The sequence below is a fragment of the Saccopteryx bilineata genome, chromosome 3 (assembly GCF_036850765.1).
Source record: "Saccopteryx bilineata isolate mSacBil1 chromosome 3, mSacBil1_pri_phased_curated, whole genome shotgun sequence".
NCBI classification, from domain to species: domain Eukaryota; kingdom Metazoa; phylum Chordata; class Mammalia; order Chiroptera; family Emballonuridae; genus Saccopteryx; species Saccopteryx bilineata.
The window spans coordinates 255723546-255790397 of record NC_089492.1 but is presented as its reverse complement, the minus strand read 5'-3'; the positions used below and the strand labels follow the sequence as shown (position 1 = coordinate 255790397).

General features: G+C 50.2%; 1 protein-coding gene and 1 pseudogene across 1 annotated transcript; both read left to right on the top strand.

The window, feature by feature from the left end:
* Window positions 1-7820: 7820 nt before the first annotated feature.
* LOC136330036 (vitamin D3 hydroxylase-associated protein-like) lies at window positions 7821-29145 on the top strand. Its single transcript, XM_066266554.1, has 15 exons — window positions 7821-8006; window positions 18125-18238; window positions 18503-18652; window positions 18977-19110; window positions 19947-20153; window positions 21618-21658; window positions 22099-22223; window positions 22883-23008; window positions 23744-23841; window positions 24140-24239; window positions 24696-24739; window positions 25491-25530; window positions 25931-26039; window positions 27591-27736; window positions 29017-29145. The coding sequence occupies exons 1-15, from the start codon at window positions 7821-7823 to the stop codon at window positions 29143-29145; spliced, it is 1749 nt and encodes a 582-aa protein (XP_066122651.1).
* Window positions 29146-30347: 1202 nt separating this feature from the next.
* Window positions 30348-33707, top strand: LOC136329080 (UPF0711 protein C18orf21 homolog; annotated as a pseudogene).
* Window positions 33708-66852: the final 33145 nt, after the last annotated feature.

Here is a 66852-nt window from a genome sequence, read left to right as displayed (position 1 = left end):
AAATAATTAAAAAAATAAAAATAAAATAAATATGCTATAAAAAAAAGTGTGTATCAGATTGAGTCACTTCTCTCCTTAAGACCCTCCAATGGTTTCCCATCCAGCAGGAATAAAATCTCGTGTCCTTGTGTCCTACAAAGCCTTGTGTGAAGTGGCCCTTGCGTATCTCTCCAGCTTCACCTTGGGTGTCTCTTCCTCTCTTTCGTTGTTCTCCAGCCACACAAGCAACTTTTGGTTCCTTGATCATCTCAAGTTGGTCCATGCATCACAGCCTTGGTGTTAGCTGTTCTTGTGCTCTGAATACTCGGCTCCAATGTTACTTGCTCTGATCACTCACTGATACTTTTACAGATTAAACAGCTTTCCTGATACTTTACTATATGTCACCCTTTGTACTTTATAGCACTATCACTATCTGGAATCATGATTTTTTTTTTTTGGTCTTGATTCAAACAAGATTCCTGAGAGCTGAGCTTTGTCTTGCTCATCACTATAATCTTGGCATGTGGAATGGTGCTTATAAGGTGCTCATTTTGTGAACATTAAGTGAGCATCTGCTAGGGAGAAGGCTCTGTAGTACTGGGTGCTGGGGCTGTAGTGATGAATGAGACAGACTAGGTTGTTGACCTTTTGGAACTTACATTCTAGAGGATATTTGCTGAATGACAGGAGGAAGGGAGATGACTGGTGTGTTAGTGAAGACTCCAACTAATGCATGGAGTGATGAGTTGACTCTTGATCAGGTAAAAGGGGGAAGGGTGTATTGAATGACATTTACCAAGTACTTTACTATGAATCATTTCCCTTCTGGGCACCATTTAATCTACCTATTAACTCAATTGTAGGCATCTTTGTTCCCATTTTAAAGAATTTATTTTTCAGAGAGAGAGAGAGAAGAAGGAAGGGGAAGAGATGAGAAACATCAACTCATAGTTGTGGCACTTTAGTTGTTCAGTGATTTCTTTCTCATATGTGCCTTGACTGGAGGCTCCAGCCGAGCCAGTGACCCCTTGCTCAAGCCAGTGACCTTGGGCTCAAACCAGCAGCCATGGGGTCATGACTATGATCCCATACTTAAGCTGGAAACTCTGTGCTCAAGCTGGTGAGCCAGTGCTCAAGGAGTTTTGAACCTGGGACCTCAGTGTCCCAGGTTGACACTCGATCCACTGTGCCACCACCTGGTCAGGTTGTTCCCATTTTATATTACAGGTGGCATACCTTGCCCAAGATCCCACAGTTAGAAGTGGGGGAATTAAGATTGAAAACTAGGTCAGTTTCTATCGGAGCCTATGCAGTGAGCTCTTCCTGGTGTCTCATGATGCTGAGGCACTGAGGAGTAAGAGCATAAGCCAGCCACTTCCTCTTTCCTGTCTGACCACCAAGACCCTCTCAGTCACATGGCTACTGCTGGTTTCTAGCCTCTTTCATGGGTCCACTGCTGGAACTTCTTACCTGGCCTCTCCTGTCTCCAGACTGGTTTTTAATTGTCTTTCTTATGGCGGTTGGGTGACCTTTCTAAAAAATTTTTATGCCTGACCTGTGGTGGTGCAGTGGATAAAGAGTCAACCTGGAATGTTGAGGTTGTGGGTTTGAAACCCCGGGATTGCCTGGTCAAGGCACATACGAGAAACAACTACTATTAGTTAATACTTCCCACTCCTACCCCACTTCTCTCTTTTTCTTTTCCCTCTCTCAAATCAATAAATTAAATCTTTTAAAAATGTAAAATTTTCTTTAATTTTTTTTTGAGCAAGCAAGTGCGAGAGGGGAAGGGAGAGAGATGAGAAGTATCAATTCATAGTCGTGTCACCTTAGTTCATTGATTACTTCTCATATGTGCCTTGACCTGGGAGGGCTCTAGCTGAGCCAGTGACCCCTTCCTCAAGCCAGCAACCTTGGGCTTCAAGCCGGTGACCTTTGGGCTCAAGTCAGCGACCATGGAATCATTTTGATAATCCCATGCTCAAGCTGGCTCAACCTAGCGACCTGGGGGTTTCGAACCTGGGACCTCAGTGTCCTAAGTTGAGCTCTATCCACTGTGCCACCACTGGTCAGGCTAAAAAAAATTATTATTACTTTAATGTTTATTGATTTTAGAGAGAGGGAGGGAGAGAGCAGGAGAGAGACAGGAACATCTGTTTCTATATGTGCCATGACCAGGGATCGAACTGGCAACCTCTGTGCTTTGGGACAATGCTCTAGCCAACAGAGGCAGGCTAAGTTAAAAAAAAAATCAGACATGATGCTCAGTTTATTTCTGTATCATGTATTCTCCAGTTCCGTTGCTTGATTCACAAGATAAATAAGTGGCCGTGGTAATAACTTTCTACTAGTTTATCTTGTTATCTCAGATTATTATTCAGTGCTCTGATTATTGCAATGTAAAACCCCCCCAAAACAAGAAACCCCCTCACAACAACCAACCTAAAACTTAGTGGCTAGAAAAAAAATCACAATTCTTTAAGTCTAGAATTCAGGCAGAAGTTAGGAGGTTGATTCTTCTGTTCAATGTGGCATTAACTGGATAGTTCTTCAGGGATATTTAGCTGACAGATGACCTAGCCTGAAGTGACCAAAATGACTTCACTTATATGTCTGATGCTTTTGTGGGCACAGCTTGTAGGTAGGCTCAGCTGGGTGCTTCCTCCTCTCCAAGCAAACTCAGGGCCTCTCCACGTGGTCACTGAAGCCAGATAGTCAAACTTTTTGCATGACAGCTCAGGGATCTAAGTGAGCATTCCAAGGGGCCTTTCCAGAAGCTGCAAACCTTGTGACCTAGCTTCAGAAGTTCATAACATCCTTTCCAACGTATCTTATTGACCCAACCAGACATCAAAGACTGCCCAGGTCCAAGGAGAGTGAGGAATGAACTCTACCTCTCAATGGGGAATAACATGTGCATGCAAATAGTTGAAGGAATTGACAGTGGCCCTCTTAGGACAAGCTGTCCTATTCAGGAATGGGTGACATTTGTAAATGTAAATCTGGTCACACCTAAGGCCTTTTGTATCACTTGTTCTCAGTCTAGACTCTTGGTGATGACCCACAAGCCCATCCATGACCTATGTGCTGCTGACCACTATGATCTCCTCCCTTTCCTGAGTGCCCACATCCTGGCCACGTGGCTGACAGGTGGTGCTTGAGACAATGCACACCTCCCACTTCTAAGCCCTTTGCTCACTGTGCTTGCTCTGCCTGGAACATTCTTCCTGTCTCTCTACCTCAAAATTTCCGACTTATCCAGGGCCAGGGTAGTTGTCCTTTTACAACTGCCAGGTGTGTTAAAAAAAAAGCTTAGTTGTGCTTAAAAGCAGGGACTGTATTCTAATAGTAGGATTCAACATCTCTTCGACTGTGGAGCTACTAATTCATTGTCTCATTGGAAAAATCAGATATCATTACTTCCACTTTATAGAGGGAAACTGAAGTTGAGAGAGGGTTGCCGATTTATCCAAGGTCGAAGGCTTGAGCAGAGGAGACTTGAACCCACATGCCTGATTCCAAACTTTCCTTGTTTGCACAATCATTCTAAGTATATGCAGTAAACACCCTCTGGGTGCCAGGTTCTCTGCCAGGTACACTAAAAACAGAAGCTGGTGACCGTGCACTAGAAACAGAAGCAACGTCTATGCACTGTGCTCCTCTGCTGGTGTCTGCCATGTCCCTGTCCACCCTCCCTTTCTCTCCCTGGGGTTGTGAAATGGCGTTCAAGACACAGCCAGGGGACCTACCATTGTCCCTGTTAGACACTATCTTTTAGGGTCATTGCAGGGCTCCAGCCTGCAATGAGAGCCTTTGGGATCCTGGCACGGTTGCCTATTCTTTCTTCTTTGCCTCCCAGCTTGTCCACCCAAAAGTCTGAGCACTGGGCCTCTCCAACTTCACCCAAGTCACCAATAAACATATAGATCAGACAGGGGCCAAGAAAAGAACCCTGGGTTGTGTTGCCCTAGATCACCCAGCAGGGCAGCCTGATCTGCTGTACCCTTAAGGGATCGCCACATATTTAAGTCCAGAGCCTCCCAACAAGCCTCAGTTGGGTCCAAGTTTCCCACACGTAGGTTGGGAATGGTTGACCCTGGGTGCCTTAGGCAGGTGTGGTGACTGGGTCAGAGCTGTGCAGGGTTTGCCCTTGCATGGCCAGCGCCACAGTGGCTGGTACTCAATGGGTACCCAGAAAAAGCTGTTGAATGGAGGAATGGGTGACTTGTTATTAGTAAAACCATTTTGGCTTCTTCCGATTACTTCCTTTTTTTGTCCCCAACAGGAAATTTTGCAGTCTGTCCCTGCCTCAGCTCTCTCTCTCTCTCTCTTTAAAGATTAAATTTATGATTTTACAGAGAGAGGAGAGAGAGGGACAGGGAATGAGGAGTATCAACTCATAGTTGCTTCACTTTAGTTGTTCATTGCTTGCTTGTTGTATGTGCCTTGACCGGGCAAGACCAGGGATTTGAATTGGTGACCTCAGTGTCCCCAGGTCAATACTCTATGCACTGTGCCACCACAAGGTCATGCATCGGCCCTTTTCTCTTCATATGTTTTATCTACTAACGTGATCTTGATTAGTGCCCATAAAGACAAGTAATTCCCAGTTTATATTCAACTTGTGGCTTTCTCCTGGTCTGTAAGTCCTTATCCAGCCCCCCGCCCCATCTTCCTAGCCCTTCCATCCTTCTAGCCCTCCAATAAACCTATTGAATTCCTCCCATAAGTGTGCTCAGGGTGAACAGTCAGAAACAGTCCCTGCCTGAACAGAGCTTTCATTCTTATAGGAAACAGACACCAAACGCATAATTATACAAAACATTTGTCAGAAGTGCAATAAAGCTGAAGGACTACTTTCTTTATGGAAGTTAACCAGGTTGGACCTGATTCAGCCTGGGATATCAGGGAACGCTTCTGAAAGAAATGACTTTAAAGCCAAGAGCCGCATTGTCACAGAAGCCAAGGAATTAATGTATTTCAAGAAGGGTGGAGGTGAAACTCCAAATGCTGCTCAAAGGAGATCCTTGGGGTAATTTCGGCAGAAAGCAGACTGGATTGAGTGGCAGAAGAAGTGAAAGGCAAGGTAGTAAAGGCAGCAAGTGTAGATAACTTGAGAAACTGGGCTGGGAGGCGGAGGAAAGATGTAAGGATAGTAGCTATGAAAGATGTAGATCTGAGAGAATTGTATGTATGTATGTATGTATGTATGTATGTATGTATGTATGTATTTATTTTAGCAAGAGAGAGAGAGAGAGAGAGAGAGAGAGAGAGAGAGAGAAGGGAGACAGATGAGAAGCATCAACTCGTCGCATCACTTTAGTTATGATTCCTTCTCATATGTGCCTTGACCAGGGGACTCCAGCTGAGCCAGTGAACAAGGGGGCTCAGTTGGGTCCTCCCAGGTTTCCCACACAGAGATTGGAAGTGGTGACCCTGGGTGCCTTAGGTAGGTGTGGTGTCAGGGTCAGAACTGTGTGAGGTTTGCCCCAAGTCAGCGACCTTGGGCTCAAGCCAACAACCATGAGGTCATGTCTATGATCTCATGCTCAAGCCGGTGACCTTGGAGTTTTGAATCTGGGTCCTCAGAGTGCCAGGTTGATGCGCTGTCCATTTTGCCACTACTGGTCAGGCAAGAATTTTTAAACAAATTTTATTTAGAAAATTAAATTTAACAGGGTGACATTGATTGGGGGAGACTTAAGCATGATAGATGCTGCTAGGAAGGACCCAGCAGAGATACATAGAGATGAAGGTGGGAATGGAGGGCTCGACCTGTGTGTCACTCCTCCAGTTAAGGTGTATCACTCTCCCAAAGAAATATGACTGAGGCGCTGGCTCAGTTGGTTGGAACATTGTCCCGATACAACAAGGTTGTGGGTTTGATCCCTGGTCAGAGCGCAGACAAGAATCAACAAATGAATGCATAAATAAGTAAAATAACAAATTAATGTTTTGTTCTCTCTCTCTAAAAAAATCAATCAATAAAAAATTAATTTGAAAAAATAAAATATTATTGAGCACCTGCCACGTGCCAGGCATTTAGAGGCTGACAAGGCCCTTGGTTTTGGGGAACTTATTTTCTAAGGAGGGAGGCAAGAAATAAGTAAACAGGTCCTGGCTGATTTGCTCAGTGGATAGAGCATCGACCAGGCATATGGACATCCCAGGTTTGATCCCAGGTTTGATTCCAGGTCAGTGCACACAGGAAAAGCAACCATCTGTTTCTCTTCCCCTCCCACTCCCCTTTCTATCTCTTCTCCTCTCGCAGCCAGTGTCTTGGTTGGTTCAAGCGTCGACCCTGGGTGCTGAGGATAGTTTGGTTGATTTGAGCATTAGCCTCAGACAGAGGTTGCTGGGTAGATCCTGGTGGGGGAGCGTGCAGGAGTCTGTCTCACTATCTCCCCACCTCTCACTTAAAAAAAAAAAGAAGAAAGAAAAGTAAACAAGGTGATTTCAGCTTCTAGTGTGATGATGATCTAAAATAGGGTGATATGGTAATGAATGGATGCAATTCAAGAAAGGTGGTGTAACAGGGCCAGGGTGCTGTGCGAGTTACACAAGTGCCGAGTGCCCAGGGGAGCAGAGTCACCGGGAGTGCCGGGCCTCCGCGAAGGAAGCTGGGTGTGGAGAGAGAAAAGTCAGAAAGAAGGAAGGACATGAAACCTGTGTCTACAGGAGGGCTAGTTCCAGAGGCCCCTTGGAGGTGACAAAGTCAGAGTGCAGGAGGGTGGATAATCTTGGGGTTACCCTTTAGGTCATGATCGACAGGCCAACTGCTATCTCCACATCTGGCCCGGGTGACCCTCAGGTGCCCAGACTCAACATTACCAACCACAAACCCATCAGCATCCTACCAAACCTGCCGCTTCTCACTTCTCAGTCTTGAGGGTGGAGTTATCATCCCCCCCAGTCCCAATGACAGGCATTCTCCATTGTGACAGCTTGTTCCTCTCTTCCCCACTGAGACAGTGGGCTGCGCTGAAACATCCAAAAAGAATGGAGGGTCCACACACCAAGGCCCTCCTGCCCTGTGATTCACAGTTTCCTCACCTTTCCTTCCCTTCCTCCAAGAAGTTACGCTCGCCTCCTCACATCTTCCAACCAAGACCCCTCTCCACTGCCCTCCCTGCCTACAGGGAGCTCCTGGTGCAAGGAGAAAATGAATGAGTGTGGAAGAGAGAACCAACAGAGTGGGAAGCTGGAATCCCAGGATCCGAAGTCTGGTCTTGCTTTGGGAGTCGGGAATGATGGCTCACCGAGGATGACAGGGGCAGGGGCGAGAGCTATGCAGACTTCGCTTCCCTGTATCACCTCCTCTCGGGTGCATGCCTTCTGAGCCTGCCTGCTCCTCCAGGTTTCCTTCCTTTCTTCTCTGCCTGGGCCCCACATGCCCCTCAGGGTGAGCTGCTAATTCTGGGCACACATGATTCTTCAGTCCCCCTGGCCTGTGAGCTGTATTAAGGGGGTTGGCAATTATCCTGAAGCCTCAGGGGACAATCCTACCAGGAACTGGTGGTGATCAAACTAAGGTGCTGGGGTCTGATGAGTGGGATAGGGGGTGAGGATAAGAAGGAGGTGTGATCAGACTCTGGTCACCTGCTCACCTGCAGGCTTGTCTCTGCCAAAGCCTCTTGCACTGAATGGCCTGAGGGACAAGGGTCTTTCTGTCCATGTGGGGGTAAGAAGCAGCTGGAAGACATTGCATTTTTGGCACACCCAGGGCCTGGCTCCTTTCCCTTGGGGCCCCAGTTGTGGGAGGGTGCTGCTGATAAATAAGTAGGAAGTGGTCATGAGGAAGCAGTCGATACCTCCACACAGGCCCCATGATGCCTAGGATGGCTGTGCTGTTGTACCCCCTGGTAGGACTACTCCTGCTGATCTTGCTGGGCGCTGCCCTGCTGGTGGCCACCTGGGTTTTCTGGCAGCCGGCTCTAGCATGGCACAAGATCCCCAGAGCACAGAAGCGTAGGGAGGAGGCGCTGCAGCAGATGGCAGCCCTGGCACAGCGTCTCCGGCAGCAGGTAAGTGGACATCAATCCCTGAAGCTCCCCACCTCAGTCCCAACAGGTGGGTCCTACCTCAGGACATACTCCCCGTCGCCTCATCCCCTTCAGAAGACAGGGAGCCTGGGGACAGCCCCCCAACCCAACTCTCCCCATGCCAGGTCTTTGTGTCACTGTCAGTTCCTCTCTATTTAAGTACCTTGAGCCACTTTAGGTCGGGGTCAGTGTGTTTCCTCTGTTCTCCCAGGGCCTGTCTGGCACACGGCTCAATAACACGGTGGTATTCACTTGGGCTATTTGTTGAAATAAAATAAACTGATGGGGGAGTTAGAGGCAGGATCCCAGGCTTCTTTCAGCCCCTGACCACTCCTGTGTCCCACTGACACAGGAACCCTGGTCTACACATTCTCCTTCCCCTCCCCCACCCCACTATGTTCTGCAAATGCTTGCTGAGTGCCTGACAGGTGCAAAGCATGGAAGGTTACTGGAGATGGGGTCTTCCCAGGAAGCTATGTGACTTAAAAGAGGGCTTTAACAGCCTGGATGGGGATGTTTCAAGGCATTGAGACACCATTGTGATTGGGCTGGAATTTGCAGGTGCAGTGACTGAGCCATGAGCGTGTTAGCAAAGCCAGCTTAGAGTGGCAGAGAAGGGTGGGAAGGGGGGACATGGAGACAACCTCACACTGTGCCCTGGGTTTGCTGTAAGGCCTGGAGGATGCGACAGCCCCCTTCTGGGCCTTGGGCTCCCTGACTGCTCGAGGAAGGGTGAGCGCATAGTATCTTAAGGTCCCCAACTTTGGTTGATGGTGGTGGTCTCCCTCTGGGAGCCCTGGGAATGGGGGTTGGGGATAATGCCTGAGGTGCTGTCCCTGTGATCTGGAGTTCCTGAGTGTCCTCCACTGTCCCCTAGACAGTGATTGATGGCCCCAATGGGCAGCTTCTCTGCCCGAGCTGCTGCAGTTCCCGAGAATGTGTATTAATATTAATTGGGGCTAATTAGTTGGATAAATCAATCTGCCCCCAGAGAGCAGCTGCCCCTCCTTGGTTGATGGGGAGGAAGTCTGGGCTAATGGGGTTGCCGTGGCGAATCAGCATGATGGAGAGGATTCCTGTGTGCGTGTGGTAGCCCCATCTGTGTGCGGTGGTGGGTTTAGGTTCCTTTACTACCAACACCAGGGCCTGCCTGTGTGTGCCTCCTGCTGGTGTGTTATTGTGTGCTGGTTGGTTATGTGTCAGGCTGTGTGCTCCTTGTGTTTGGTTCCGTGCCTGTGGTATGTGTGCCTGGCTGGATGTGTATGGGTCAGGTTACTGGTTGGAGTAACATGATATGTTTGGGTTTGAATGTTTGGTTGAACATGTATGTGTGTGATCATGTGTCTGATGTGCAAAGATATCTGGTTCTGTATGCGTCTGGGCACCTGGATAGTATATGTGCGGCCATCTGGAATATGTAGCTATTGGGGTTTTATGTATCTGGTTGGCTGGAGGAGTGGAAAGGTTTTGTGGTGAGGTCACCCATAGCGTCTCCAGCCTCCCCTCTTTGCTTTCAGTACCAATTTTCTCCCCAACAAAGTTTTATAGGCCTGTCCTAAGTATCTTCCCAGTCGGGTCAGTCCTCTGCCAGATATGCCTTCAAGGCCTCAGGTCTTCAGCTTTATGTCCCAGGGAGGTGTGAAGCTGAGACATAGGTCAAACCCTTGTAGGGTTCAAACGAATCTAACTCAGTTCAGTTTAACAAAATTTCACAAGAGGGCTCCTGTGGGTCTTGCCTTCTGCTGAACCTTGGGGACAGATTCACTGTAAAGATAAATCTGACATCTGACTCAGACTTGCCTTTTTTTTTTTTTCATTTTTCTGAAGCTGGAAACAGGGAGAGACAGTCAGACAGACTCCCGCATGCGCCCGACCGGGATCCACCTGGCACGCGCACCAGGGGGCGACGCTCTGCCCACCAGGGGGCGATGCTCTGCCCATCCTGGGCGTCACCATGTTGCGACCAGAGCCACTCTAGCGCCTGAGGCAGAGGCCACAGAGCCATCCCCAGTGCCCGGGCCATCCTTGCTCCAATGGAGCCTCAGCTGCGGGAGGGGAAGAGAGAGACAGAGAGGAAGGAGAGGGGGAGGGGTGGAGAAGCAGACGGGTGCCCCTCCTGTGTGCCCTGGCTGGGAATTGAACCCGGGACTCCCGCACGCCAGGCCGACGCTCTACCACTGAGCCAACCGGCCAGGGCCTGACTCAGACTTGTCTTAAAGATGTTCTCACTCTGGGTGTGGAAACAGAGCTGTGCTAACTACGATGGGAGGCAGCTCAGCTGAATGTGGGCAAAGGCCAGATGCCCATGGAGCTGTGGGGCTTGGTGGGAGACATGATTTGCTCTTTCTGGAACAGGTCATGTGAGGGAGACTTCAAAGAGCTGAGCCTTGCAAGATGTATAGAAGTTTTCTAAAAGGAGGAAAGAACAGGATAGGTAATACCAGATAGAGAAAAGCCTGAGATAAGGCAGAGTTTCCAGAGAACACATAGAAAAGATCTGTAGGGTCCACTGGGGTAAACAGACACGCTGTGCATGGCTGCAGGCTGCTTGTCAGGAGGTGATGACCACCACCTCAGGGGGAAAGGGGCTGCCCGGAAGGTTGAGATTTTTTTCTTTTTTACCATATTAACCATATTTAACCACCACTTTGGAAATATTAATAAGTCAATATACAAAAAAACTTTAAAATATATTTTTGTTTTATTTTCAAACCATCATGGAAGGCAGCACCAGGTGAGTGTGGAGAAAGCCAGATGTCCACGGGGCTATGGGACTCGGCAGGAAGAGGTGATTTGTTCTAAACTAAACTATGTATTAAAACAGCTTAAAAGTGATGTAAATTGAGTTTCAATTCCTTCAGATGATTATAACAATTTCCAAAGAGTTTGTTGATTTGTTTTGTAGAAACTTGTGAGGATATTTGGATGTGGCTATTATCTTTTAAAGATGTCCTTCTCTTTCAAAGCTCTCCCAGTAAACTGAGGCATTAGGTGACTTACAATCTCATTAAGCAGAGACTCTCAACACCAATGATCCCCTTCCTTGGTCTGAGTCCTTGCTCAGCTTCTGGTGACCCACTGGCAATTACGCTCACAATTCGCTAGCTCTTCTAATGCCCTCTGAGATTTTGCATAGTTAAGCATCCCTATTGACAGTGGGCTCATAAACATTGTTATGAGTGTCATAATAAATTATTGTGATCCTAATCTTACAGGCCTCGGTGAGAAGTCGTGTAACACGGTAGTTAAGAGTGATGAGCTGCCTGTTTCTTGATCCTGACTCTGACACTTACAAGGGTGGGCAAAAGGAGGTTTATAGATGAGGGCATGTGAAACGCGGTTTATTCTGTATAATTATTTAGTAATTATTGTATTATTTTCCATACAAACAACTGAAAACCTACTTTTGTATACCCTTGTATATTTTAAATAATTTCTCTGTGCTGTAGCTTCCTCATCGTTACAGTGGGAGGATGATTATAATTATAGTACTCAAGTTAATAAATGTTTACAGTGGAGCCTGGCTACATATGCACTATCTATGTAATAGTTCTCACTTTTGTAATAAAACTAATGTCCTTGCTGAGTGGACATTTAGTGAGGTTTAATAAAGTTGATCTGTCAAATAGAAGCAACACTCATCAAGTTCGGTGAACAGGTGAGGCTTGTCCTCCCCCCCTCCCTCCCGTGTCACTTTGTGCTCACTGAGGGGGCAGAGGAGCCGTCCCAGCCCTCATGGGCATCCTGTGACCTGTGACCACCTCTCCCCAGCTCCCTGGAAAGCTGCCATTTTCACAAGAGGCTATGCAAGGACACCTTCAGGGGAGCTCTAGCCTCAGGGGTTGGGATGGACACTGGGTACTTGCCCACAGGGTTGCCACCAAGGGTGTCATCCCTCCAAATAGATATGTAGGAATTGGACTCACGTGCAGTGTTGGTGGTGAGCGTATGGACTGGCATTAAGTGCTGGGGTCGTCCCTGGTGAGGCCTGTTGAGGATTCTCAGAGCTGGGGAGCAGGGTAAGGGGTGACCACAGGCTGGCCTCCACAGTCCCTGAAGGAATCAGAGACTGTGCCTGCAGGGTACCCATGGGCTGAGCACTAACTCTTTACTGCTGAACTGAGAGGAGTTCCAGGGGAAGGGCTGGAGCAGCTGATGTGGTGGTATGCTCAGGACAGTGACTTTTTGCTAAGTGACTCAGAAGAATTTAAATATTTTAGCCACAGTACAGATGTTGAGATGCATTCTAACTGAATGCCTGTCCTGTCCATGTCTGGGCCCTCCTGAAAGTCCTTGTAGCACACAGGCTGGGGAGTTCTATTTTTTTTAAATAATTTTTTATTTTTCATTTAAAGTTGACATATAATATGCAGCACTTAAGTTGTTTATTGATTGCTTCTCATATGTGCCTTGACCAGGGGGCTCCAACTGAGCCAAGGACCCCTTGCTTAAGCTAGTGACCTTGGGATCATGTTGATGATCCCATGCTAAGCCAGCGAATCTGTGCTCAAGCTAGTGCTCCTGTGCTCAAGCCTGTGACCTTGGAGTTTTCAAACCTGGGACCTCAGTGTCCCAGGTCGATGCTCTATCCACTGTGCCACCACTGATCAGGTCAGCTGACAGTTTTATGGGAGCTCCCTGGTAGGTAACTAACCGCTTTTCCCTTGCTGCTTTTAAGGTCTTCTTTTTGTCTTTAACCTTTGGCATTTTAATTACAGTGGTCCCTCATCTATCATGGGGGTTATTTTCCCCGTGATAGGTGAAAATTCGTGAAGTAGCGACCTTACATTTATTTTATTATTTATGTATATTTTAAGGCTTTATAAACTCTCCCCACACTCTTATAAACCTTTTCAACATTTTAGGCTAGAAAATGCTTATTTTACCACAAAAATAATTAAAATAATAAATACATAAAAATACCTATATACCACAAAATCCGCGATATAGCAAAAAATCCGTGATACAAAATTAAATATATATAGAATTTAAAAATCTGCGATACAGCCTGATCAGGCGGTGGCGCAGTGGATAGAGTGTTGGACTGGGATGCCGAGGACCCAGGTTGGAGACCTTGAAGTTGCCAGCTTGAACGCAGGCTCATCTGGTTTGAGCAAAAGCTCACCAGCTTGGGCCCAAGGTCTCTGGCTCAAGTAAGGGGTTACTCGGTCTGCTGAAGGCCCACGGTCAAGGCACATATGAGAAAGCAATCAATGAACACCTAAGGTGTTGCAGTACGCAACAAAAAACTAATGATTGATGCTTCTCATCTCTCTCTGTTCCTGTCTGTCTGTCCCTGTCTATCCCTCTCTGACTTTCTCTCTGTCTCTGAAAAAAAAAAAAAAAAAAGCCACGATACAGTAAGACTGTGAAAAGTGAACCACGATATGGCAAGGGACAACTATATAATGTGTCTTGGTGTAGGCCTCTTTGGGTTCATCTTGTTTGGGACTCTCTGTGCTTCCTGGACTTCTTAAAAAATGTTTTCTGTATTTTTCTGAAGTGAGAAGCAGGTAGGCAGAGACAGATTCCTGTATGTGCCTGACCGGGATCTACCAGGCATGCCCACCAGGGGGCAATGCTCTGCCCATCTGGGGCATTGCTCCGCTGCAACCAGAGCCATTCTAGCGCCTGAGGCAGAGGCCACAGAGCCATCCTCAGCGCCCGAGCCAACTTTGCTCCAATGGAGCCTTGGCTGTGGGAGGGGAAGAGAGAGACAGAGAGGAAGGAGAGGGGGAGGGGTGGAGAAGCAGATGGGCACTTCTCCTGTGTGCCCTGGCTGGGAATCAAACCTGGGACTTCCACACACTATGCTGATGCTCTATACTTCCTAGACTTTATGTCTATTTCTTTCATCAGGTTAGGGAGGTTTTCCATCATTTTTTCAAATAAGTTTTCCATTCCTTGCTCTTTCTCTTTTCCTTCCAGCACTGTGTTGAGGTGAATGTTGGTATGCTTGAAGTTGTCCCAGAGACTTTTTAAACTATCCTCATTTTTTACTTAAAAATTACCACTAAACTACAGAACAATCATCTTTCAGAACTGCCTAGAATCTGGCTGAGTCTTACAACTAGGGAATTAAAGAAGCCACATCAAAACTGGTATGAGGGGCAGAAACTTGTAATAGGCTTCTCCCACACCCAAGTGTGGCAGATAAAAATTGGGAGGGATATCTCTGCTGCAGAAGTCTCCCCTGAAGAGCAAGGAGTCCCAGCCCCACACCAGGCCCTCCAGCCCAGGGCCACCTGACATGAGCAACAAAGCAATCTGCAAATGACTGTCAGTGGTGCTGGGCTTGAAGGTGTCCAGGCAAGGCGAAGCTGCAAACCAAGGCCGTCTGCTGCTAGTGCTGGGCCTGGGGTTACTTAGCAAGAGGTACGGGGCATACTGAGGCCAGATGCTGCTTGTTTGAAAGATTTTAGGAAAATCTGATGCATGAGCCAAGACAAACCATTCATACAGAAAAACCACTGGAAACAGCTTGGGTGGGGCTGTAAGTTGGGTGGGGCGGGGCCTCAGGAAATCACCAGGGTGGCGCAAACAGTATGAGCCAGGTTGAGGGAGTTTCAGATAAGACACTTGTCTGCCAGTGGTGGGGAGGGGGATGCTCATCAAAGGAAAATGGCCTCTGCCAGCACTTCTGTCTGGAAGAAAGCTGCCTTTCCCAACTCTCATCTTGACGCCTGATAATTCTGTTCCTCCCCATAAATCTCTGGTGCTTTTCAAGCTGCTGCCTCAGTGCTTGAGCTCAGGACTGAATCCGAGTAAATCCATGGGTGAGCCCTTTAAAAGGAACTGCCTGGGACTCCAGGAACCCTCTGTCTTACTCAGCCATAATCCTCATTGATTTTTACAGCCAGAAGTTATAGGGATTTCTCTTCTGAAAAAGAAGAGCACAGGGGCTGCCTGGCCTTGGACTACACCTTCCAGGAGCGCCCAGAGCCAGCGCACCAAGTGGACAGCTTCAGATCATGTTGAAGTACCACCACCCAATCATCTCCACAAGCAACACACAAGGTGAACTCAGTGGGTAACAGAGCCTTGATGAAATAAGTCCTGCTCTGGGCTGTGGGCCTTTGCACAGCTGATTCTCCACGGTGGTCTGAAGTCGGTAGTTGGTGGTCACAGCCAGTTCTTGCAGCTGATCGGCCTGCTGGTAAATCCCTCTCATTGACATACCAACAGCAATCAAGGCTCAACTACAAGGGGAGGGTGTACACAGCCCACACATGGGGTGCACCTTGAGTGTCCAGCTTGAGTGATTGGGAAAGGGTGCCACTGGACCCTACAGGACACCTACTATATTAGACCACTCTACCAAGCCGGGGAGACATAGCAAGCAGCTCTACCTAATGCATAGAAACAAACGCAGGGAGGCTGCAAAAATGAGAAGACAAGGAAACATGCCCCCTGTTGGGAAGATAGAATATATTATGCTCACTTTGTTAAAGATGGTGCTGCCTACATGGAAGCTCATCGCCCAGGTAATATAATGTGTGTTGGGGCCAGGCTGTGGGCAGGCAGGATCCTTGTAGCCTGGGGCTTGGTTTTAGGACTAAGCCTTTCCCACCCTTTTTGATGTGGGGTGGTGCAATCCCATCATGCCCCAGATAAGTGACTTTGTATTAGAGACTTCCCTATTTTGTATATTGGATTAAAGGTTTTGATTTCTACACTATAAAATGCGGGCAGAACGGGAGCTTGCTCTCTTAATTCCTGAGATTAATATTAGAGGAGAAAGCAGAGGAGAGCAGAGAAAGGCCACGTGGAGGAGGCCAGGAGAAGCAGCCAAGTTGGCGGAGTGTTGAGTGAGAAGCCAGTTTGCACAGAGTTTGTGCAGGGAGAAGGAAGGAGATGGGGAACAGAGGTGAATAAGTCTGGTGAGCTAGAAACCTTTGATTCTAGGAAACTTGGATAAGTCAGTAGCTTTGTGAGCACTGAATGAGTGGTTTTTGGAGCCCAATGTGTGTTTTTACTTGCCCATTGGGTGCAAGCTAGGATTAAAGATGATGGCCCACCAGTTTTTGGCTCCATTGTTTCTTTACCGACTGTCCGAATCCAATGCGAACCTGCATGTGAATGGCCACGATGGTGGCTCCTGGCTTTACGCCCCTGTAGAGCCAGAAGCCGTAGCCAGGGCCACTATCACAGCAGCCGTCCGGCCCATGCAGGTTCGCATTGGATTCGGACAGTCGGTAAAGAAACCATGGAGCCAAAAACTGGTGGGCCATAGCCTTTAATCCTACCTTGCACCCGGCGGGCAAGTAAAAATACACACTGGGCTCCAAAACCCAGTCACATTCAGTGCTCACAAAGCCACTGACTTATCCGAGTTTCCTAGAATCAAAGGTTTCTAGCTCATCAGACTTATTCTCCTCAGTTCCCCATCTCCTTCCTTATCCCAAATACAAACTCGACACAAACTGGCATCTCACTCAGCACTCCACCATCTTGGCTGCTTCTCCTGGCCTCCTCCACGTGGCCTTTCTCTGCTCTCCTCTGCTCTCTCTTCTAATACTAGTCTCAGGAACCAAGCGCCGAGTCCCGTTCTGCCTCCCTTTTATAGTGTAGAAATCCAAACCCTTAATCCAATATACATAATATGGAAGTCTCTAATACAAAGTCACTTCTCTGAGGCATGATAGGATTGTACCACCTCACACCAAAAAGGGTGGGACAGGCTTAATCCCAAAACCAAGCCTCAGGCTACAACAATTCTCAACACACATTAATATCACCTGGGCAATGGCCTCACGTGGGCAGCGCCTATTTTTAACAAAGTGAGCATAATACATTTTATCTGCCCAACAGCCCCCAAATGAAAGAACAGAATAAAGCTCCAGAAAAACAACTAAAAAAAATGGAAACAAGAAATCTACCAGCAAGTGAACTTGACTCAAAGAACCACCGAGCTAAAGCCAGCCCAAGAAATCTACTAGATGAAGAGTTCAAAACACCAGTTATAGAATCTTAATGACCCTAGTGAGAACCTCAAGGTCAGAAAAAAGGATCGGTCAGAAATGAAGGATACACTAACTGAAATGAAGAATAATTTTTAAGGAATCAACACAGTAGAGTAAATGAAGCCGAGAATCAAATCAGTAATATGGAATATAAGGAAGCAAAAAAACACCCAATCAGAACAGCAAAGAGAAAAAAGGACACCCCAAAATGAGGATCTTGTAAGGAGCCTCTGGGACAACTTCAAGCACCAATGTTCGCATCGTGGGGGTGCCAGAAGGGGAAGAAATAGAGCAAGGATCCAGGCTCTGCCACTTACTAGCTGTGTCCTTGGGCAAATAGCTCTCTGTCAGGGTCTCAACTGAGGCTTTGGAGAACTAAAAGGAGACAACTTCACCTTCCTGAGTGCCTGCTGCCTGCTAGGTCGTTATATCATGCTTGTCCCTGGGGGAGTCCTGAGGAGCTAGTGTCAGGCTTTCCCTCATTCCCTGGAGGATCCGCTCAGAGCTGCTAGGGTTGCTGTCTGTAGTCACTCTACATGGCTGACTAATGATTGACTTCTAGTCCTTTCTTCTCTGAGGACACCTAGGCCATGACAGGGAAAGGGACTCACCCTGGGTTGACCTTGTGGTCAACTGGGTCCCAGATCTCCTGCCACCCATGCTAGAGTCTTGTCCTTTCCCAAGGTCAGATGAACAAGGATGGAGAGAAGACTGGATAAGAAGGAAATGATGCTGGGTTGTTCCCCTGAAGGCAAACCACACAGAGCTGAACCTTGTTTCCATAATTCCTGAGTCCCAAGATAAGCGTATAAAGTCTCTCCCTCTCTAACTGTGCTCCTTCTGAATAGCAACACCAGGAGGCAGGCCCTCCTCTGTGACAGGCACCAGACTGGGCATTGGGGAAGCAGAGACAGAAAGGAATATCTGTTCCTTGTAAGGCTTTCATGCCAACCTGGAGACAGATCAAGAAGTGTTTTTAATGCTAAGGATGAGCACAGGAATGGATATGTACTGAACACATGGACGTGTGTGTGACCGTGTGTACAATGGAGTGGGTGAGGTGTGATGTTGTGCATGTGGAAGTAGGCCTTAGTGGATCCGTCTTTGACATCTGCTCATCCCACTCCATCTCCACAGGAGCCAAGCTTTGATCCCAAGACCATCCTGGAGCTGCCCCTGGTGACACTGGCTGAAAAGCTGCGGGAGGAAGAGCTGAGTCTGGAGAGTGTCCTCTGTAGCTACTTAGAGGAGGTGGGGGGTCAGGAGTCAAGGGTCAAAACTCAAACCTGGCTCTGGGCTGGCGTGGGGGATGTCCCCTGTCATTGTTCTACTTAGAGGAGTTGGGGGCAGATGTAACTTTGTTGCTGAAAGGGAGCTTGGGAGGGTGCTCATTCCACAGCTATTATCACTTCAATTCTACTATGAGTCAGGAAGAGGGGAGACCCTGGAGTGACTGAATGTCCTGTCCCTGGCCTCACTCCCAGCGCTTAGCGGGTTTCCCTCAATGGTGCGCAGGCGCTGAAGGTGCACCAGGAGGTGAACTGCCTGACGGACTTCCTGGGGGAATGTGAGGAGCAACTGCAGGCATTGAAGAAGCTCAAGAAGAGCGAGAGAGGCCTTCTCTATGGGGTCCCCATCAGCCTCAAGGACCCCTATGACTGCATGGTGAGCCCTGGGGTGTACATGTATGTGTGGGCACAAACATGCCACTGAACCTGTGAGCATCTGAGTGTGTGACATGGGGCAAGTTACTTAGTCCAGGGTGCACGGCTAGAAAGTGGCCAGCGGGCAGAATCCAGCAGTTGGATTCAAACCCAAACCCATACTCTTAATCATCATGTTCTTCTGCCACCTGTGAATCCCCCTAAGGTGCAGCATTGTGTCTCAGAGAGCGTGAAAATGGATGTGAGTAGGGGTGGAGTAGAATCTGTTCACTGAGTGATTCTACCCTGACCCGCATGGGCTGGAGTTAAAGTCACTTCCCTGCAGGGCCATGACTCTACGTGTGGCCTGGCCCAGTTCCTGGAAGAGCCGGCGGCCAAGGATGGGGTCATTGTGAAGGTGCTGAAAGCCCAGGGAGCTATTCCGTTCGTTAAGACCAACATCCCCCAGACCATGCTCAGGTGTCTGAAGTGGGCAGGATGGGGCTGGGGCTGGGGGCTGGGGGCTGGGAGTCTGGGGGCTGAGTCTGAATCTGGGCCTGGGGGTTGGGGCTAGGAACTGGGTCTGGGTCTGGGGTCTGGGGGTTGGGGGCTGTGTCTGGGTCTGGGGGTCTGGAGGTTGGGGGCTGTGTCTGGGTCTGGGGGTCTGGGGTCTGGGGGCTGAGTCTGAGTCTGGGCCTGGGGGCTGGGGCTAGGAACTGGGTCTGGGTCTGGGTCCAGGGTCTGGGTCTGGACCCTGGCCCAGGACTGAAACAGCAACATAAAGTCCTGATTCAGAGCAGAAGGTGAGGTGGGAGCCAGTCATGCAGTGCTCAAGGACTGAAGTTCTTGGGCAAGTCTCTGTACCCTCTGACCCTCAGTTTCCTCCTCATGTGTGGGCTCCATGGTCTCTAAGGGCTCTCAGACTTGGGGTTCTGAAAAGTTACAGTATGTGTCTGTTTCTCTTCCAACTTCTGTCTCTAGTTGTTCTTCTCATTCCCCGTTCTCTCTCCTCCTCACTCAGCCTTTAGTGTATTCATTTCTGTGAGGACCCTGTTCCTGGTTCTGACCGCAGAGCTGTGGGCTCCTTGCTCCTTACTTTAGGAGGTGTGATTGGTGTCTGCTCTGGGTCTTTCCTGCAGCAGCGACTTCTCACCTCAGCCAAAGGGGAGGCTAAGAGGTCTCAGCCCCTGGGAGGAGCTCATGAGTTGCAGCAGCCCTGGTTGACTCCCGAGGGTGGTCAGCCTCTAGATGGGGGAGGGGCAATCTTCCCCAATTAAACCTTCACCTCCTAACCCCTTTTCTTCTGCTTCCCTCAGCTTTGATTGCAGCAATCCCATCTATGGACAGACCATGAACCCTTTAAACTTAAAGAAGACTCCTGGAGGGTCCTCAGGGGGTGAAGGAGCTCTGTTGGCAAAAGGGGGTTCCATCCTGGGCATGGGTACTGACACAGGTGGCAGCATCCGCATACCAGCCAGCTTCTGCGGTGTCTATGGTCTCCGGACCACAGGAGGCCGCCTCAGGTACTCAGTGGTCATGCTGTGTGTGTGTGTGTGGGGGGGAGGAGCTCAACCTAGCCTAGAAGAAATAGGGGTCTGGGGGAGCAGAGGGGCCTGCTCCACGCATTAACTCTCATTGACTCAGCTTAGTCCTAGGGAAAGTAGGTGGAGGAGGGCTTCAAATAATTCCTGCCTCAATCACAGCTAAACATACCATGTTTGGTACAGGTGACAATGGAACAGACCTTCCGCTTACTCATTACCTCATTAGTACATTAATTCACTCTTCTGTACATTTATCCATTTACCTACCCTTTCTCTTATTCATTAATCAGTCCATCCATTTATCCATCTATCCATCCTTCATCCACTTACCCACCCATGCAGTCATCAGCCCAGTCTCTATCTATCAATTTCACCATTCATCTACTATTTAATTCATTTGACAAATATTGAGTGTTTGCTCTGGGCCATATACTCCATACTTGAGATATACCAATGAACAAAGGGGAAAAATATCTCAGCCTTTGAAAAACTTACATACATACTTCCTTCTATTCTTTTATATATATATATTCATTTTAGAGGAGAGAGAGAGAGAGAGAAGGGGGGGAGGAGCAGGAAGCTTCAACTCCCATATGTACCTTGACCGGGCAAGCCCAGGGTTTTGAACCGGCAACCTCAGCATTCCAGGTCAACGCTTTATCCACTGCGCCACCACAGGTTAGGTCCTTCTATTCTTTTAACCATTCATTTTCCCATTCATCTTGTCCATCCATCTACTCATCTACCCATCCATCAATCCATATTTGCCTTTATTCATTTGCCCATCTATTCATTCCTATTTCCAGTAACCTTTCCATCTATCCTGCATTCATCCATGCATCTATCCATCCAATCCACTCATCTTTCCATTCCACTCTGAGTACCTACCATGTGGTAACCCCTGTGTTGGCGACACAGCACTCTCAGACCCAGCCCCTGCCCCTGTTAGACATCCAAATGGCTTAGTCAAAAAATGATCAGGAATTTAAGAGAGGGGTAAAGCTTGTGAGAACTCACAGGATGAAGCCAACATTTTTTCACCAGAGATTTATTAAAAGGCTAGACTTTGAACTTTCAGAGGCAGGGCAAGGAAAAGGAAGGCTTTCTGGGGGAGGAAGCATTTGAGCCTGGTTTTGAAGGATGGACATGCAGAGATGGTGTGGAGTTTAGAAGCAACTTACTTTGCTTGGAGCAACATGTGTTCCTGAAAGAGCTAGAAGAGGAAGCTAGGGAAGTTGATATTTTAGAGCCTTGAAGGGCAGTCAGAGATCAGACTTTGTGCTATGGGTAGTAATAGCAAGTTATGGGAAGGTGGAAGCAGCTCTTGTTCCTGTGTGCTGAGCCGTGGCTGGGAACGCATGGGCTGGGTGCTCAAGCATCCTTGGCACCCAGGTCCTTCCCTTCTGGTGCTGAGCTGGGCTCTTCATGGGTGGGGTTTTGCAGCTACATTGGAGTTGCTTCTCCTGTGAAGGGCAAGAAATCAGGTAAGCTCTTGTCTATGCCTGTGGCCACACCTACTCAAAGACAAACCTGACAGACTTTCTCCCAAGGACATTTCACTCAGCCACTATCTGAGACAGATGAACCCCACTGGTGGTAAAGGTATATGGGGGGAGGGACTTCTTGACTTCCACCTGGCCTCCACTATTCCAGTGACTTGCCCCACTGAGAAGTGCTTCCTGTTATCTAGCTTTCATCTTTCTTACCGGTCTCTTGATGTTCTGCCCCAGATGAGAGTCTCCTTCCAGGCACCAGAGCTGCTTGGGTGGGTTTACCCACTCTACTTGCCTTCATCCCCTCATACAGGATGGTACCAGGGACTCTTCCTTTGGCCCTGGGCCCCACCCTCTGAGGCCCGGGGGTGGGGTTCCCCAGTGCAGAAAGGATGAGAAGTGTCTGCTTCCCTCCCCTCTACTCTGTGTAGTGAGCACCGTGGCTGGCCCCATGGCCCGGGATGTGGACAGCCTGGTGCTGGGCATGCGAGCCCTGCTGAATGAAGACATGCACCGACTGGACCCCACTGTGCCTTTCCAGCCCTTCAGGGAGGAGGTGAGTGGGTGGGGGAGCAGACCTTCCCCCTCCCTCTTTCTTCATTGACTTGTCTGCTATCTGACTAACCCTTCTGAAGGCCTTATTTCCTAGTCCAAGGTGCAGTGGGCAAGATGCGCACATAATCATGTTCGACTCCCTACATATATCCTAGTACAATCAATTAGTGATCATTGTCATCTATTCTTTGCCTCTATTGATCTCTCCATCCTATCCTCTCCTGATAGTTCTTTAGTTTAAAAATATTTGTGTTTATTCATCTAGCTACTTACCTGCCCACCCATTCAACTCCAACTATCCATTCATCTACCTACTCCTCTTTCCATTTGACTCTCTGCCCACCTACCCATTCACCTTCTCATACATCCACCCACTCACTCATTCATGAATCTGTCTACCACTCTACTCCATCTACCCAATTTCTCACATCCTTATTTATTTATTGCTCCTCCAGGGGTTTCTCCACAGGACCAATAGCCTAAAAAGTATATAGGGAGGCACCAAGTGACTTTTGGGGAGCCTTTGTGGCCCCCCCTGTGTAAGGCCAGCTGTGGTCCCAGGCTCCAACCTACAAGTCTGGGTCCTGGAGAGAGAGAGAGACCACCTTGTTCGCAGCACAAGCTCCCCTCAGAGTCCCACTCACCCCCTCTTATCCCCAGTTGTACTCTAGTCACCGGCCCCTTCGAATTGGCTACTATGATTCCGATGGCTACACCCAACCATCGCCTAGCATGGCCCGGGCTGTGAGGCTCACCTCCAGGCTGCTCCAGGAGGCAGGACACCAGGTAGGCTTACTTAGCCCTGAGGAAGGGGTGTGTGGGGAGGAGGCTCAACTGGTAAGGATAATGGACTGGACTATTCTTGGAGAGAAAGAAAATTATATCTGATTTTGTGCTGCTGTGATCATTGTGTTTCCCCTAAGCTTCCTGAAGAAGATGGATGGGGTAAGTGCAGGGGCAAGGGGGCTCCACCCAGTGAGGAAGGCATCAAGATTTTGTGCCTTGTCCCTCCAGTTTTGGGGCTCAGGGACTCACTCCTATAATCCCTATAGCTTCAGTTTTTGTTCCTTCCATAAAATGGCTATAAAGAGCCTCCTGTTCTCAAAGTCGTCCTCCACCTCTTCCCCTGCCTTTTATGCCCCAGTGGCCCGTCCCCGCCCTGCCTCCCCTTTGAGAACTGCTGGTTGGCCACACACGTCCTGTGTGATCTTGGGCCCCTCTCCTGATCTCCTGAGCTTCAATTTTCTACCACACGGGGCAGCTGTGAAGACTAAAGGAGCTCACAGATGTCAAGCACTTGGAATGGGGCTGGATTACAGTGGAGCAGGCAGGAGATGAGGGCGGCTCAAATTCCATCACATCTCTTTGGGGGAGTGGGCACGGCACCCCAAACCCTCCTGGGGAGCTGAGGTAGAAGATGAGGAGTGATGTGGTATCCTCTCCTTAAATGCTGAGGGATGTGAAGAGAAAACAGGGCTCGATGAGAGAAGCTCCAAGCCCTGACTCAGACTCTCCGCACAGGTCATTCCCTTCTCCGTCCCCCGCATAGAGCATGCCATCCTACACCTCTACACGGGGGGTCTGTTTGCCGATGGAGGAGCCACCCTTCTTGAGAAGCTGTACGTTTGTTGGGACTCAGATGTGGTCATGGTGAAAAAGGGGCTGGGGAGGGGAACTGTGGGCCTGGGCTGGTGGGATGCCAATGGCTAATTGTGTGACTTGAAGCAACAAGTCATCTACTCGGGCCTCATCTGCAGGATACACATGTTCCGGGGGTGATGGTGGTGGGAACAGAAGTGTTTCTTGAGTCTGACCCCCCTCCATGGCTTGTCTATAGAGGAGGAGTTGCGGGGGTGTGAGAGCCAGTTGATGAGTGAAAAGCCGTAACTGACCAGATTTATGTCTGTGGGTCCTCAGGAAGGGCGACATTGTGGACCACAGCATAAAAGCGTTAGTCAGCAACCTCAGCCTGCCAGATCTACTGAAGTGTTTTTTGGCCTTGATCATGAAGTACATAGTGAGTGTGGGCCCAGGATGGGGAGGGATTCAGAGGGGGGTGAGGCCCAGAGAGGAGGGAGCTCAGAGAGCGGAGGGGAGGCTGACTCAGGGAGTGAGCTAGGGTCAGAGAGGAGCATGAGGCCCAGAGAATGTTGCTGGCTCAGAGCTGGGTTCAAGAGGAAGAGGAGCTGAAAGAGGGGAATGGAGGCCAGAACAGAGGAGTGTTCTCAGAGAGGCTGAGATGGGGAGCACAGCTCAGAGCGAGAAAGGTGTTTCAGAAAGAGGAAAGGGGATTTGGAGAGGGGTGAGTGCCTAGGGGGGCCCAGGGCTGTGTAAGGTGGTGGCGGCCTGTGGAGGACTGGGGGGCTCCGTGTCAGTGTCCTGAGCAGAGTTGCTCTTGCTGGACCCCCAGCCAGGGTGGGCTGGCATTGCCCTGTGGTTTCTGAAGTTGGTGTCTCCCTTTCCCCACCTCTAGGCACCCCGGATGGGCCAGACTTTGGAAGAGTTTCGTGGAGTGGGGTGAGTGGTTGAGTCTCCTCAGGCTCAGCCCACAAGGGTTTTTCCTGGGGTGGTGATAACTGAGTGAGGGGCCTGTGGTTCGAGTTATTTACTGAGGGTGAAGGCTATTTAGACTTGGGGATCTAATTAGGGTTTGGGGGTCATGCCTGACACTGAATTAAATTTAGACTTTTGACTGGGGTTGGGATTGGGGCTGGTTTGGGGCTGGGGTTTGTTTTGGAGTTAAGCTCTAAGTTCAGGCTAGAATTGGGTTAGGTTGTGGTAAAGGTTGGGACTGAGTTAAAGTTAGGTTTGGGCTGGCGTTGAAGTTGGTTTGACTTGGTTGGTTCAGTTTGGAAGTGGGGTGGAGATGTGGTTGGAAGAAGATTCTGGTTTGGGCTTGGGTTTACCGTTGGGCTCGGTCTAGTGGGGCTTAGAATTGAGGTGCTGGTTGGAATTGGGGCTGGAGAAGCCTGAGGGCTGGGCTCTCATAGGTAAAGGGAGAAACCTATAGTTCTGGCTTCTACTTGTGAGTACGTGTGGCTGGTGATGGTGGTGGGGTATAGACCATAAGATGTGTACCCTTGGAAACATTGGACAGGCAAGGTATCTTGACCAGGGGACAAGACACAAGATCATTCCTAGCCTATCAACTGATTTACAGCTTGCACTGAGGCCAGCCTTGCCTCTTAGTTATCACATCCCATTTGTGTAAAAGGGTGTCTTCCTGTGCTGGCCTTCACACTTCTCAGAGTCTTCCTTATGCCCCCAGGACACCGAAGAAACTGTGGGAGCAGCACACAGCAGTGGAGGTGACGTGTGCCTGGCGAGACCTCAAGGGACTGGCAGAGCAGGGGCAGCAGAGACCTGCTGATGTCAGGAGTGGCCAGACAGGGGGCAGAGCTCTGTCCTGGCCTGCAGGGGAGGCCTGGCTGGACCTGAATGGGAAAGCTTGGTGACCTAGGAGGTTAATCTAAGTCCCTCTCTGGGGACAGGACATGTTCCCAAATCACTGCAGCCGGAGACTCCCTTTCCCATCCCTTTACCTTGGCCCCTGGTAGGAGCCTGACACTCCCCACATATCTCAGTCTGCAACTTATAGTTTGGGAATTCTTCCAGGTGCCTAACCCAACAGCCTGGCAGCACCTGACCTTGCCCTGCAAACAGTAACCTCTGCTGATCTTACCCGTCCTGCCCCTATTGTCCCTACAGAAATATCAGCAAGAGTTCATAGCTAAGTGGAGGTCCTTGGACCTGGATGTGCTGCTGGCACCAGCTCTGGGCCCTGCTTTCTATATAGGATATCCTGCCAAAGCATCTGGTGAGAGGGAACTGGGTCCTGGTGGGGTTGAGACTGGGAGTTTAGGACTTCTTAGTCCTGCCACAGCCTCTGTGACCTTGACCTTTGTTTTTATTCACTTAAATTTTTTTCTTAAATTGAGATGAAATTCAGATTACATAAATTATCATTTTAAAGTGTACAATTGAATGGGTTTTAGTATATTCAGAATGTCATGCAACCACAACTACTATCTAATTCCAGAACACTTCTATCATCCTGAAAAGAAATATCATACCAGTTAGCAGACACTCTCAATTTCCATTTACTTTTAAAGTAAACTTTATTGAAGTACAAATGTTCTTCAACTTAAGATGGAGTTATGTACTAAGAAACCTGTCATAAGTTGAAAATATCTAAGTCGAAGATGCATTAACCTAGTGAACATCAGAGCTTAGTCTAGCCAGTTTCTGCTGAATGTATTATCACTTCTGCACTCAAAAAAGTAAAAAAACCATAAATCAAACCATCATAAGTTGGGGACCATCTGTATAACCTACATGCAATTTGATAAATTTTAACTAATGTATAGAGTTGTATAACCACCACCATAATCAAAATATAGACTATTTCAATCACGGACCAAATTTCTCTCATGTCGCTTTGCAAGTCATTCTAACCTTGCCCCCACAACCACTAATCTCCTTTCTCTCACTATAGCTTTGCTTTTTCTAACCTAGAATTTCATATGAATAGAATCATAAAATATGAGGCTTTTGTGTCTGGCTTCTTTCACTGAGCATCATCATCTTCTCTTAACATGCTTTCTGCTGCCCCAGGTCTAGAGGTGTCTTCAGCCTAGCCCACCTGAAGCGCGAGCCTCAGCATAGGGCAGTGTCTGAGGCATCACTGGGACCTATGCCCAGAACAGGTACAAGTCTCAGAGGTGATGTCAATGCAGAATGAAGACCCACCTCAAGCCTGGAGTCCTCCCCCTGGGTTCTCCCCCCCGCCCCCAAGTGGCTGTCCAAAGGCACATCCCATATCTGGCTCTGCTCTCTGATATTTTCTGTCAACATCCCTGCCACTTCTGTGATGTTCACTCCATGAACATAGCTGGCTGTTGTAATGGGGATGCCTTTTCAACTCAGGGTTTCACTGCACACCCCAGTCATCTTGCAGCTCATTGTACCAGAGGGCATGGGCTGAATCCTCTGCCACCCACTGGCTGTGTAACCAGTGAAAAGCCACCTGACCTGTCTGGCACCTGGATTTCCTCACAAGGAAACTCCTTTTCTGCACAAGGAGAATCCCCACCTCACAGAGGTGAAGAAGATTCAGAGAATCAGCAATGTAGAGAGGCCAGCTCAGTGCCTGGCATTGAATAAGGCGTGGGTAACGTGGACTCTCCTTCCCTCCACCGTGCAGAGAGCAGGAGGTAGTCGTCAGGCTATTTGTAGCACTGAACCGGCTATGGCAAGCCCACAGAGCTAAAGTTTCAAGAATGACCCTGAGGGGGCGCTTAGTCACATTTTTTCCTCCCGTAGAAGTTGGAGTTGGTGATTTCCTGAGCTAATCTGGTTCTTCCTACAGACGGCTCCTCTTACAAATCCCTGTACAACGTGCTGGACTTCCCTGTTGGTGTGGTGCCCGTCACCACCGTGACACCACAGGACGAGGAGGAACTGGCCTTCTACAAGGGATACTATGGAGATACTAATGACAAAAATTTCCCAGAGGTCAGTTTCCCTCTCCATACCTATATCCCAGGGGCATAAAGCAGGAATTATTCAAGCCTCAATCCGTGGGGAGATGGGGGAGGCTGGGCATTCCCAAGGTTTACCCTTCCTCACTTCTGGTATAGTGTCACCCCATCCCTGAGGACACACCATTTAAGCTCCCAGTCAGCCTCTGTTCTTGTCAGGGGAGAATAGTTTACAAAAGCAGTGGTCTATTTGACACCCCTGTAAGGAAAGTCCCTTCCAGAGGCAGGGAGGGTGGATCAGGACAAAGGCCTCTGGTTAGGAGCTTACCGTGTAACAAGTGGGCACTTCCCTTCTCTGGGTCTCAGTTTCTTTGTCAGAAAAAAAAAGGGAATTTATAAACAAATCTACCTTGCAAGGTTATGTTAAAGGTTAAATAAAAAAAACTGTGCAAGTAGCATAAGGTCTCATGTGTAGGAAGTGATCAATACTGCTACTATTACTAATTCAGAGGTGGCTTAACAAAAGGAAGTATTTCTGTGGGCCTATTTAATGTAGGGTCTAAAACGGGTCCCCAAACTACGGCCTGCGGGCCGCATGCGGCCCCCAGAGGCCATTTATCCGGCCCCGCCGCACACCCGGAAGGGGCACCTCTTTCATTGGTGGTCAGTGAGAGGAGTACTATATGTGGTGGCACCGCAAAGCGTGGCGTTGCTCACATACAGTACTACTTCCGGTGACGCAGGACGCACGCGTCACAGCTCCGGAAGCGCAGCATATCACCTGTTATGGCTAGCAGCGACAAATATGGAACTGGACATTGACCATCTCATTAGCCAAAAGCAGGCCCATATTTCCCATTGAAATACTGGTCAGTTTGTTGATTTAAATTTACTTGTTCTTTATTTTAAATATTGTATTTATTCCCGTTTTGTTTTTTTACTTTAAAATAAGATATGTGCAGTTGCATAGGGATTTGTTCATAGTTTTTTTTATAGTCCGGCCTTCCAACCGTCTGAGGGACAGTGAACTGGCCCCCTGTGTAAAAAGTTTGGGGACCCCTGGTCTAAAATAACAATCCTGACTTAGGTGAGAGAGAGAAAAAGAGAGGGAGAGACTGACTCTGAAGAGTATGCATGTATCTGAGTCAGACATTAAGTAACTTATTTTTCCGGAAGTCAATTTTAGTGGCAGAGTTACCCAGTGGAACTGCTGACCTGAGTTCTGAGAAAATAATAATGATATTATAATGTGTCTGGGCAAAGGGCTTGTGAGCAGGAAGCAGGGTCTGATTTGCAGACGCTCTCTCTGTGCAGGCAGTGAAAGGATCCGTGGGACTTCCGGTGGCTGTGCAGTGCATTGCTTTACCCTGGCAAGAGGAGCTGTGTCTTCGGTTTATGAAGGAGGTGGAGACCTTGGTCAAGAACCAGAGGGAACCCAAATGACAGGCCATTTCTTCTCCGGAGACCTTTTTACATCCTCATCCGAGTCTGCTCCTGGTGCCCCTTCCCTCTCATGAATGCAAAAATCTATCCCATATCACCTCTTCCTGGAAGCCCACCAGATTTCTTCCCTTTGTCCTTGTGGGTGCTTAATTCAGGGACTCAGATCTACCTAAGATGAGGATCAGGGTGAAGGACTCAATAAGCATTTTTGACTGGCTGGCCTTGTGGTCTTTGATCTTGGTGGCACTGCAGCCTCCTGGTGGCCTTCTGCCTTCAGCTATTCTTCTCCAGCTCAGTCCCCCAGATGCTATCCCAGATTGCAGCAGAGGGGAACAAGCCCCAAAATGAGAGGCTGGAGACCTGAGTCCAAGTCTTGGCTCTGCCACTGGTTTGCTATGCAATGCTGGGCAAAATTTCCCCCCTTTCTGAATCTCTGTTTTCTCATCTACAAATTGAGGGAGTTAGAGTTGATGACTTGACTATTCTGTGAACTGTAATTCCTAGGCATTTCCCTGATCAAGAACTTGCCATAGGCTCTGGTCAGGTAGCTCAGTTGGTTAAGCATCATTCTGACATGCTAAAGTTGTAGGTTTGATCCCTGGTCAGAATACATATAAGAATCAACCAATGATGGCATGAATAAGTGGAGCAACAAACCAATGTTTTTTTCTTTGTCTCTTTTTCTCTCTCTGAAAAAATCAATAAATAAAAATAAAATAAAATAAAAAAAAATAGAACTTGCCATAGCTCCCACTGCTATCTAGAGAAAGTTCCAGAGAACAAGACCAAGGGAGTGAAGCCTAGTCAGAGCAGACCTTGGGTTGGGACTCAGACCTCAGTTCACAGTCCAGTGCTTTGTCCACAAAGTGCCAATTTCTTGGCCTGACACTCAGCACCTCCCGAGAGCCTCCAATGTCCTCTGCCTTGGCTCTGCTATAGCACAGCCTCCCTCATTCCCTCGAGCTGGAGCCTTCTTGGCAGCACGGTGCTCATCTGCTTCTGTGCCTCTGTTTATACTATTCCTTTTACCTGAACACATCACTGTCTTTTCTGTCCTTCAACTCCTCTGTCAAATGCCACTTCCTCGAGGAAGACTTCTTTGATTCCTTTCATCTGAACTCTTTTGAGATCCTCCTGCATCAAAACTTACCCTTGCTGCTCCTTTTGTCACCGGGTTTTAGGATATAGGGACAGCGGTGGTGATGGGGCAGAAGCACTACCTTGAGGCTGTAGCACAGAAACTGCAAGAGAGCTGCCTGGGTCAGGCCTGCTCTCTCCTCTGGGCCTACAATTCATCACACGGAGCTAAAAGCACTTTTGAAAGACATGTCCATTATGTTTCCAGTTGCTGGTTCTGGATAATTCTTGAGTGTGCCTTAAACCCAAGCCGAAACTGATATCCAAAATACAAAAACTTCTTAATTGAGAAGAAAGAAATTATACACTCAGTTTATATTTTATTTAGAAATTAAATTAAAAAAAAGAAATTAAATTAAGGCCCTAGCCAGTTGCTCAATGGATAGAGTGTTGGCCCAGTGTATGGACATCCCAGATTTGATTCCTGGTCAGGGCACACATGAGAAGCGACCATCTGCTTCTCTCCTCCTCCCTCTTCCCCTTTTCTCTCTCTTCCCCTCTCATAACCAGTGGTTGATTAGCTCAAGTGTCAGCTCTTACCACTGAGGATAGGTCAGTTGGTCTGAGCACATCAGTCACTCAGTTGATTCCAGCATGGCCCCAGGCCCCAGATGGGGGTTGCCAGGTGAATCCTCCTCTGGGTGCATGTAGGAATCTGTCTCACTATCTTCCCTCCTCTCACTTAAAAAAGAAAAGAAATTAAATGTAATGGGGTGACATTAATCAATAATAGTACATTAGGTTTCCAGTAAACATGTCGATAGCATTTGAACTGTTGATTGTGTTGTATACACTCAGTTTTTTTTCTTTTTCTTTCTCTTTCTTTCTCCTTCCTTCCTTCCTTCCTTCCTTCTTCCTTTTTTTCTTTTTTTCTCTCTCTCTCTCTTTCTTTCTTTCCTTTCTTTTCTTTTCTTTTCCTTTCTTTTCTTTCTTTCTTTCTTTCTTTCTTTCTTTCTTTCTTTCTTTCATACACTCAATATTTTGTGTTGTTTTTTTTTGTGACAGACAGAGAGAGGGACAGATAGGGACAGACAGGAAGGGAGAGAGATGAAAAGCATCAATTCTTTGTTGCAGCACCTTAGTTGTTCATTGATTGCTTTCTCATATGTGCCTTGAGCGGGGGGCTACAGCAGACCAAGTGACCCCTTGCTCAAGCCAGTGACCTTGGGCTCAAGCTGGTGAGCCTTGCTCAAACCAGATGAGCCCGTGCTCAAGCTGGCAACCTCAGGGTTTCAAACCTGAATCCTCCACTTTCCAGTTTGATGCTCCATCTACTGAGCTATTGCCTGGTAAGGCTACACTCAGGGTGTTTTTTTTTGTTGTTGTTGTTGTTGTTGTTTTTTGTATTATTCCAAAGTTAGAAGTGGGGAGGCAGTCAGATAGACTCATGCATGTGCCCGACCGGGATTCACCTGGCATGCCCACCAGGGGGCGATGCTCGTTCATCTGGGGCATTGCTCTGTTGTAGCCAGAGCTGTTCCAGTGCCTGTGGCAGAGGCCATAGAGCCATCCTCAGCGCCCGGGGCTAACTTTGCTCCAATGGAGCCTTGGCTGGGGAAGAGGAAGAGATAGAGAGGAAGGAGAGGAGGAGGGGTGGAGAAGCAGATGGGCGCTTCTCCTGTGTGCCCTGGCCGGGAATTGAACCTGGGACTTTCGCATGCCGGGCTGACATTCTACCGCTGAGCAAACCGGCCAGGGCAAGGCTACACTCAGTTTTTTTTTTTAATTTATTTATTTATTTTACAGAAACAGAGAATGAATCAGAGAGATAGACAGGGACAGACAGGAACGGAGAGAGATGAGAAGCATCAATCATTCGTTTTTCATTGCGCGTTGCAACACCTTAGTTGTTCATTGATTGCTTTCTCATATGTGCCTTGACCGCGGACCTTCAGCAGACCAAGTAAGCCCTTGCTGGAGCCAGCAACCTTGGGTTCAAGCTGGTGGGCTTTTTGCTCAAACCAGATGAGCCTGCGCTCAAGCTGGCGACCTCGGGGTCTCGAACCTGGGTCCTCTGCATCCCAGTCCAACGCTCTATCCACTGCGCCACTGCCTGGTCAGGCTACACTCAGTTTTTTGTTTTTTTTTTTATAAATAAATTTTTATTTTAATGGGGTGACATCAATAAATCAGGGTACATATATTCAAATAAAACATTTCCAGGTTATCTTGTCACTTAGTTCTGTTGCATATCCATCACCCAAAGAGAGATCGTCCTCCGTCACCCTCTATTCAGTTTTCTTTGTACCCCTCCCCCTCCCCCCCCACCCCCCATAACCACCCCACGCCTGTCCATGTCTCTTAGTCTCATTTTTATGTCCCACCAATGTATGGAATCCTGCAGTTCTTGTTTTTTTTCTGATTCACTTATTTCACTCCGCATAATGTTATCAAGATTCCACCATTCTGCTGTAAGTGATCTGATGTCATCATCTCTTCTAGCTGAATAGTATACCCTGGTGTATATGTGCCCCATCTTCTTTATCCAGTCTTCTATTTTTTTTTACAGTGATTAAAAGCCTTTAAGCAAACTCTTGGCCAATACAGCAAGAATCCATAAAAGAGTAGTGTCCTTAACATGTTCACCAAGTCCAAGTTGGCCCCAACACCATGCCAAATCCCTGAAAAATGCAACCCAACCACAGTTCAGTCTGTTAGGAGCTGTCACAGGGAGCAGGAGTCCAGGAAAAGTCCACATCCAGGAAAAGTCCTCATGGCACTGGAATTGTTGTCACCATTCTTTTTTTTTATTTTAATTTTTTAAATTTTATTTATTTATTCATTTTTTTTAGAGAGGAGAGAGAGAGTGAGAGAGAAAGAGAGGAAGGGGGGAGGAGCAGGAAGCATCAACTCCCATATGTGCCTTGACCACGCAAGCCCAGGGTTTTGAACCGGTGACCTCAGCATTTCCAGGTCAACGCTTTATCCACTGCGCCACCACAGAATGTCAACATTCTATACTTTGCAGCTCATGTCCAAGTTCCAATGACCGCTGCTTCTAGCTGGTAATGATTCAGGTAGACTGGAAATACACTCAGTTTTAAAGAAGCAAAAGTTGTGGAAAAGCACAGACTCCAAAAGTGTATCGTTGATTACTTGTAAAACATGCAACAAAACAGTTAAATATAGTAAAAGCAGAAGCTTTCTATTAGCAATCCTGCCATTTCTACGAGTAAACTCAGCCTGAAAACACTAGAGAGAAAGACTCTAAATTCTGAAAAGTTAAATCATGACAAGTCTGGTTCCAAAGGCAAGAGTGCAGCACTGATTTTCAGAACATCTACATCTGGACAGTCAACACCCACTTGCTCCTCAAAAAATGTGAACAAGACAAAGAAGCATTTCTCTCAACTAAAAATGTTGCTCAGAGTGAATCCCAAAAGAATTGAAAGGTGAAATTCAGAAATTTCTTACCTTCATTATAAAAAATGGACTATGAAAGTAAGGACTGTTTAATGCAATTTTTGAAACTAAAGTTAGTCAGAAAAACAGTTTTTAAAAAACTTTTATTTGGGCCCTGGCCGGTTGGCTCCGTGGTAGAGCGTCGGCCTGGCATGCAGAAGTCCCGGGTTCGATTCCCGGCCAGGGCACACAAGAGAAGCGCCCATCTGCTTCTCCATCCCTCCCCTTCTCCTTCCTCTCTGTCTCTCTCTTCCCCTCCCGCAGCCGAGGCTCCGTTGGAGCAAAGATGGCCCGGTTGCTGGGGATGGCTCCTTGGCCTCTGCCCCAGGCGCTAGAGTGGCTCTGGTTGCAACAGAGCGACGCCCCGGAGGGGCAGAGCATCGCCCGCTGGTGGGCAGAGCTTCGCCCCCTGGTGGGCGTGCCGGGTGGATCCGGTCGGGCGCATGCGGGAGTCTGTCTGACTGTCTCTCCCTGTTTCCAGCTTCAGAAAAATACAAAAAACAAACAAACAAACAAAAAAAAACCCCACAACTTTTATTTGTTTTTTAAATACATGAAAACTAGGAACAAAATTTTCTTGTTCTTTAGTACTTACGAAGAAAAAATCTCGTTAGAATAAATAACAGAAACCTGCCTACCTCACAGGGTGGTTCTGAGAATCAAAAATATGTGAAAGTACAGATAATGTATTATAGAATTATACACTTGAGACCTATATAATTTTATTAACCAAAGTCACCCCAATAAACTAAATAAAAATATAAGAAAGGTTCTTGTAAGTAGTAAAGATATATATGGACAAAACCTACCAACAACACAAAACAACAACAACAAAAACACGCACAACTCTACCTTCCTCTATCCCATTCTTCTTTTTAGCCCTACTTCCAGTCAACTAGGAAAACCAATAAGCTCATCTCTCCTTGCACTTAATAGCACAAAACCTTCTGGAGATATATCTCAATGCGAAGGAATGGAATTCATCCTTCCATCCATCCATCCTACATTTGTTAAGTACCTCCTCTGAACACAAATAATGGAATTTCAGGCAGAAAAAGGTCTGAGTTTAACTAAGGTGAAAACTCCAGGAATCACACTGGAAGGGCAGCCCTGACTCTCCCTAAAATAAAAGAAACCATTTGGGATATCAGGTACAGGCTGGACAGAGCTATTACAGACTTCACTGGCCTCCACCCCTCTCCAGGCTCTATCACAGAGTCTGATATCTCTGCTGGAGAAAGAGGCTCATGGTTTCCCCTCACTCCTGCTCTGTTCTTCCTCCCCATTTTTTTTTTCTTTGTATTTTTCTGAAGCTGGAAAAGGGGAGAGACAGTCAGACTCCCGCATACACCCGACCGGGATCCACCTGGCACGCCCACCAGGGGGCGATGCTCTGCCCCTCCGGGGCATCGCTCTGTTGCAACCAGAGCCACACTAGCTCCTGGGGCAGAGGCCAAGGAGCCATCCCCAGCGCCTGGGCCATCTTTGCTCCAATGGAGCCTTGGCTGCGGGAGGGGAAGAGAGAGACAGAGAGGAAGGAGAGGGGGGAGGGGTGGAGAAACAGATGGGCGCTTCTCCTGTGTGCCTTGGCCGGGAATCGAACCCCGGACCTCTGCACGCCAGGCCGACGCTCTACCACTGAGCCAACCGGCCAGGGCCTGTTCTTCCTCCCCATTTAAAGGAAGGTCTAAGAGGTTCAGAGAAGGTGGGGGGGGCCCAGCACAGAGGGGTTTTTTGTTTGTTTGTTTGTATTGTTTTGTTTTGTTTTACTTCAAATGCCTCCTGCCTCCTCTCCCGGCAGCTTACTGGCTCTAACAGTCTGGGCACCAGGGGGCAGCATCGAACTTCATACAGCCCGGACTAACGCACTTACGGCTTTAAGGAGAGATACACTGTTATCAGGGCTTTCTCAGTCAGATCCTTGTCCAAACTCCATTGCGCAGATAGAGAAATTGGAGGATTGAGAAATAATTATAGGGGGACACAGGAATAAACCTGGTTCTTTCACTTTGCGTAAAAACATTTGCAGATTTTAGGAGATAGGGGAGGGATTCTGTTTTTGGCTGAAATTAGCCTGGAGAAAGGGAACAACAGATACCAGACTAAGGGACTGAGTAAGCCCCATCCTGGGGCCAGACTTCTCCGTAGGCTGGGCTTTCTCTGGTTACTCTTTTTTTTTTTTTTTTTTTTAGAGACAGAGAGAGTCAGAGAGAGGGACAGACAGACAGGGAGAGAGATGAGAAACATCAATTTGTTGCGGCTCCTTAGTTGTTCATTGATTGATTTCCTCATATGTGCCTTGACAGGGCGGGGGGGGGGGCGGGAGGCTACAGCAGACTGAGTGACCCCTTGCTCGAGCCAGCGACCTTGGGCTCAAACTGGTAAGCCTTGCTCAAACCAGATGAGCCTGCGCTCAAGCTGGCGACCTCGGGGTCTCTAACCTGGGTCCTCCGCCTCCCAGTCTGATGCTCTATCCACTGCGCCACCGCCTGGTCAGGCATCTCTGGTTACTCTTGAGCTGATATTTGGTGTCAACAGCTGCCTTCCTCCCCAACTCCAGCTCCAGCTCATGCACTGACTTCTTACTACCACCCAGCACCATCTTCACCTGGTTTGTGTGACTGTGGGCAAGCCATTGGCTTCCTCATAGTCCCTTGCCATAGAGGCCTCTCTGAGGCTGGTGTGTGGGTGCACATGGGACTTCCAGGGACATGGTATCTCCTGCTTCTCCCCTCCTCACTCCTAGTAGTTCCGCCGTGGAGGGTTTGGTCTGGGTGTGTAGACATCCAGGCTCTGCCTTTTCTACAGGTTTAGACAAGTCTCACAGCTTCTCTATGCCTCGGTTTCTTCTTCTGTAAAATGGAAATAATGATGACATCTGCCATAGCCTCAGGATGAGACAGATCCACAGAAGGTGAAGGCCAGGTGGGAGAGCACCTGGGTTCCCTTCCCCAGCCCGGTAGCTGCAGTCGGTAATAGGCAGGCGCAAGGTCCGGGTGTCTCTGTCCAGCATTCACTGGGAAAGAGCAGCTTCTCCTGGGAAAAGCCTGTCTGAATTTAGCTCAGAAACAGGAAAATTCCCAGGGCCAGGAGGTTCTATTAAGACAAAGGCTGAGGCCTGACCTGTGGTGGCGCAGTGGATAAAGCATCGACCTGGAAATGCTGAGGTCGCCGGTTCAAAACCCTGGGCTTGCCTGGTCAAGGCACATATGGGAGTTGATGCTTCCAGCTCCTCCCCCCTGTCTCTCTCTCTCTCTCTCTCTCCTCTCTAAAATGAATAAATAAATAAATAAAAATTAAAAAAAAACTTTAAAAAAAAAAAAAAAAAAAAAAAAAAAAGACAAAGGCTGAGGTCCCAGACTAGGACCCTTGGGAAGGAGGCGTCTTGAGTTCTGGTCTTGTTTCTGCGCTGTGGGATGAGGGTAAGACCTATAGTTTTTTTCTGGGCCTCAGTTTCCCCTTTGGCCCTTTGGCTGTAGGGGGAAGGGTGTCACCGTGTCTTGCCTACCCCCCCCCTTCCCATCCCCTCTCTCCAATTATTTCAAAGGTTCTGCAGGACGCCTCTTGTCGCCACCCCACCCACCCACCCCTGGCTGGCCCAGGGACATAGCGGCCTCTCTACCCAACCCACTGCACTCCCATTTCATCACCTAAGCGGGTCGCGGGAGGGCGGGACAGAACGACCCTGACGGAGGCGCCTCCTACTCTCCCGTGCACTGACGGACAGACAGCCCGGCCGGAACCCGCCACGAGTCCGGCTCCGTCCCTGGCTTCCCGGCCGCCGGCTCCGCGCACGGGCCGCCCCGCCCGCTGCGCCTCCCTGGGCGCCCGTATTAAAGCGCATATGCAAGCCATGAATTATCAACTGAAAGGAGTCAATTACCGGCTCTAAAAACGAGTGTCTGCGCCCGGAGCGCCCGGGGCCATCCGCCTATTTACGGAGCGATTTCCCCCACCCGGCCTCGGGAGGGAGAGACAGGGAGAGACGGAGACGGAGACCGGGAGAGAGAGCGATGGAGAGAGAGACTAGGGGAAAGAGAGAGCCAGAGACCCTCAGAGACAGGGAGAGAGAGAAAGAGGGAGAGAGAGAAAGAAAGAGAGAGAGAAAGAGAAACTGGGATGGGAAAAAAGGAAGAGAGAGACAGAGATTAGAGCAACGCAGAGAGTCAGACGAAGCAAAGGCAGCTTGGGTGCCTCTTCTCAGAGCAGCAAGGAGAGGCGAGCCCCCTGGACTTCAAAGGCCCTGTGTTCCCCTCCCCCAGTGCTAGTGTAGGGACTGTAACCCTCCAGGGTTGAGGGAGGCTGCCTTGCCAGCTAGGGCTAGATCTGGGGAGGCAGGGAGTGATAAGGTGGGGAGCATAGTATGCTGAGAGGCCTGTCTTGGCAAGAAACTCGGAACAGGCTGCAGTGTTGTCCAGTGTAAGGTGAGTTGAGCAGAGGGAGGAGGGGGTAAGGAATAGGGACAGTGAGGATTGAGTCTCATGTAGGGGTATCTGTGAGGCCTCTCAGCATCAAAAGAGAAGTGTTGTACCCCAGCCGGCTCAGGCAGTCCTGTGCCCCCCCACCCCACCCCAGGCTCTCACCCAAGCTGTTTCCTCCTCTGGAAATGCTTTTCCTGCCCACTCCTCCTCATTCTTTGACTCTGGGCCTCCCCAGCTGCTGTGCCTGCCTTAGCCCCAGCACACACCCCATTCTGTTCCATGATCCAGGCCTGACTTCTCCACCAGACAGGGAGTACTACACCCACAGGCCTTGGCTCACCAATGTCAATGTCAATATCCAAAGGGACATGCATAAGTAATTTGCTGAATGTATGAATGAAAGAATGAGCTGAGCTAGAGGGACCTTTGCCTGGACTGAGGCTGTGATCAAGGCCCAGAGTTTGGAGGGAAAGGTGGAGTGCAAAGCACTCTGTGCAGATCATATGGAAGGCTTCAAGCAACCTCAGTGCTGGGATGAGGTTACAGTAGTGGAGTGAGACCCTGGTTGTGCAGGGGGTGGGGGAGAGGAGTAGAGGAGCAGGGGCAGGGAGCGTGTGATGGGCAGAGAGCTGAGGCCTAGCTTACCAGCACTAGCAAGCTGCTGCCAGAGTCCCCAGCTCTTTGCCCTTGGTCCTTCAGGGCCCTTGAAATCCTAAGCCTCTTCTGGAGGGTGTGAGGGATAGGGAACCCTAGGAACTCTGAGGAAAGAGTGAGTCTAAACTGGGGCAGATGGAAGAGTATGTGCTTGGGAATCAAACAGCCTTTCTTTTCTAGATGTGTGACCTCAGGCAAACCCCTTTCTTAACTTTTGAGCCTCAGGTTCCTTATCTATAAAATGGGGACAAAGCTACCCAATTTTATATGAATGTTCTGCCATCTGCGTAGTACTTTCCCCAAGAGGGAAAGACCCTGCTAAAGTAAGAGGAGTAGCTACTATTTATTGAGGCTTACAAGGTGCTAAGCACTGTGATTAGTGGATTATCTCTCTCTTCCTCCTAACAGCTTTCTGAGGTTGTGAAGTTACTTTGCAGACAAGGAAACCCAAAGAGGGTCAGGGATTGGGCAGTGGCAGTGGCAAGTTTTGAAGTCATGTCTGACTCCAGAGCCCTGCACCATGAGGCCTCCCAGACTTGGCCCCCCTACCCACTGCCCTGTTCCCTCAGACCTTCCAGTCTGACAGTTCAGATCGACTAAGGGGTAGCTGAACATCGGGCAGGACAACTCAGGTCCAGTGGAGGCAGCCCCTGGGGTCTTGTTCCCGCCACGGCGTGGGCCGGGAGGTCTGCCTGACAAGTCTGTAGCCCTGCCATGCCATTAGCGGGCAGCCAGAGGGGGTGTCTGCAAGCACCAACGCTGGGGTTCCCACGGCTGCTTGCCTATTAGTGGCTGGTGGCTTCGTAGTGATTTATTGGGGCTTCTTCATTTCCCCTTGGTCCGCTATAAACATATTTATACCACCAGAGTGACCGATAAATTTCCCTTATGAATCCTGTTATCTCCCCCATTAACCATCCGTCACCTTTTATGCAGCCATGATGGGCTGGGCCAGGACATTGGGGCTGGGTGGGAGGCCTGCTGCCCGAAGCCCTGGGCCCAGTGAACTCTTCACCTCCCCCACTGCTCCCCAGACAGAGCAGCCACTGCTGCCTTGGAGCTGCCTCTAGAATGAGGCCTTGTAACAGACTGGACCAGGTGGGCCCTTTGAAATGTGTCTTCCTCCTGGTTCTCACAATGAGCAAGTCCCTCTTAGTGCTAACCTGAATCTCTCCTATCGTAGCTCTGACTTTATGTCTTCTAAGTGAGCAGGAGTCTTCTGAAGTTGCTACCGCTGCTCTTCTTCCTCCACCCACTCTTAGCTCTCACCCTCATCCTGCTAAATGCAGCAGAAAGCTAAGACACAGTGAGTGCAGTACCATGGGGCCAGATGCTAGCTGGCATTTGCCAAACACCTCTTCTGTGCCAGTCAATTTATATCCATGATTTCAGGTGATCCTCCCCATTTCCTGGAGCCAGGTATTTATAGTTCCCTTGGTCAGATGAGGAGAAAAGCTTTCGAGACATTAAATGAAGAGCCCAAGGTCACCCAGCAAAGAGGCAGAGCTGTGATTTGGGGCTTTTCTGGTCCTAAAGCTTATGCTTTCAACCACTGTATTCTACGACCTCTTTAGCTGCCCTGGGCTAGGAGGGGTTAATCCAAATAATTTTTCCAGCAGAGAGGGTTACAGAGCAGGGGAGGAGGGATAGGAGAGGGGAGGAGATGGGGACTCAGTAGAAGGCTGGCAGGGAGAAGGGGGCAAGGCTGTGGAGTGGGGAGTGATCTCCACAGTTGGGGAAACTCGAACACCTGTTCAGAGTCAAGCCCCAAGCTGCTGAGGGTTGGGGCCAAGGTCTCTAAGAGCTCTAAGGCACCTACCTGTTCTGCTCACATCTGGCAGGAAGGGGTCTGGTACATGGTCTGGGCTAGCAGACCAGGGTCTGACCCAGATCTTGCCGGCCGTGTGACTGGGGAGGCCCTGCCTTTCTCTAGGCCTCAGCCTCTGCCTGTGATGGGCAATGGAGTGTTCTGCTCTTTGAGTACCTGACATATCAGCTTCCTTGGGAGATGGCTGTGTGTATGTGGGATGCTTGGGAGTCTTATTTCCTCTCCCTTTACCCACAAAACCAGCCAAAATGGGGAGAGCTCTAGAGTAAAGATTCCCTAATGGAGAAGAATTTTCAGACTTAGGTAGACCAAAGTCCCTCCTGAGCCCTGACATTGCTCCTCTGGCCCAAGGAGAATGGGCATGGGTGAACGTTACTATCCTCATTTCAAAGATAAGGCCCAGAGAGGGAGGGAATCTATGCAAAGAACTGAGCCTTGGGTTAAGGTATAGTGACTGGGAGGGGACTCAGCTGCATTAGAGCCGAGAGGTTGCAGAGTGGCATTGAGGAGGGGGCGGAGTGTAGTCTGCTGGGTCTGGGCTGGCACCAGGTCAGGGAAGCATGCTCAGCTCTCAGAAGGAAGTTGAATTTCTTCTGTTTCCATCCTGAGTGGTCTACAAGTGGCTAGGGCAGACAGGATTATGGGCTAACAAGGCAAGAAAACAGATTCTCCTCCAACTTCAAGAAAATGCAGCAAGTCATTGCGGTTATTCCCCTGCCTCCCAGAGAGAGCTGCTGTTATGTGCAAGCTCTGGTCCGTCTACTTCCCGGCTCTCCACACCACAGCACCTATGAGGAAACAGCCATGCTGGGAGGAAGGATACCTGCTGTGCAGCCTGGGACATGTTCTGGCTGTTTCTGAGCCTCATCCCTTAGAAAATCTCCAGCTTAGACTTTAGACCCCATGCGACCGTGTTTACATGAGGACAGCCCTCCCTCAGACCAGAGCTCCTGAAGTGGGGACCAAGGCAGAGAGACAAGCAGGCACCATGGCCAGACACTGGCTGTCTCTCCCACAGTGGTTCCCAGCCTTGCTCCCCTCCCGGTCTCACCTGCTTGTCTCCCTCTCCTCCTTCCATTTACCCTCTCTGTCTGATCAACTGTTAGTTTGTCTTTACCTCTCTATGCTGCCAGTCCCCTCCCCCACGTCCTCTCCTCTTTGCAAGGTTGGAGGGAGGGGTAGAGCAGGGTGTGTGCATGCGTGCATGTGTGTGCGCGCGTGTGTGCGTGCAAGAGCTCCCTTCCTCTTCCTTCCTGCCCCCTCCTGCTTTCTCCTTCTCCCACACTCACACACACACTCTCTCTTAGTCATTTTCAATGTCATAAATTTCCACGTCTCTCTCCTCCACTCGGCTATTACCTGCGCCTCCGTCACCAGCCCTGCTCTCGCTCCCAGATGGGCTAGGCCATCTCCGCTCTGCAAATGACTCAGGGAGAGAGAGGCAGGGAAGGAGGGAGAGAAAGGAGCAGAAAGAGAGGAAGAGAGATTGAGAGAGAAAACCTGCGAGCAGAAGACAAGATACCGAAGCAGCTCCAGAGAGGCCTCAGTCCTCTCTTCCTGCCTCTTCCACATACAAGTCAGTGCTAGTGGGGACCTGCCCGCACCAGGAGAGGGGCAGGTGGTGCTGAGTCTGGGGGAGTCAGGTCACCCAGCACCCCCATCCCTGTGGGTTTGCTGCAAGTTCTTCCCCCACTCCTTTCCTGAGGGCCTATCCCTGTGCTGGGCTAGTAATGAGCCAGGCACCTGGTACTCCTCCCTCCTTTGGCTAAGCAGACAGACAGGGCAGACAGGGAGGTGAGCTCCCTGCCTACAATGGGCTAGGAGTCCCTGGGACACTTGTGGGGTGGGGTAAGGGGGTGGGCATGTGGTTTCCGAGTTTCTTTCTGATTGAAAGTGGGTTTCTTGGGGAGCTGTGCCTCTGGGTCCTGCAGAGCTCTCTCCTAGACAGGGCGTTCTCACCACCAGTGTGGAGCTCCCTGCTCCACTCCTACCCTCGTGGCAGCTCTGAGCTTTCTCCGCACTGGTTCCTCGGATGACGGCAGGGCCCTGCGAAGGCTCAGGCGGTCTTGGAGAGAGAGCATTCCAGGAGACCCCATGGTTGGAGAGTGAGGCAGAAGGAGGGTCTGGGTGGGGGTAGAGTGGCAGGACTGGGGACAGTGTGAATATAAAACCCAAGGCCCCCAAGATGGTGTGTGGGGGCTGCCAGTGGTGCTGGGACGGCATGGACCCTGGGCCTGCAGATAATACCAGAACCTCCTGAGAGATTTCCTGATGTACTCTCAATACTTCCAATTTCTTTTCATTATTATTTATTGACTAATTTTTAGAGAGAGAGAGAATGGGAGAGGGGGGAGAGAGAGAGAGAAGCATTCATTATTCCACTTAGTTGTGCATTCATTGGTCACTTCCCATATGTGCCCTGACCAGGAATCAAATCTGCAACTTTGGTGTTTTGGGATAATACTTTTTAACCGACTGAGCTGACCAGCCAGATTGCAATTTCCTTTTAAAATACAGGCCCAATCTCTCCCATGATCTCCCCTATTCTCTTTCAAATGGGAAATCAAGGCTCCAATACCATGAGATATGCCTCTGGGATGCATCCTTAAGAACTGGAATAAATTTGACCCACAAACTTTAGAATAAACATAGATATGATCATGTCATTCTCTTGGTTCAACCTTCCAATGGCTCCATATCCCACTGAAAATAAAACCTGAACTCTTCATCCTGCTTTAGGAGGCCCAGCTATTCTGGCTCCACCGGTATTCCTGCCTCTTCCCTGACTGCTCTCTTCTGACATGGCCTTGAATATGCCCAGGGACTTTGAACTCACTGTTCTCCTCTTTCCACAGGGCTGGGTCCTCATCTCTCAGCTGAAATGTCACCTGCACGAAAGAGCCAACTCTGACCACCCCATCTAATCATGGCCACCCCATTAACTCTATCATGAATATTTATTTTGTGATACTTTTTACACTCCATCATTATTGTTTTTTTACCTGTTTATTTGTTTAGTGTCCGTCTCCTCTGATGGATTGTACCTTTCATGAAGTCAGAAACCATGTTTTTCCTGTTCATCAAAGACAGTATCTGCCATGTTGTGAACACTGAAAAATTATTTGTTGAATGAATGAATGATGTTTGTGTAGGTGCATTCTCTGGACCTTGGTTTGGATTGGGACTGGTGTGGTCATGGATGTTGAGGCTGGGCTGATGGTTTCCAGGTTGCTGTCAATCTGGCAAATTTGTTGGAATCCAGTGTGATAGATGCTATTCCAATAGGGAGAGATATCCTGCCCTGATGTTGGGAATTTAGCCTGTGACCAGGATCAGGCATCATAATAAAAGAGTTTACTATGACCAAAGTACACACATGAAGTCCCTCTATCTGTGGGTAAACACACACACACACACACACACACACACACTCACCACAGGTACACTCATACCCATGCACAGAGTGGCCTACAATACGCCACACTCTCATATACACACACACAGAGTCCTCCAGAGATGTATATATCAAGGCACACAGATGCCAAGCCTAGTTTCCCACATTCCTACATACATTGGACATAACCTCACATTTTATGGTTGAATAGATACACACATACCCCTACACACATACCCTACACACATACCCCTACAATGTGTACCTATGTGCACAGTCATAAAAACCAACATAATTAAGTGCTAAAAACATCAGTGGAGGAGACACCTTCATGTGCTTACTGACCTGGGCGTCCACACCATGGAGGGACAGCCTGGGCTCCCAGCTGCCCTCCAGCGGGGGACGCACTATGTCGCTGAGCAGTCCACACTCTCCTGCCTCCTCCCTGCACTTCCCCTGCTCTGCTACTCCAGCCCTCCTGGTCTTGTGAGGGGCTCAGGCTCTAGCAGACTCGATCTGTGTGGCCAGAGGCAGCGCTCAGCTGGTACCGGGGTCAGGGCAGGTCTGTGGCCAAGGTCAAGGTTCACTGGGTAGCTGGGGTCAGACTCATCTGGAACCAAAGTCAAATGTCAGTTGGGGGCTGAGATTGTTGATGCCCCTTGTCTCTGCTTACAGGTGCACCTCCCATATGCTATGCCATCCCAAGGAGCTGCTGGGGGAATGAGACTCAGGGCTCTCATCGTGTGTGGGCCTCTGCAGCGGTGTAGGGTGGGGGGGCAGGTGGGGGGCCATGCCGGGCAGATAGCTGTGAGGTACGTTTCCATCTCCGCGGGTCGGGCGGGCGAAGCCATTTCCAATCTGCTCTCTATCATTTTCAATATCATTAATCCCAGACACTCTATTTTCCATGCCTGCGCAGCCAGGCCCCCGAGTGTGCGCCGTGTAAAGTGACACATATTCATCACCGGCTCGTGGCGCCGGCGCCGACGCTGATACAATATTAGTGTTGCCCCCCCACCGCCCCCCGCTCCGGGCCACTCCGCCCGGCTCCCCGATGGCACGAATCCATCACCTGGAGCCCGTGTCACTTCCCCCAGCAGCCACATTTGTTTGGGCACTTAGGAGGTAATTGTGGCACATTAGCTGGGGCGGGGAAGGGCGCTGGGTCCCTGGGAGGAGGGGAGGCTGGCATCTTCTCCCACAGCCCAAGCCCATCCGGGCCTGGTGCTGTTCCTGGACTTGGACTAAGGTCCCACAAACCTGGGCTTTTATTCAGCTTTGGAGGTGGTAGCTCAAAGAAGGACCCTATGGAGGGTAGGCCAACCTGGGGGCCCCAACAGGCAGTCTCAGGAAGGTTTGCCAGCTCCCCTGTGAGCCTCAACATGAGGGCTTGGTCTAGTGGGGCCCAAAGCTTGGAGGCAATGGCTTTGAAAGCTTCTCTCGGCAACGAGTCTATATCCGAGCACTAACGTTCAGAAGTGGCAATGCCAGCCCTCCTGGCTCCATTTTAAGTCTCATATGTGAGACTGAGGTGGGAAGGACAGGCGGGGGGTAGAAGTGCCCAGCCTTTGGGAGACCCACTGTGAGGGAAAACCTGGCCCTGCCTTGGGAACGTGGGTCTGAGAGGGGTGACATGGCTGAGCCCTCACGAGCCCTGTCTGAGTTCAGGTGGAGGAGGATGTCACTCAGTTTGAGCTGTAGATGGTGGGCCAGATACAGGGACAACCTCTGGACACTGGGAGCCCACAGTGGCTACAATGGAGGGAGGAGCAGCAGCTGGGGTCATTGATCTGGGCAGAGGCCAGGCTATGCTGGGGCCTGGGTTCTCCCGCCTCGTCCGCAGGGCTAACACCCATTAACCTCGTCAGCAGACAAATTGCCCGTCTTGTCAAATTCCCATTTAAAATGCAAACTCGATTTGACAGAGTAAACTGAGCGGAGGTGGGAGCGGATAATCCAGTGGAAGCTCATTAGCAGGGCCCAATGAGTGGGGCCTGCTGGGACGCCTAGCAAACCTGCTGTGATGAACCTGCCCGCCCTTCAACATTCCACCACCGCTCAATTCCCCCACTCACCTGCCCTGCTGCCCCCCTCCCTCACACCAGCTGCCTGCTCTAACCTCTGGGAAGGTGCATCCAGAGGTTTGGAATTGCTGGGAACCAGCCTCTGCCCATCTGACTGCCCATTCAGTGGCCTTGGACAGCAACGACAGTAGCTGTGTCCCCAGCCCTGCTCCAGGTTTCCACCGGGACACTGCAGGCATATTCTCCTACGTGGTTCTCACTGTAGGGTCCTGCACGTTGGCATTATTGACTCAGTTACAAATGAAAAACTTGGGACTTAAGGAGGTTGCCCAGCTAGAAATAGACAGAGCTTGGATTTGAACCCCAGTCCATCAGTCCCCAACAGTCCACTTGTAACCCAGGAAGACACTCCTTGGCTCTCCTGGATTGTAAATGTTTGTTATGTCTCCTCCTCTGCTCTGGGTTCAGCGCAGTCACTAGCTGTGTCCCAGGGCCGGTGAAGGTCCTGTCTGCCTGGCCACGCCTGTGCTATAGCCCGGCTGCTGCTACCTGTTTCTAATGGTGGGAATAACTGATAACAAAGAAGCTGCCAATAGTCAAAGCACTGTCACTACACCTCACCTCCCTAGGTATCCCTCGCTCGGTTCCTAACAGGTGCAGCGGAGCCCCTGCCACCACGTGGAGCGCTGCGCTGGGAGCCAGTGCAGGGTGACCTTGGGCAAGTGTCTTCTTTGGGTCTCATCACTTGGCCTGTTTCTGGCATCATAGCAAGAGCCGTCTCAGCCCCAGTCTCTGCCCCGCCCCCACCAGCCCTTCACAGGCACCAATGTAATTGCTCTGAATCCAACTCCTTTCCCATCATGGCTCCTCACTTCTCCCAAGTCCAAATTCCTCAGCTAGCATTTAGAGCCTTATAAATTGGGCCTCAGTTTACCCTTCCAGTCTCTCATGACACAAAGTGGCTTAAACTCTCTTGTCCCTTTGCCTTTGCCAGGCTGTGACATATCCTCATATCCTTGTCTGGAACCACTGTAGACCCCATACCCATCCTTGGAAATCCTTTTCCTTTTCAGCTCCTCTCTGCCCACCCCCCCATCCTCACCTGGCTCTAGCAGTGAGTTGGAAGAGACCCCTATGATATCCTGGATCCTCTCTGGGAATTGGGAGGCTGCAGAGAGAGGCTGGGGGTTGTTCTTGGTCTCCCTCCAGTTGTCTGCAGAACCATCCTCTGAGGCTGGCCTAATTCCCTTCAGAGCCCCGCTCCCATCTTCAGGGTGGTGCTTAGGGAGCTGAGAGCCCAACGTTAATGCCTAAGAAAGTCGTGGGTGGATTAGAAAGCGAGGGGGATTAGGGCCAGGGCTGGTGGTTGATGCAGGAGCAGGGCCCCTCCTCTTGAGGAAGAGGAGGCTAATCCTGCTTAGCGACTCAAGAGCCAGTGGTGCTGGGGGTGGGGGGTTTCCTCCCATCCACTCAGGCTGCTCAGACCTGTCCATCCCACCAGGCCCCAGCCCAGACAGGCACAGCATGAAGACCCATCCACTCCCTCTGTCCTCCAAACTTTTGGTCCACTGGTGTCCCCCACACTGCCCCAGCCCTCTAAGCAACCCTATACCTTCTAATCCTGCTGTGCCCACCCAAACTGCCCTGCCTACGCACCCCCAAGTTTGATAACTCCCCACACCTCCACGAACTGAGCCATCTAACTGAGAGTCCCCATCCCTCCGCGCTGCCCAGAGCGTCCATGGTGAACGCTGCGGTGCGGCCCTGATCCTTCTTGAGGGCTGAGGCGGCTGTTCCTGCCACTGCTGGAGTGCTGGCTCCTGGTGACTCACCATCAAATTCCTCCCCTGGGAAGCTGCCTCCCCAATGATTATGTCCTCTCCCTGGGGGCAGTCCACAGATGGCTGGTCAATGCAGAGGACAAAGGTCTGGTCCCTTACCTCAGTCTGGGACAAGTCTGAAAGGCCATCTCAGCACCAGAGCTCCTGGTGGGCTTAGCGGAGGCTGCTGCTGCCTCCGCACCACAGTCAAGCTCTCCCTCTGTCCAGTCCTGCTCCCCACTACTTCATAGACACTGCCCCACAGCCCTGCCCCAGTAGGCCCCCTGCACACTCCCTCCCTGATCTCTGCAAGAAGTCACACCCGTCACTTTCTCTTTTAAGTCCCAAGGTCGAGGATGGAAGATTAGGTTGATCAGTGAAGGGCCTGGATTTGGAAACTCCTGACCTAGATGCCCAGCTCAGCCCACTCAGGACCTGCAGTTTCTCCCTTGGGGATTAATTCTCGGGCCCCTCTGGTTTCTGTGGACTTAGTGGGAAGGCAGGGCCTGCCCTGGAGACCAGTCTGGGATCCTGGCCTGACAGAGGAGGCAAATTCTGTCTGGGGAGCTGATTGAAGAAAGAGAAGGACCCTGATCAGAGTGCTTAATCTGAGGGGCGGGGGGATAGGCAGGCCACTTCCTGGGGGCCTGGTTTTAGAGGGAAGCAGAACTCTGCTTTGGGAGCACCATCTGAAGGAGAAGGAAAACCCCACATTAGGAGTTGAGTCTGAGGAAGCAGACTGGGCTCTCGACAAAGAGTACAGGCAGAACCCTACCTAGACTGCCTGCTCTGCGGGCCCTCCACCCATCGTCCATCTGGGTCTTCCCTTGCCAGGTTTGGCTCATTCTCCATGGGGTCAGCCAGCCAGTGTGGTGCCTAAATGTGGGAGGACTGGCTTTCTAAGTTAATGACAAGGATGTGTGAGAATAGGAAGGACTCCACTGCTTGGCCCCTCAGATCCTGAAGGCTTAAAGCAGTGGACATGGAGATAGACAACATCCTGGATGCAAGGCTTCTGAGAAATTCTGGTCCGAGGACAACTTGAGAGCAAGGACAGGGCGCTGGGCAGCTTGACCTCTGAGAGTCAGTTTGGGATGTGGGGGTCAGTTGAAGGGGACCACTCCTACTCTGTTCCCTATCTTTGATAGACAAATGCTAATGACATTACCAGCGATTGACCAGAAACAAATAAATAATTCAGTCTGGCCTGAAAATGGGAGAAAAGTACTTAAATGCTATTGACAAGCCAGTCCCTGGCCTCATTGCCTATGCAGGCTCAGGTCTCCACATCGACCATGTCCCCGGATTCCTTTAAACCCCACTGTGGGCAGCCTCAGGCCTCCCTCCCACCAACCTGGCCCAAGCTGAGTGTATAGAGGGTGATCGGAGGAGAGCAGGTGGAGGGTTAAGATTTGTGGCTAGAGGTACCCCCAGGAATGACATGGTCCCCAAGTCCTTCCCTGATCTCCAACCGCTTGCAGTGCCTTCTGTTCACAGGAAGGGTGTTCCTGGTCAGGCCCTCTCCAGCCCAGCCCAGCCCAGCCCCAGGTGTGCATACATTGGGGGCACAGGCGTGCACTCACACACACACACAGAGTCCAGCAGCTGCTGCATCCTCTTCTAGGACAAGAAGAGTGGTGATCCCTGGGGCAGCTGTCAGTCACAGTGCTCTCAGGGAATACAAACTCATTAAATGTTTCCCTGCCTTGTCACAGGGGCTCGAGTCCCCGAGTCAGGCCTGAGGAGGAAGAAGAAGAAAAAAAATTGCAGCTGATCCTTTAAAAGCACATCCTGTATTTCTGACCCTTAGAGAAGAGAAGGGGATTATAGAGGGTGGGGATTACCCGTGGAAGGGGCTCGCCGTGGGTTCCTCAGAATTTCCAGCTCCTGTAGCACACTGAGCTCCCCCAAGCAGCAACTCTGCGAAACAAAACCTGTCATGTTCTCCAGGAGCCTCCCTCTCTCTTCCTTAGCTGCCTGGGCCTGACTCCTCTTCATGGTGCCTTCTTAGGCATCATCTGGTCTCTTCAGGGAGAACTGTAGAGACCACTCTTCCTCTGACTCTCTCCCTGCTGCCAACAGAGTTGTTGAGCCTCCTCGGCCCCCTGGTTAGAGAATGGGGAGACTCAGAGACCCCAGGCCAGCAGGCAAACTGCCTCCTTGCTGGATGATTCCTAGCTGGACTCTGTAGTGGGGAATTAGGGAGGGTGGGCCGAGACCTAGGCTGGAGGTGCAGAATGCTCCCGTGGGTGGGAAGGGCCTGGGCCATAGAGCCCACTGCAGCCCAGCCCAGGAAGGAGTTCTAAAAGGGACTCTGCCCCTCTGTGAGCCCAACAATCTGCTCCTGAGTGTGGGCAGAGGCTCTGGTGGCCCCCACCACTGCCTGTCCCTGCTAGCCAGACTTATCTCTACACTCCTTTTGGAGACCAGACCCCCAGTTGGCAGTCTGTAGGTCTGGGGTTGGGGTCACCAGTCCTGCCCCCCTTCTGGTCTCCCTGTTGCCTGCCAGAACCCTGCCTCCACTAGGGCGTGGCTCCAAAACTTCCCTGAACCAGCCTCTCCCTTTTTACTCCCTCTCCATCAAAGTCCAAGGACTCCTCAGCTTTTCCATGCACACAACCTCCCCCCTGGCAGTGGGCTAAAAACACTTCATTCCTGTTCATCATCAATAAGGCTCTTCCTGGTGTCCCTTCCCTCACTGCCCTGAGACCCACTGGGAGTCATTTATCCAGATTGACTGGCTCTCCTCAGTGCAAACATTCGTAGGAGCATTAACAAGCCTAAACCTCAATTAGCCTTCAATTACTCAGGCCTCAGCCAAATTTTCTGTGATGGGGACAGGGGTCATGAGTGTGTTTGGGCATGTTGGGGCATTGCCCGGGTGGTGGTCCCCTCCTTCCTATTGGTCAACCCCTGCACCATGCATGACTCCTCCTATCCCAGCTAGTCTGCCCCCCCGCTCTCCCTCCTGCCCTACACCACCTTCTTTCCTTCCTTCTTACTCTTCTCTCCTGCCCTCTGTTCCTCCTCATCTCTCTTAAAAAACTATTATTCTTAAATGCATATAACTAATACATGGTTTGAAAAAACTCACTGTAAAAACATAATGCAGAAAAATACAAAAGAAAGCTAAATCCACCACCTGTTGGCCCCATTGCCAGTAATTGGGGATTTTCCTTCCTTCCAGATATTTTATTACATACATTTGCAAACCCCCCCAACACACAGTTTTAAGAGTTTTTTTTTTTTTTTTTTTTTTTTTTACAGAGGCAGAGATAGACAGGGACAGACAGACAGGAACGGAGAGAGATGAGAAGCATCAATCATCAGTTTCTCGTTGTGCGCGTTGCGACTTCTTAGTTGTTCATTGATTGCTTTCTCATATGTGCCTTGACCGTGGGCCTTCAGCAGACCGAGTAACCCCCTGCTGGAGCCAGCGACCCTGGGTCCAAGCTGGTGAGCTCTTTGCTCATGCCAGATGAGCCCACGCTCAAGCTGGCGACCTCGGGGTCTCGAACCTGGGTCCTTCCGCATCCCAGTCCGACACTCTATCCACTGCGCCACCACCTGGTCAGGCAAGAGTTTTTTTTTAACATAGGGACCCTACTATTCATACTGTTTAATGACCTACTCTATTCACTGAAGAATATACTAGCTGCATCTTTCCATGTCAGCACACACGGACCTATCTCCTCCTTCTTCCTAGGTACATAGTATTCCCTGGTATGACTGCAGCACATGGTATTTAGTCATCTTTTCTTTTTTTAATATTTTTATTTATTTATTCATTTTAGAGAGGAGAGGGAGAGACAGAGAGGGGGGGGGAGAGACAGAAGTGGGGGGAGGAGCAGGAAGCATCAACTCCCATATGTGCCTTGACCAGGCAAGCCCAGGGTTTTGAACCGGCGACCTCAGCATTTCCAGGTCGACGCTTTATCCACTGCGCCACCACAGGTCAGGCCTAGTCATCTTTTCTTGATGGACATTAAGTTGTTTCCAATATTTGACAAGTGTCATTGCAGTGACCACCTCTTCTTACACTGCTATGCACAGAGACCAGTGTTATTGTGGACAGATGTGTAGAATTGAAATTGTTTGGGAATACATATTTAAAATTTTGATAATTATTGCCAAAATGCCCTTCACCTCCAGAACCTCCAAGGTTGTGCCAATTTGTATTCATAAATCTCTGTTTCCCCTACTCTCATCAACATTGGGTATTATCTACAAAAAAAAATTTTTTTTTCAACCAAATAGGGAAAATGACATCTTGTTATTATATGTAGTTCTCATTTTCTTCACTTCCTTTTTCTCTTCCCCTCCCATTCACTCCCATGTCTAACTTCCTTCTCTTCCTCAATTCAATTCTCTTGCTCTCCCTCTCTCCTTCAGCTCTTCTTTTATTCCTGCTCCCTTCTTCTCCTCCACACCATCTTTCCGCTCTCTTCTCCACATCTTCTCATCCCTCTCCTTCCCTGTCTCCATCTCCCTCCTCCCTTGGGTACTACGGTGCTGGGGGGAGGGGCACCTAGAGAAGCTATTAGCTCTGCCCCCTAATACTCTGAGTCCCACTTGCCTCTTAACACCTCCCTGAGCCTGGGCCTCTAAGCCCCATCTCACTCTCGTCTCCCTCTAATCACTAAGGCTTATTTCTGATTTTCTGAAGTGACAAGGAACTGTGTTTGGGGGGAGGGAGGGCTGTCAGCCAGCATCTCCTAGGATTGAGGGAGGGAAGGATGCAGGAGGGAGGCTTGGCTCATGGGATGTAGAGTCTTTAGTGAGGCCCTCCTCACTCTATAGACCCAAATTCTCTAGCCCCTTCTGCTTTGGCTTATGGTGCACATACTTCCACCTCATGCTGTCGTTTAGGCTATTTTCTCTATAGTTTCTTTTCTGAAGGGGAAGTGACTCCCTAACTTCCTCCAAGAGAGCTCCTATGGACAGAGCCTCAGTACTCTATTGTCCCCCCTCCTTCTTCCTCCCCTGCCACCTCCTTGTTGCCCCCATCTGCCTCTGACCCACCCCTTTGATCCTGAAGGTGGGAAATGCCTTCACTGCTGCAGACCCCTTGTCTCCTGTTTCCTACCCCATGGAAATTCCAGTCTCCCTTCCCTTGTCTCAAATCCATTCCTCCAAGAGCTCAGTGAATCAGCATAAATTTAATTAAGGACAGCAGCAAATCTCTTGTCACTTTAAAGACATTTAACATTTAAAATATGTGCTGAGAATAGAGGTCTCAAGAGAGGTGGAAGGAGGAGGGCCAGGAGAAATTTCAGGGAGCTACTCTTGAGCCCCAGTTCTAGCCCGCTGTGTGACCCTGGATGGTCCCCTTGGTGTCTCTGAGCCTTTCCTCTTCAGCCCCCAGAACTTCTAAAAGGCCCAGCAGGAGTAGCTTGCTCCTGCTTGGAAGTCTCCTCCCTGCACTAATTTAATTATGTGGCCTAACTGGGCCCAGGCTGGGGAGGTGGTTAATGGCAGCTGCAGAGACAGTGAGTAATCAAGAATTAATTAAGCGTTTCTGGGGATTCCAGCGTTCAGGCCAGGGATTCCTGAGAGCTTGGCTATTGGCTGGGCCAGGTGTGGGGCCCCACCAGCTCCTCCCTGTCCCTTCCTCCTCAGGTGTGAGGGAGGCAGCAGGCCTTAGCTCCAGGAAGGCTCTGGGTACAGAGCTGCCCAGTTAGGCAGTCCCTGGTCAGTGTGATATGGAACCCCACAGGGACCAGCACTGACAGGCCAATCCAGGAGCCAGCAGCAGGGTGGGCTGTGTGGAACTGCACAGGTGCCCTGCCAGGGGGTCTGTCTGGACATTTCTATTAAGACCTCAACCTGTGTTGAGGTTAGGGCTCAGTCTAGGCTGGGCAGATAGCAAAGCAGATGTGCCTCTGGGCTTTGAAGTCAGGCAGCCCTGCTTCACTCTCAGCTTTACTACTTGTTAATGGTGCACCCTTACCTAGGAGCCCCACCGCCCACGCCCCACCCCCACCCCACTGCCCCACTGCCTTTCCCTCTGACCCAGTGCCTGACCCAGCTCTTCTGGAGCAGGTTTCCTCATATCATTCACGGTTCAGCTACCGCCCCACTACTTAAGAAGAACCACTCAGTTGAATTTACCTTTCCAGCTCCTAGTCACTATTACATCATTGTACCTTATTTTCTCTTCTTGTATTTCTTTACGTATTTCTTGTGTGCCTACCTGCCTCCTCTTGAATAAAGTTCAAAGTGGAGGCACAGAGAGGGTCGGTATGGCTCACAGCTGGATCCCCCGAACCCAGAACAGTACTGGGTCCGAGAAGGAAGAAGTCCCTCTGAATGGTTTCCTTAGCTGTAAAATGGGGTCACTGATACTCTGTAGGCTCTAAGGTTGTGAGGGGGTTGAAAGCATGGACTCAGGAAGCGCTGAGCGCCGCGCCTGGCCCAGACCTTGCCAATAATGGCGGTCATGACATGATCAATCAACATCGTCAAGCGTCGTCCTCGTCGTCGTCACCATCATCATCACTGGCGAATTTCATGTTCCAACCTCCCCGGCCCAAGGACAGGGCTGCGGGGTGGAAGGCGCCCGCCGACCCGCCGCGGGCCCCGCTCCTTCCCAGGCGCCCCCGCGCCGCCGGCGCTTTGAAGTCCCAATCCGGCAAATAGAGTCAATCAATTATGAAGGGAACAATCTGGCGGCCCCTCGGGGAGCGGCGGCCGAGCGATCCCGGGGGATTAGGCCGCAAATCGCGCTGAGCCTCCCTAAGTGACAGCGAGAGAATCGCGCGCGGCGGCGGCGGCGGCGGCGGGAGCGGGAGGGAGCGCGGCCGCTAACCCGATTATGCAGATCCGCGGGGGGCGCGGATTAGGCCGCGGGGGCGGCTTCGCCCTAAGCGGCTCGGGGATTTGGGAAAAGTTTACTCCGACGGAGGGGGCGGGGACTCCCCTGTCCCGCGGCCCGCACTGCGCACCAGCTGGGTGAATGGAGGCGAGGAGCCAAAGATGAGGCACGAGCCCACTGAGACATCACAGCCACACTTTTCTAGGCACACAATCACCAGGAAAAGTTATACACCAGGGCCCATAATAACCCAGGTACATAAACTCAGAAACACACACACACACAGGCTCACAATCACCTGCCCAAGCCACAAAAACACTCGGTAACACATAGGAAGGCATGCACACATATACGCAGGCTCAGCATCTTATGTTAGCCAGCCCGTGATTTCTCACACACTCAAGAAACACTGGAAGCACTGTCACAAGAGCCTGCACATAGATGCTCACAGACACACAATGTGTTCAGATGTGGTGCCTCCCTGCCATCCCAGCAGAAGCCTTCACGGACCCAGGACTAGATGTTAGCCACACAATAGACCACACAGACATATATATGGCCAGGTGCACAACCCCCACCTGTGCTCTCTGCAGACCTCCCTGCCCCTCTCCCCTGGAAAGGTCCTGACAAGCACGTGTGCTGCCTGTGAGCATGTATGTGTTTTTGAGTGTAAGCCTGCCAAAATGGCCCAGATTTCTGGAGGCTAGGCGTACTCTTGGGCTTCTGTGTCAGGAAGCCCAAGGTGGGGGGAAGTGAGGCATGGCATTGGCTTGAGAGATAGGCTGAGTCCCCCTGGTGACTCTAGATGGGGCTGGGGGTCTAAGGCTTTCCTCACCAGCTCCCCTGGGCCTGCTGCTTCCCTGAGGAACAGTCAGGGAGGAAGTTGGGGAGAGAGAATGGTAACTTCCCCTTACCTAACTAGGGAAAAGGAGCCGAGCCCAACTACAAGCCAACCCAAGGCAGGCTGTCAGGGGAGCCTCTCAGCCTCTTTTCCCCTATAAAGTGTTCAGAGTGTGTGATCAGTGTGTGTCCAGGGGACATACATGATTTTATGCTCAGTCTTTGTGCATGTCTATGGTAATACGCCACAGCCTGCCTTGGGCAGTGTGTGTTTGTGGTCATTGGTGTGTACAGTATATCCCTGGCCTCACACCTTTCACACAAACATCAGAGCTACACAAGGACTGTGGACACACACTGACCACAGACAGACACTCATCCTGGACACACAAAGTGACTGACCATGGATACACATGCTCTTCATACACACATATACATGTGTGTACATGCACATAGACACACAGGCCAAGCCTTATGAGAGAGACCAATCTTTGCATGGACAGTGGACACTAAATGGAGTCACCTCCTCAGTCCTTACAGCTGCTGCCAGGTAGCAGAGGGCAATTGTTGTGGCCTGGATGGTAACCCATCCCATGCCCTGGGCAGTGATAGAGTGACCCTGTGGCTGACTCAATCGATGCGGAAGAGGAGTCGGAGTTAATAAGTCTTTAGCAAGCAGGGCATTGGCTGCTGCCCCAGTCCCTGGGCTGTGTGTACATATGTGACTGTCTATCACACCCACCACTATCACTGGGAAGAGGGTGTGCATATGAGAGTCATCCTCAGAATCTGGGATCCACCTTAAGGTGGTCTGGGCTGGCCCCTGTGACCTGGTCGATGTGGGGAGTGGGGTTTTATGGTAGGATGAAGATGCGCTCTGGTACTTCAGGCTGCTGGGGTTGTAGGGGTATAGTCCTCTCCCTGTATAACAGTGGCCAAGCCCTAACCCTGATTGAGCCCGGTTCCCTCATAGGCCTTTGTGCTTCAGCCTTTCTGGTCCTGAATCCCTTGGAGAAGAAACTGGAGGAGTTGGACCGTCAAGAAGAAATTCTCCTGGGTATCTTTGACCCACTAGACAGAACATGCCAGCTGGCCTGCCCCGTGCCCAGTCTTGTCAAGGTGCCTGGCCTCCATAGAGCAGTCAGGCCCGATTTCATGCTCAGGGAGGATTCTCTGACGGCCAGTGGGGCACACTGACTAGTTGGCTGCAGGGAGGGCTTGGCCACAATCAGCAGCCAGGCTGTGAGGAAGGGCCCCGTAGGTAGAAGCCCACTGCAGGGGAGTACAGGGGGAGGCCTGCAGGTCCAGGGGGAATGAGAATGGGAAAAAGCACGCCCCTACACACACCCAGGGGACCTCCAGGTGGGGGACTCTGTGGCATATTGGTGGTCTTTTGGTGGGCTGGGTCCTTCTTCCCCACAGCCTGTCTTGGTTTTGATCCTGCTGCCCCATTAAATAGATATGTATTCTTGGACAAGGTACTTAGCCTTGTTATACCTCAGGCCTTATCTTTAAAATGGGGATAAAATAATACCTTCCTCGTAGGATCTATACAAAGGAAATGAAGCATGTAGAAGAGCGGCTAGCAGATAATCGGTGCTCAAACTGCAGGAACTTCTATTATTATTACTATTGTTAGCCCAGAAAAGGCAGACCGCAGAAAGAATCCAGCCAGTGATATGTTGATGCTCCCTCCACCAAAGGAGGGAGACTGTTGAGAAGGGAGAGCCTTGGAAGTCCCTACAATTTCCCTTCCTCTATTCAGGCTTATTACCTAGGAGAGCACAGAGAGGCTTGGGAGTCAGTCTGGGCAGCCTGCCCTGAGGGGAAGAGAGCCTAAACTCCCCTCTCCACCTCCTCCCTGCCCTACCCCTCCCGCCCCCAAGTACATGTGTATGAGGAGTGGGTGGGGAGAGGGGAGGCCAATCTGAAGTGTCTCAGTGGCTCAGTTGTTTCAGGCCAGAAGCCATTACCTTCCCGGAGAGAGAAGCCCAAGGCCCATCTGAGGCTGGGGGCAGGGCCAAGTGGGGTCCAGATTGAAGAGAGACTCCAGGTCTGCCTGGACCCTCCTTGCTTCCTTCTTTACCCTTCTCGGACCAGGTGAAGAGACAAAGTCCAACCTGCTCTTCTCTAGTTTGGCCATGTTCTGCACTGGCCCTTGGGGTAGGGGTGGGGACCAACAAAGAATAAGAGGTCCCTGCCCACAAATAACTCCATAATTGATAGCACCTATTATGTGTTGGGCCCCCCAACATCTTTTGTTTACTTTGTACTATCGATACAGCTAGAAGCCAGCAGGGACCTTTTTAAGAAAGTCATCCAATTATCTAGCTTGAAGCAAGACATGGCAGTGGGAATCAGAGGATTTCCATAATGGGGGGGTGCATGCAGGGGTGGCTGACTGGAGTGAAGGGGGGCTAGAGACCCTGCCAGGTTTGCACAGCAAATGTGCTGTCTTATGAAAATTGTCTGCCTATTTAGGGTGGAAGCATTCAATGTCTACCAAATTCCAGGCCCAGAATCCACTTGAACTCAAGGTGGTGATCTCTCGAGTCACCCCTAAGGTGAGTAAAGGGGGACGGAAATGAGCTTAAATCCTGGGCTTGGACCGTGTGCACATTCTTGTCCAGGAACAGAAGTGCCTAGTACACTCTTACAGCTGGCATCCCGAGTATCCTGGGAAGAGCCTTCCCTTCCTTTGCCAGGTGCTGTGGACCCTTCGAGTTGGGCCTGAACAGGTGTTCCTTCTGACTGATGCCACTGAGCCCTCTTCCACCCCATGCCCTTCCAGCTCCTGTTCCCTGCCTCTGCTGCTCTTTGTCTCTCTGCATCTCTATTTCTGTCTCCCTTTATCTGCCTCTGTCTCTCCATGGGCCTGTGAACCTGGTCTCTCTGACTCTGTGTCTCTATCTCTATGACTCTATCTCTGGCTCTTGCCTGTCACTCTTTGTCTCTGATTCTCTGTCTCTGTATCTACGTATTGCTCAGTCTGTCTCTCGGTCTCTGCTGCAGGCTTTTTTCACACTGGATAAGCCTCTCTGCAGCCCTATGAGGTCTTTATGCCCAGGTTCAAAGGCCCTGGTAGCACAGAGTTGAATGGAGAGGCGAAGTTGGCCTGCCCTGAGGCTGGGAGACAGGGCTACCGGGATGCTCAGTGTCCGATCTGGTGGGCTTTATCCTCCAGAACCTGCACTTGGACTCAGTATGAGTCAGGCCAGAGGCACCCTGAAAGCTTTTAAAGGCTTCAGATTGTTTCCAGTTTCATCTCTATTCAGACAGATAGCCAATCTCTCTGTACTTTCCCACATCCCTTTTCCTCCATATGTACCCCATGAAAGCATAGAGATGGATTTCAGAGTGAAAGAAACCCAGGTTCAAGTTCTGGATCTGTTCTTAACAAGCTCTACAATAATGAGTAAGCTTTTTTTTCCCTTTTTTTTCAGAAAGAGTCAGAGAGAGGGATAGATAAAGACAGACAGGAACAAAGAGAGATGAGAAGCATCAATCATCAGTTTTTCATTGCAACACCTTAGTTGTTCATTGATTGCTTTCTCATATGTGCCTTGACTATGGGCCTTCAGCAGACAGAGTAACCCCTTGCTCAAGCCAGCGACTTTGAGTCCAAGCTAGTGAGCTTTGCTCAAACCAGATGAGCCTGTGCTCAAGCTGGCAACCTCGGGGTCTTGAACCTGGGTCCTCCACATCCCAGTCCGACGCTCTATCCACTGTACCACCGCCTGGTCAGGCATGAGTAAGCTTATTTTTTTATTTTTTATTTTTTGTATTTTTCTGAAGTTGGAAACGGGGAGGCAGTCAGACTCCCACATGCACCCGACCAGGATCCACCCGATATGCCCACCAGGGGGCGATGCTCTGCCCATCTGGGGCGTTGCTCTGTTGCAACCAGGGCCATTCTAGCGCCTGAGGCAGAAGCCATGGAGCCATCCTCAGTGCCCAGGGCCAACTTTGCTCCAATGGAGCCTTGGTTGCGGGAGGGGAAGAGAGAGACAGAGAGGAAGGATAAGGGGAGGGGTGGAGAATCAGATGAGCGCTTCTCCTGTGTGCCCTGGCTGGGAATCGAACCCGGAACTCCTGCACGCCAGGCTGATGCTCTACCACTGAGCCAACTGGCCAGGGCGAGTAAGGTTTTTGGGGTTTTTTTTGTATTTTTCCGAAGCTGGAAACGGGGAGAGACAGTCAGACAGACTCCCGCATGCGCCCGACCGGGATCCACCTGGCACGCCCACCAGGGGCGACGCTCTGCCGTGACCAGAGCCACGCTAGCGCCTGGGGCAGAGGCCAAGGAGCCATCCCCAGCGCCTGGGCCATCCTTGCTCCAATGGAGCCTTGGCTGCGGGAGGGGAAGAGAGAGACAGAGAGGAAGGAGGGGGGGGTAGAGAAGCAAATGGGCGCTTCTCCTATGTGCCCTGGCCGGGAATCGAACCCGGGTCCCCCTCACGCCAGGCCGACGCTCTACCACTGAGCCAACCGGCCAGGGCCACGAGTAAGCTTTTTTTAAAAAAATAATTCTCTTCCAGCCAGCGACATCCTCCTTATCTGTTAAATGGGGATAGTGTCAATCTCTATCTCTCTCGATGTGATGAAGATAAAATCAGACTGTAGCCTGGCTTGTGGTGGTGCAGTGGCTAGAGCAGTGATGTGAGCTTGCTGGTTTGAAACCCTGGGCTTGCCTGATCAAGGCACATATAAGAAGCAATCAATGAACAACTAAAGTGAAGCAACTGTAAGTTGATACTTCTCGGTCTCCCTATTTCTCTCTCTCCTCTTCATAAAATCAATAAATAAAATAAAATTTAAAAAAAGGAATGGCCTGACCTGTGGTGGCGCAGTGGATAAAGCGTCGACCTGGAAATGCTGAGGTGGCCAGTTCAAAACCCTAGGCTTGCCTGGTCAAGGCACATATGGGAGTTGATGCTTCTAGCTCCTCCCCCTTCTCTCTCTCTCTCTGTCTCTCCCTCTCCTCTCTAAAATGAATAAATAAAAAAATTTAAAAATAAAAAAAAGGAATGATGTAAAATACTTACTACAGAGCCTGATCCAAGCACTGGAAGTCATTTTTATTGCATTTCCATGCTTATGTTTTCAGAGCCCAACATAGGCCTAGGCCAATAGGACTTTGGTTGAATGAACACAGATTTCTGTTTTCCTTTCTGGCTCCATTTCCTTCTGTCTTTCTCCACCTCTATGCTTGGAAAGGGTGGATTATAAGAGCTACCTGGGCACCCTCAATGAACTCAGCCTTGATCCTGGCTGTGCAAATGGTGACAGGCTCTGTAAACCACGATGAGATCTAAATGTGGGGTTTGGCTCCACAAATAGAGAGGGTCTTTGTGAAGTCCTGGGATCTGCAAATAGTAACATACTCTGCAAATTATGATAGAATCTGTAACAAGACAGGCTTAGAAACTAGTGATGGGATGTGCTCTGCAGATGTTAAACGGCTCTGCAAACACTGATGAGCTTGGCATATAATTTAAGGCTCTGCAAACAATGATAGACTCAGCAAACAATTAAGAGCCTTGTAAATAGGGACAGGCTCTGCAAATGGCAATGGGCTTTGCAAACAGTGATGGGAGTGGCAAGTTGTGATAGACCCTGGAAAAACTGAAAACTACTTCTTACCTGTAAAGGACAAGAAGGGACCTGTGGGTCCCTAAAGAGCAAGGCTCTCTCAGTACCATGGACAGCAAGATCCTTCTTCCCCTCCCAGCCCCAGCTAGAGCTCATCTGTGCATTTACTTCCTCACTGGTGTAGGGTGTGTGTTGAGGGAACGGGTGGGTGGGTGGAGAATGTACTGGAGAAGAAGTGGGACAACAAGAGGAATGAGGCTGTATCCACAACCTCAAGGCTTTTGGTAGGTTGAGAAAACAGATTTCTAAATAGCCAAATGGGGGGATTGTGTCTGTGTTGACAAATCTGTTCTCACCTCAGCTATTTGTGAGGTAGAAGGAGTCTTTCCACACCAGAAGCTCTTGGAATGCTAAAAGGGTGTTTAAACCATACTGGGTTTCCTGGGGGAACTGAGAAGTCAGCTTTGCAAAGCACATCTTGCAGGCTTCAGCCTACCTTAAATTCTAGCTGGCACCTGAATAGCTTTGTAGCAATTTAAATTTCTCTGTCCTTTCTAGTTCTGGCCACATTAACAGGCCTGTATCACAGGAAACAGTCACACCTCTCGGAGCACAGGGCCTAGGGAGGGCAGAAGCAAGAATCTGTTCTGGATGGGCTATGAGTAACAGTACTGAGAATCTGGATGGTGGTTGAGATTGGTATGATGAGGATGGTGACCATGGAGATGGAGAGAGCCTTAGAGGTGGGGTGCTGCTAATATGCTAATGGAGGTGGGAGAGAGCTGGGGTGCCGATTATAGGGGGGTGCTGGGGGAAATGATGTCAATAGTCAAAAGGTGGCAATACTGTGGGCAAAGAAAAATTTGGCCTGGGTTTGACTTCTGGTTCTGGCATTTGCTAGCTGTGTGAACTTAGGCAAGTTATTTAACTTTTCTGTGCCTCAGTTTCCTCCTCTATAAAACAGGGATAACAGTGCCTATGTCATAGAGTTGCCATAAGGATTAAGTGAGTTAATATATGTAAAATATTTAAGATGGTTCCTGGCACATGGTGATTCCTATGTAAATGATAGTGGCTATGACTATTAAGGAAGGCCGTGGAGATGGTGACGATGAGGGTGGAGTGGGTGGTGATGAAGTTGGTGATGGTGAGAATAGGGATTATAATAACAAGGGTAGAGCCTGACCTGTGGTGGTGCAGTGGATAAAGCATTGACCTGGAACGCTGAGGTCACCGGTTTGAAACCCTGGGCTTGCCTGGTCAAGGCACATATGGGAGTTGATGCTTCCTGCTCCTCCCCTTCTCTCTCTCTCTCTCCTCTCTGAAAATTGAATAAATAAAGTCTTTAAAAAAAACTTCAAAAAAATAAATAACAAGGGTACAATTTATGGAGAACTAACTGCATGCACTGCACTAGTCTAAGCACTTTATATGTAGCAACTTGTTTAATCATTATAACCTTATGAGGTAGCTAATATTGTCCCCATTTTAAAGATGATAAAACTCAGGCACAGAGGGGTTGCTGTAGTGATAGGAGGTAACACAGCTCGTAGTTGGAGCTGCTCCAAAGCCTATGCTCTCAACTACTTGCTGAGTGGTGATGCTGATGAAGTTGGGGACAGTGAGTGCTGTGTCCTGTGGAGGCCGGTAATGGAAGGGGCCTGGGTAGAGATGATGGTGACAACAGAGCTGCGGGATGGCAGCAGAAGAGGTACAGGAGCAGTGAAGCCCTGCCCTAAGAACTTTCACTGGCCAAGCTCCCAGCAGGGCTTGTGCCGCTGAGGGGGGCTTTGTGGGTTTCTCTGGGCGGGGCTAAGGGTTGCTGGGCTTCTGTAGGGCTCTGCTCTGAAAGCAGGTAAGAGAGCAGGCAGACTCTTGGCATGCACAGTGTGGCAAAGGGGTGAGCTGAGACTTCCCATTTACCCTCCACCCTTGCACCCCTTGGATTTGGCATTCTCTGACCCCATCGCTACAGGTCTTACAGCTCTCCGTCGGAGCCTGGCCTGCACTAATGCAGCAGGCAGAGGCGGGGAAACTCACATCATGGTACTGTCTGGGCCTTGCCTGCCTGGTGCCAGCAGCTCCGGCCTGCCTCCCGCTTGCTGCTGCGCTGAGGGGGAAAGCCTTTAATAGAGAATCCGCCTCTGCGCCGCCGCTGCCCGCCCGCTAGCCTGTCCCTATTATCAGCACCATCAACAGCGGCAAATGACACTCTCGGAATCTTGACTCCAATCTGATGCCTGGTCCCCGGGGCCGCGGAGAGGCGCAGGCCGACCAGGCTGGGGGGCTAAGGAAGGACTGCATGGTAATAGGATGTGGCCGCTGACGGTCTATTAGCAGCGCAGCAATTGCTGATGAGCCCCCTCCCAGCCCTTGGCATCCCTATCCCGGTTCAGCCAGGCACAGCAAGAGCCCTGGGAAGGAGGGGCTGCTGGGGCGGGGGGGGGGGGGGTGCTGGGCTAGGGCATCTTTAAACCCAAATACCAGGCTCCCTTGGGAAACCTGGGGGTAGGGTAAAGAAAGTTGAAGAAATGAGGCCAGTCAGATACTTCCTTTGACCATGTGTCTGGGGAGAAAGAAGAATAGGGAGCAAAGGGTTAGTCTGAGGCTGGGTGAGTTTACTCACGCTTATCTGAGAGCAGCCTGGGACTCCACATCTGGACATCTGAAATCAAGGTGTTTGCAGGGCCATCCTCAAGGAGCATCCTATTCGGCCTCCTTCTCTAGCCTCTTCTTGAATTCTCTCAGGCATGGGAAGCTCAGCACCTCTCAGGCCACCTGTCTCATTGCTTAGTGTTTCCTCATTTGGAGTCCTGATTGGCATTTCTTGGTGCCAGGGCCCTGAGACCTGTTAGGGGCACTCACCCACAACCAACACAACCTCATAGGATTTGGAGACAGAACGTCTATCTCAAGTCTTCTTATGCAGGTCCTCATTCCTCCTCATGGCCACAGATCTGGCCTTTGTGTAATGTTTGTGTGGAAAGGTTCTAAGAGTCTGGGGCTGGAGGCGGGTAGATGGGTGGACCCACCACAGGCAGAGGCAGGGGAGATAGTGGGCAAAGCCCTGGGTGAGTGCAGGACACTCAGGTCATAGCCCAGTTTGTCTGCTGGGTGACCATAGGAAGTTATACACTGCTTACCCTAGTCTGCCTCTCTGCCCCCCACCCCCACCCCCACCCCCAAAGGCCTTTGCTGGGAAAGGGAGATAATGAAGCCGGTTTTTCTCCCTCAGGGGGTAGGGCAGAAAAGTGCTCTGGGAGACAGAAATCATGCATTTGGGGCTAGATAATCTGTAGGTATGGTCTGATTAACAACTCTACCCATGCATATATAGCACCAAGAGGGTGAAGAAAGCTGAGGCTAAGAGTAGAAGTGAGCTTGCCCTTTCCTTGGGCCTGGCTGTCTGTGCTAGGGTTGGAGCATAGGGCTCTGTCTGCCCTGAAGGCTACCTAGCAGGCTAAGAGCTTGAGAACACTGGACTCCAGCCCAACAGGACAGGATTTCCCTCTGGGTTTCACAACAGGAGAGAGAAGCGGGGCCTGTCTGATCGAGCACCCCTGGGCCAGACAGATGCTTGAGGAGTGCAAAGGAGAGGAGCCCAAGACCTGGCTCACAACCATAGCCCTCCTCTGGCCCAGGTCTAGGCCTCTGACCACAGCACTGACCTCAACCTGTTCTGCCCACTGCCCCCACCATGGCCCATAGTCCAGAGGCTGCAGAAGTCCAAGCTGTTTGCCTCTGCTGAGTGCCTGCCCTCAATGCCCCAGCAGGGCCTGGCCATCCATCCAGGTGGCTGGACACTCAGGGCCGGATGTATATCAGTAAATGGCAGGCAGCAGGGGCACTGACTCCTGCTCATGAGTCCCTTGGTGTCCTCTATTTACTCTGCACCTTTCCTGCCCCCTTTGCTCTCCCCCAGTTCATCTGTGTCCTCACCTGTGCCATCCCTCTTTCCCCGTCATCTGTGTCCACCTCACCTGTACTGTTCACCATGTCCTCTCACTTGTGCCCCTTTGATCTGTCTTCCTCTATTCCCCACCAGGTTCCTCTCCCCTGGCCCTTCTCTTCAGTCCCTGGGGTACAGTCTTCCCCTCTCTGAGCCAATTTTCTGTGTTAGTCCCTCCTTCCCTCAGCCCCTTGGAGGCTAAAAAGCCAAGATTCAGCCTATGAAACTCCATCAAGCCTACAACTGTCCCAGCCAGGCCATCCCCTTCTCTAGTTAACTGCCAGTGGGTAATTGGGACCCTAAGGCAGAATAGGTTCTTTGACAAAACTGAGGGCTTCTGGAGGTGGGAGTTGAGAAGGGGAGGCCTTGTGTGGTTGAGGGGATCATAAGGATCCTGGTAGGGCACCCTGGGGAGAGGCGCAGTTCTGAAGGTCAGACAGCAGGGGGCGCCCAATGCTTTCTCTATTCTTGGGACCCATAGCTGGAATTGACCCATAGCTGTATTTACCCATAGCTGTAATAACCCACAGAAAGTGGTATACACCGTGGGTGGGAACTTAGAGGGCCCTCAGGAGAGGGTGAGTTTTGTCCAAGTCTAATTTGACCTTGTATTGTTAGCTTAAAAAAAAGAAATCTTACCTGTTCGCAGAACAACTCTATTTGAAAACTTGCAAGAGATGTATGTGGTTGGGGCTTTAGACCTCTGAAGAAAAGGGAGGTGGTAGAGGTGCTGTTATTCCTCTGAGGGCCACCTCCACTGTCCTCAACCCTCAGGGAGAGACTGGCATTCTACCTCTTAAATTGTCCCATTGGGGGAGATAGAGAGCTAAAGTGGCTCCCCAGCCCCGCCACGAGCACTCCCCTCTCACCCACAGGCAGTGTCCTCCCTCCACTGGACTATGGAGTCTACACTAGCTGGGGGTGGGACAAGCCCGTGGCATCCGCAACAGACCTGTCTGGTACTCAGTGTGCAGAGAAAAAGGTGGTTGAGTGGGGTGGGCCTTCCTTGAGTAACAGTGTGATTGTGTCTGTAACACTTTAATAAACACTGTGTGTGCACAGGTATCTGTATGTGTGTGTGTGTGTGTGTGTGTGTGTGTGAGAGAGAGAGAGAGAGAGAGAGAGAGAAAGAGAGAGAGAGGTTTATTTTTGTTCTTTTTTCTCAGTTAAATCTGAGACAGGTGCTGCAGTGCACACACACACACACACACACACACACACACACACACGGTCTGAGCCTGAGCCTGGGTGTGAGGTCAAACCAAATGTTTGTGACATTGACTTCCTTGGGCCCTATACCACTAGCCTCTTTGTCCTCAATGCTTAAAAGCTCATCATTAAAGTTTTTATCCTTAAGAGTAAAGGCACTACTTTAGACTTGAATAACACAATTTGGCTCTGGGACGGACAGCATGAGAGGCCTAGAAGTGGCTTGGAGAGGACCCAGGTATCTGGAGACAGAAGGTGGCAGGACAGACAGGGGTCTTTCAGAGAGCCCTGAGCCCTGGGGCAGGCAGGTCTCACCTTTCTGGGCCTCCCATTATGCTGGGAACTGGAACTGTGATCCTCAGTGTCACACCCTCCTCCCCCCCAAGCAGGCCATGGGAGGTTGGTAAATATCGTAATCAGATTAGTGGAGTGGAGACAGCAGAGGCTATGGTGGGAAAATGCTCTGGGCTAGCCTGACCCCCACCCCTCTCCTGGGAATCTAACCCTCTTGCCCTGCTCAACTCCTCCCCTGTGGGCCCCAAAGCCATCCTAGCTCCTCAGTGGCCTCTGCTGGCCTGGGTGACCCCACCTGGTATCTGGTTCTTTCTGGGTCTGGTGGACAT

Bases quoted from the DNA above. Each gene is read 5' to 3' on its own strand.
- LOC136330036 (XM_066266554.1), top strand. From the start codon at position 7,821: ATGGCTGTGCTGTTGTACCCCCTGGTAGGACTACTCCTGCTGATCTTG. The intron at 19,111-19,946 runs GTGTCTGAAGTG...TGCTTCCCTCAG, and splicing joins ATCCCCCAGACCATGCTCAG to CTTTGATTGCAGCAATCCCA. The intron at 20,154-21,617 runs GTACTCAGTGGT...GGGGTTTTGCAG, and splicing joins ACCACAGGAGGCCGCCTCAG to CTACATTGGAGTTGCTTCTC.